This window comes from Vigna angularis, chromosome 3 (genome assembly GCF_016808095.1).
Source record: "Vigna angularis cultivar LongXiaoDou No.4 chromosome 3, ASM1680809v1, whole genome shotgun sequence".
Taxonomy (NCBI): Eukaryota; Viridiplantae; Streptophyta; class Magnoliopsida; order Fabales; family Fabaceae; genus Vigna; species Vigna angularis.
The window spans coordinates 8,277,716-8,349,648 of record NC_068972.1 but is presented as its reverse complement, the minus strand read 5'-3'; the positions used below and the strand labels follow the sequence as shown (position 1 = coordinate 8,349,648).

At 31.9% G+C, this 71,933-nt stretch overlaps 7 protein-coding genes across 8 annotated transcripts; 2 read left to right on the top strand and 5 right to left on the bottom strand.

The window, feature by feature from the left end:
* The first annotated feature begins 3,036 nt into the window (after positions 1-3,036).
* LOC108325480 (uncharacterized) lies at positions 3,037-4,275 on the top strand. Its single transcript, XM_017558560.2, has one exon. The coding sequence runs from the start codon at positions 3,431-3,433 to the stop codon at positions 4,043-4,045; it is 615 nt and encodes a 204-aa protein (XP_017414049.1). The 5' UTR covers positions 3,037-3,430; the 3' UTR covers positions 4,046-4,275.
* A 10,353-nt stretch (positions 4,276-14,628) lies between these two features.
* Positions 14,629-19,436, bottom strand: LOC108326271 (receptor homology region, transmembrane domain- and RING domain-containing protein 2). 2 transcript variants are annotated; one of them, XM_017559665.2, is made up of 4 exons: positions 19,019-19,436; positions 18,221-18,451; positions 17,133-17,537; positions 14,629-15,701 (listed from the first exon to the last, which is right to left on the bottom strand). In XM_017559665.2, the coding sequence occupies exons 1-4, from the start codon at positions 19,140-19,142 to the stop codon at positions 15,124-15,126; spliced, it is 1,338 nt and encodes a 445-aa protein (XP_017415154.1). In that variant the 5' UTR covers positions 19,143-19,436; the 3' UTR covers positions 14,629-15,123. The 2 variants fall into 2 exon arrangements, with proteins under 2 accessions (XP_017415154.1, XP_052730894.1); XM_052874934.1 differs by lacking the exon at positions 19,019-19,436 and having other exon boundaries at positions 18,115-18,249.
* A 2,931-nt stretch (positions 19,437-22,367) lies between these two features.
* Positions 22,368-26,881, bottom strand: LOC108324151 (protein disulfide-isomerase 5-2). The gene is made up of 5 exons (XM_017557000.2): positions 26,481-26,881; positions 25,732-25,835; positions 25,204-25,574; positions 24,196-24,497; positions 22,368-22,916 (listed from the first exon to the last, which is right to left on the bottom strand). Exons 1-5 carry the CDS (start codon positions 26,679-26,681, stop codon positions 22,599-22,601), a joined length of 1,296 nt encoding a protein of 431 aa, XP_017412489.1. The 5' UTR covers positions 26,682-26,881; the 3' UTR covers positions 22,368-22,598.
* Positions 26,882-29,232: 2,351 nt separating this feature from the next.
* Positions 29,233-29,939, top strand: LOC128195749 (uncharacterized). Its single transcript, XM_052874151.1, has 2 exons — positions 29,233-29,801; positions 29,897-29,939. The coding sequence occupies exons 1-2, from the start codon at positions 29,233-29,235 to the stop codon at positions 29,937-29,939; spliced, it is 612 nt and encodes a 203-aa protein (XP_052730111.1).
* A 6,988-nt stretch (positions 29,940-36,927) lies between these two features.
* On the bottom strand, positions 36,928-45,126 carry LOC108324116 (tRNA nucleotidyltransferase cca2). The gene is made up of 15 exons (XM_017556947.2): positions 44,674-45,126; positions 44,462-44,592; positions 43,798-43,915; positions 43,362-43,417; positions 43,063-43,112; positions 42,883-42,981; positions 42,657-42,766; positions 42,368-42,495; positions 40,783-40,849; positions 40,287-40,370; positions 39,393-39,455; positions 39,113-39,257; positions 38,201-38,350; positions 37,526-37,623; positions 36,928-37,452 (listed from the first exon to the last, which is right to left on the bottom strand). Exons 1-15 carry the CDS (start codon positions 45,004-45,006, stop codon positions 37,348-37,350), a joined length of 1,737 nt encoding a protein of 578 aa, XP_017412436.2. The 5' UTR covers positions 45,007-45,126; the 3' UTR covers positions 36,928-37,347.
* A 545-nt stretch (positions 45,127-45,671) lies between these two features.
* On the bottom strand, positions 45,672-49,278 carry LOC108324168 (alpha-(1,4)-fucosyltransferase). The gene is made up of 3 exons (XM_017557025.2): positions 48,673-49,278; positions 46,501-46,674; positions 45,672-46,414 (listed from the first exon to the last, which is right to left on the bottom strand). The coding sequence occupies exons 1-3, from the start codon at positions 49,135-49,137 to the stop codon at positions 45,848-45,850; spliced, it is 1,206 nt and encodes a 401-aa protein (XP_017412514.1). The 5' UTR covers positions 49,138-49,278; the 3' UTR covers positions 45,672-45,847.
* Positions 49,279-62,161: 12,883 nt separating this feature from the next.
* Positions 62,162-65,180, bottom strand: LOC108326553 (sucrose transport protein). Its single transcript, XM_017560116.2, has 4 exons — positions 63,852-65,180; positions 62,956-63,019; positions 62,825-62,868; positions 62,162-62,735 (listed from the first exon to the last, which is right to left on the bottom strand). Exons 1-4 carry the CDS (start codon positions 65,127-65,129, stop codon positions 62,556-62,558), a joined length of 1,566 nt encoding a protein of 521 aa, XP_017415605.1. The 5' UTR covers positions 65,130-65,180; the 3' UTR covers positions 62,162-62,555.
* Positions 65,181-71,933: the final 6,753 nt, after the last annotated feature.

Below are 71,933 nucleotides of genomic sequence, written 5' to 3'. Positions count from 1 at the left end.
TTTCTTCTTCTTGTAGTATTATATGTTAGATATATTAAATATCTTATATCTTATCTTATATCTTCTATTTATATGTTATTATTGTTTTTTCTATCATGATTTTGTAAACTCATTCTTTTTATCAAAGCAATGAGTTTGAGCCTTAATTGGGTTGGTGAATTCAAAATATGTTGACACACTCATGGATCCTAATATCAAACTCTTACCAAATTAAGAGAATCAATTTCAGATCTTGAGTAATATAGAAGATTAATTGGAAAATTGAATTATGTTACTCATCTTGACATTTCTTTTGGAGTTAGTGTAGTGAGTCAATTTCTTAGTTTCTCATATGAAAATCATTGGAATACAATCATCTGCATATTAAAGTACTAGATCTTCGGGAAAATGTTTGTTATGGGTTCCAATAACCATACAAGATTTGTTTGTTAATCAAATATTGTTTTAACAGGATCTCCTCTAATAGAATATCTACTTTCATATATTGTGTCTCTATTGGTGGTAGCTTGATATTTTAGAAGAGCAAAAAACAAAGTGTTATGTCAAGATCAAGTGGAGAAGCAAAATATAGAGTTATATATGACTTGTAAACTTGTTTTGCTTAAACAATTGCTTAAGGAGTTACAATTTGGAAATGTCATTTATGTGTAACAATCAAACTACTATTCATATTAATTTTAATTTTGTCTTTCCTGACCAAACACATTGAATGTCAAGATTGTATCTGGAAACATAAAGATAATATTAGTTAACTCAAATGATCACTTAATAGATATTTTTACTAAGTTTTTCCGGCGACCAATAATTGATTATATTTGTAATAAACTTGATACATATAATTTATATACACAAGTTTGAGAAAATGTGTTAAATATATCATATATATTATATTTTATCTTTTATATTTGTTTATTTGTATTTATTTATTTTTATAATTTGATTATATCATTGAAACAATTCTAGTCATGCCTAATTCAGTAAAGGATATCAATCCTTTTACGAAAAGAAAACCAATAAAGTTTTTTTAAAAAAATACAAATTTTAATAAAATTAGTTTTTTTCACTATTTATAACAAAATTTAATAATTAATATTTATTACTTTCATTCTTACATAAAAATGGAGCTTGTTGGGTCTATCGAGGAGGATGTTCCCTATCGGGTTACACAAGCACCAATAGCATCTAAGTCAACTATATAAGGGATTGACACCACTCTTTATCCAAAACCTTAAGACAATGGGTTAATGAGTCTACTTTTTTATTTCTATCCAACGTGGGACTTAAACTCACACTTGGATTCCAATATTTTACAATCGTATAAAGAGTGATGCTCCCTCCACCACCTCATCTTCTCCCTACACCTCTCTAATTTTTTGAAATTCCAAATTTATCTTTTTACTTTTACCAATTTTATTTTTTATTTTTTAAAACCCTAATCGCAATCTTCTCTCACTTTCACTTTCTGCAGCAAAAAGTAAATAAAATTGAGGAGGTGAAGGGAGAAGATGAGGTGGTGGAAAGAGCATCACTCTATAAAATGTGTGATTATTAGGGATTAATCAAAGGTTATAAAAGCCACACGTACACGACCTGGACTCATTTTCAAATAAGAATAACGATGTATGAGCAAACTTTAATTACAAAAATAAATAAATAAATAATCTTTTCACAATAATCGTTTTCATATCTTTTTATATTATCACGTCACTTACATTTCTTCTCTTCTATCATTTATCTCTTTCTTAATTTAGATAAAAACAACGTGCATGTCTATTCATCATTTTCCATCCATTTCTATATGTAATTATTTAAACAATTTAAGGAAGGTATGCATATAAAAGAAATACAATTTCAAAACAAAATTAAAAAGTTGTGTAGAATTTTTGGAATCTTTGGGTAATTTATGGAAACTCGTCAATGAAAATTTTCCATATTATTTTGATAAAAAAATAAAATTGAAAGTCAAGATTTAACTAAGAAAAATCGTGTCTACTTGACCTATTTTATTAATTTGTTTTACTTCACAATCCAAAACAGCAACTAACAAAAATTTAAAATGGGAAAGGTATCCTCTGTCTGTTTTTGAGTTAGGTGATCAAATCAAAATATATTCAATTACCATAAGCAACCTGCCCGGAACTGAAAATTTACTATTTTGATAAGTACATGATCATCAAAGTCTTATATATATATCTTAGTTTGGAGACAATCATAAAAAAATAAAAAAGATTTTATTATATATTCAGAAAACATTGAATTATTAAGAAAACAGAAATGTGAACAAACTCCACCATAAGTTTTATTCTATAAAAAAATAGTTTTGGTCGGAACAAGTGGGGAAAAACTTTACCCGATGATGTTGTTTTAGAGTGGCAGAAGAAATTGGAGGAGAGACAATTGTGACTTACTGAGAGAATGTTGAAAGTGAAAATCTGTAAGCGATGGGAGAAGGTGAGGTTTTAGAAATGGAAGTAAACAAAATGAGAGTGAAGGAGACATAGAAACATATGCTGTATGCATTTATGGTTTGATATGCAGATTTTTTAGAAGAAATTGACGAGCTACTCTTCGAAACGAACACAGACAAGCGAATTGAATCAAACCTACACTGCACTCTGCAAATGCAATTCCTCATTTTTGGCCATCCATCCATGTGATTGCTTTCTAACCACTCTTTATGGTAACCTCCCTATTTAAAACATGCCTTTATCATCCCCATCTTTTCCACTTTCTCCCCTCCATCAATGCTATGTCTTTTTTTTATCATTCTTCTTTTTCCTTCTCATCCCACAAACCACATTTTTCCACCAACCTCATTTAATATATAAATTACTTTTTTCTTTTCTAATCAGAGAAAAAAATCTTGTGTATCATCTTAAAAAGTTAATTAGTGGTAATAAAATGTAAAAATTGATCGTATCAGTAATGGTTATAGCCAGTACTGTTATCCAATATATTAAAGATTGTATACTTGAGTTATCAATATTGAAGTTTTATAATAGTTGTTTAAAAAGTATAGCTATATATATGATTTTCATTAGTTTAAGTTGAAGTGCATAAACAAAATAAAGTGGTGTTAAAATAGGAGTGGTACATATGTATCTGTCTGTGTGCCTATATAATAAAATGTGCAATGAGAGGTAGAGAAAGAGAGAGAGAGAGAGAGAGAGAGAGAGAGAGAGAGAGAGAGAGAGAGAGAGAGAGAGAGAGAGAGAGAGAGAGAGAGAGAGAGAGAGAGAGAGAGAGAGAGAGAGAGAGAGAGAGAGAGAGAGAGAGAGAGAGAGAGAGAGAGAGAGAGAGAGAGAGAGAGAGAGAGAGAGAGAGAGAGAGAGAGAGAGAGAGAGAGAGAGAGAGAGAGAGAGAAAGAGAGAGAGAGAGAGAAAGAGAGAGAGTTTTGTGAGACATCTTTTCTCTTGCTGAAAGGAACACAATGGATTCTTCTTCATCATCGTCAGGAGCAAGTGTTAGTGAGCATGCGAAGGTTGTTCCAAAACAATGTGACATCTTCCATGCAGGAAAGTACCATTCATCTCGCAGGACTCATTCCTCATCCTCATCTTCCTCCTTTGAATCATTCTATTTCCCTGAGGATCCTCTTCTTAGTCCTGCATCTCCACTTATTAGATTCTCGGGTGTTCCATTTTCTTGGGAACACTTGCCTGGAATTCCCAAGAAACAGAATTCCAAAAAGAAGCTGCAGGAGTCATCGTTGAAACTATTACCATTGCCCCCACCCACCACCACACGCTCTTCTAAGAAGCTCAGTCATGAAGAAACAAGGGTGAGGAAGAAGAACTCAGTACAAAGTGTATTCCAAAGGGATCCTTTCTTTGCTGCACTGGTGGAATGCTCAAAGGATGATAGTGAAGAAACAAGTAGCAATTTGTGGAGTGGAGCTAAGGTGCCAAGGAGTGTGAGTGATCGTTTTGGATTCATCAGCCTTTATGGTTCTTGCAAGAGTACTTGTGCTGTTTCTGAGTCTTTAGTCTACCTTCCAAGCTCAAGAAGAAGCACATGTGCAGATGTTAGTCCCAGGTCCCTCTAAGCTTGTGAATTGTGATGATGCCTAGCTGTTAAATGTCCTTGTTCATGTTGTTGTAAGAAAACCCAGAAAGAGGTATTTCTTTCCCTCTTTTCTTAATTTTTTTAAACCTTGATCTTTGTTTTTTAGCTTCTAAAATATGGTATGTGAAGACAAGTCTGTCTTTGGAAACCCAACTTATTGTAATATGTTAATACAACTATAGGAAGTAGTGCTTTGTCTCCTTGTGTTAATTCAGCGATCACTCATGACTCGTATTTTTCTTCATTTATTTTTATCACTGCTTTTTGTTTTTTGGGTACCAAACATCTAAATCTCTAAATACAAAATATACTCTCTTTGCTGTATTTCATGTGACAAAACCACATGATGCTGAAAATTACATGATCCCATGCGGAAACAGTGCACTGGACCACAGTGGAAGAGACTGACACATTATTTTCTTTTGTGCACATTTTGTATTTTCTAAGTATGTATATCGTATGTATGTATGAATGTGATTCTCAAAGATTTCAGAGCCTTCTCTTTCTTTGAAACCAACACAAGTACGTAAACTCTGTAGTCTATCTGTACAAAACTACCCTAAACAAACATGTAAGGCTTGACATAGACTCTATCTAAATCATGCTATACTAATGAGTTGGCTGTAGAATTAGTACACCTTTTTAAATATTTTTATAAGATCATAGTTAGTGGTGAAAGAAATCATGACCATGATCACCCTGAGATGATATATCTCTCTCTATCATTCTGATTCCTAGAATATATTAAAATTTTGGATATCTTTTCACAAATTGAGTGCACCCTTTTATTGTTCTGCAGTGTAAGATATATAAAAAAGAGTGCATCTTCCTACGTATTTTCCTTTTTCTAATAAGGTGAGAGATCGCATTTCAGGTCCTTAAGAATTTTTCACAAAGATATGGATCCTGAATAGTGTGTTTTTTTCATCATCTCTGGGATTGCGCTGAAACAAAAATAAAACCTTCACTGATTTGTTTTGTACATATCACAGTACAATCAATTTAAGTTCACATGCTCCGTTTGGTTTTAGCATTTAGTGACACTTGCGTGTAGATTTTCAACAACCAAAAGTGAGAAAATGTTTTTAGATTATTATAATGGTGTACTTGTAGGTTTTAACGTGCAATTATAATACCCAAAATTACACGTGTGGGACAGATATAAGAATGTGGAGTAAAATGTTTTTTTTATCCTAATAAACCAACCTACTCCTAGTTAAGTTTACTATTGACTAAGTGGAGTTTAACTATTTGTAGAAACACATTTATCTGATACATCACTCTACGTAACCTCCGTTACGGGAAAAAGATATCGTATTTTAGAGGAAAAAGAAGAGACAAGAGTGGAAGCACCAAGTATGATGATTCAACTACATCATAATTGATTTAGACAATCTTAGAGCTAAAGTAATGTAAATGGGTCCATCTGGTTTTCCCCCACATGGTTTCAATATATTCAATGCATTTGTGATGACAGATCTACTACCTAGTTAAATACATGGATATTGATAGAAAATAAGAGCATTATGTTGATGTTTTAAGGGTGTATGTTGGTGTAAAGGTCAAAGCCAAAAACCCCTTTTATCTTTATGTCATGTTTTACGGTAGTGGATGTGCTGAAAGCTGAGAGTGTATAATGAACAATAGGCCCATCTGCCTTGTGAAATAGCATTATCTCTTGGTTATCATAACTGATATGCTGAAAAGAGCACTAAAAAAAGGGAGTGAAGTGAATGAGAGTGCAATGTAGGTTGGTTTTATTATTGAAAAAGGATGATGAGGTAAGCTATGGTGTCACTAATAATGTACTTCAAACAAAATAAAAACAAATCTAGAGAAACTGGAAATTGGAAGAAGTTTGTAGAGAAAAGTTACTTGCAGTAGCAGATGCTAATGTTGAATGGGAAGTACATGATGTACAGGTAGGTAACATTTTAGCATCAGATATGTAACCAGTTTTTCAATTGGATTACACATTAAATTGCTACTTGATGAGGTGTATACTGTTATCCTCACGGGAATAAATGTGCTCCTCATTGAGATATATTATACTGATAAGAAAAAGGCTTTTTAAATCTAATTAACTATATATTGTGCATTAAACGCTTCAACCAATTTAACAGTTGCAATTAAGTGGTAGTGGGCTACTCTGGAAAACAGAAAAATGGGATGATAGTTAGTCCTACCAACCATGGTTTGATGATAACATTATGGCTTCATTTTGCTTTTTAAATTTCGTATCTGGATTTTCTTTTTTAAATTATCAACAGGGTTTGTAAAGAAGTCGTAAAATTTAAAGACAATTTTCATAAAAATTAATGTACTTAATCATCACTTAATCAAAATCGTAAAAGGGTTGAAGAATTTCTATTTAGTCATGCATTGGTTTCCTGACTTCCTCCAAAACCAAAATAACATTGAAGTTATGCAAAAATTAGACAACTTTTAAGAAAACAAAATCACATACACTGAATCCTACAAGAAAATAACAACTTTTTGCATAAAGAATTTTTTACTTTTTTAATTTTACTTAGAAGTCGTGAAGTTATTACACACGACTTCTTTCATTTTTCTAAATTATCTTTCTATTTTTCTTTTTCTGATGCTTTCTTTATTATTTTTTTCATTTTTTCCTACTAGTTTTCATTAATCAATGTTTATTTATTTTAATGCTTTTCAATTTTGATATAATTTTCTTTCCATTTATAAATATTTATTTAAGTAATTTAATTTTTTAAATTTTGTTTATTTTATATTACTATTTTTTGAATAATTTCATTAATAAATTTTTTAAAATTTGTGTAAACATTTTTTTTTGTCTAATATATATTTTTCACGACATTAAAAAGATTAAAAATTCTATTAACCAAATTGATGTAAATATTTAAAAACAAAACAAGCTTAAAAAAGAAAATTTTATTACTTCACGGCTTCTAAAATATTGTTTTACCTTTTTATTTTTTAATTTCTTCCTTTCTTATTAATTTCATTTTTGAAATTGTTAGAGTTTTTTAAATAAAAAAAACTAATCATATTTCAGAAAAAAATTTGTGAAAAATTAGAAGAGGGCGTATTTTTACTTTAGGGCTTCTAAAATATTGTTTTACCCTTTTTAATTTTGTTTTGTTTTTAAATATTTACATCAGTTTCATTAATAGTTTTTTTAATCTTTTTAATGTTTTTTTAAATTTATATATAAAAATATTTGTATAAAAAAGTTTTAAAAAGAAAAAAAGTAAAAAATAGTTATAAAATTTTAATTTTTATTTACTAGTAAAATGTTAAAAATATATATTAAAACAAAAAAAATGTTTACACAAATTTAAAAAAATTATTAATAGAATTATTCAAAAATAATAATTTAAAATAAGAAAAATTGAAAAAATAAATTATTTAAATAAATATTTAAAAATGGGAAAAACATAATTATATAAAAATTGGAAAGCGTTAAAAGCAATATAAACATTAATTAATCAAACTAATATAAAAATTAAAAAAAAAAGAATCAGAAAAAAGGCAAAAGGCTAATTTGGAAAAATTGAAAAAGTGGTGTAATAACTTACGAATTCTTAGAAGTAAAATTAAAAAAAAAAAAAAAAAAAAAAAAAAAAAAAAAGAGTTTGTAGTCGTCATCTCCATGTATGATTAATTACTTTAATTTTGATAGAAGTTATCTTCAATGAATTTGATGACTTCGACATTAATACTGAAATCGTATTTTACTTCCAAAAAAACTTCATTAGAAATCGTTAATAGTAATTACGACTTCTTTACAAGTATCTTGTTAGCATGACATGTTCGTATAATTTTTTAAAAAAGTAATCTCAATACTTAATTTAAAAAGCAAATAAACCCATAATGGTATAAAATCCTACCAACCATCATATTTGTTTCACACTTCGCTGTTAGAATTAAAGTGATTTAAAAATCTCAAATTGATAAAAAAATAATAAAATGAATAATATATAAATAAAAAAAATCTTTAAATATATTGTTTTTACTGTTTTTTTTTATTACAAATGATGTTCTAATCTCTTCTAAAAATTTATTCACGTCTAATTGGATTATGTGTTATTTAAAGAAAAACCTAATAACATTAATCTCATATTGAATGAAAGTTTTTGTTTTCTATTTTTTTTTTATTTCTTCAAACCCTGTTCGTTCAGTCAAGTGTAAAATGTGTTCCTTTCAAGTAGTTCCAAGATTATTTTTAATGAAATTTCCTTGTAATTTTAGTCAAAATTCCTCAAGTATTGAGACTCTGTAATGAAGTGTTTTTTCTTTCTTTTAAAGTGTGTTTTTTTTTCATACAAATAGACTTTGTGACAATCTCCAACCACACATATTTAATCTATTTTGTTTTAAGGAAGAAATTAATGTGGCTTAACACTGCATTATACAAGATAGCTTTTGTTTTGCACAAACAACTTCTTTTAAAATTTTACTAATTAATTACGTTCTCTAATTTTTGGAAATTTGACTGCGGAATAAATTTTATTAAAACTACTTTCTCATTTCCTTTAGGATATTTTATGAAAGTTCTATACATATACAATAATAACAACCAAAGCTGTTTTGTTAGTGACTTTTAAACTTTGTTTAACAAAATAGGATTAATTGACGCTTATCATTTAATCATATTATATTACTGTTGGATACAAACAAAGTCTCACATCGGATAAAATACGACATAAACATGAGTTTATATACACATAAGATACATCTCTTAGTAGGATGCCTTTAGGAATGGTACGTGAGGCTTTAGTTCAAAATGGACAATATTTTATCCGGAGATAGATTGATATGTGTTTATATTATAATAATTTATTGATATAATATCTTACCACCCAACATCTTAATAATAATTTATATTAATGTTTATATAATATATTATTAGCTTTATATTTTAATATTAAAATAAGTAGTGTGACGAATAACTAATTTTTTAAAGCTACATGAAGTTTTTTGTAAATTAATTTTTTCAATAATTATTTTTTATGCGATTCTAAATTTAAAATAACGAAGCGTAAACATGTAATTTTGATATTTTTAATCATAAAAAATCACAATATATAAATATTTAAAGTGTACACTAGTTCTTAAAGCTTTTAATCAAATGAATTATATATTGTCTTGATGTCACATTTGATACTTATTCATATCATATGCCTTCTTGCGAGTGTTGCTCAACGAACATTAAATAACTTTTAACCATTTGGATATATTACTAATCATATAATAGGGTGTTAGATGATTCTGACCTAAGATAAGATATTTAAATATATTAAAAAAAGAAAATTATAAAAAGTTGACCAAAAATTGAGTGTTAGTTTCATGGCACTAAATATTAGAAAATAACAGGTCACCAACACATGGATGGAGATTCTCTACCTTCAGAAAAATTTATACGTGTAGTTTGTGTTTTTTTTTTTTTTTTGTGAAAAACGAAAAAACAAAAGCAGAAGAAGGTTCGAAAAATAATAAAAAAGATTTTGAAAATATTGCATATTTTGTGAATATGTGTGAAAGTTGATAATTGATGATTGTCGGGGAACGTGGGAAAGTAAGAGAGACAGAATATCAGAAACTTATTCTGTCAGATGAACAATTTCTTCTTTCTCTTCCAACGCTATTTTGGTGAATAAATAATACAACCTCCCTTCATCATAAATATATTTGTTTCTTGTTTTTCCATAACACAACTCTATCATTGCTTCAAATTCCAACTATTACATATTCTAATTATTGTGCAGTGGTACATATGGGCCACCATATACCTATAAATGCAGAAATGATGGTTGAAACATAATAATGATAATATGGAAGATCTGTTTTGTTTTTAATTTGGAAATCAGAATAATTTTGTAGTCCAATAAAAGGTACACGATGATTTATTTATTTTCCATCATGATGGTCATGGTAATACGAAGTTGCAAAAATAGCTTCTCACACCGACAGAATTTGCACAAGTAAATATTAGGTGCTTCTTCTTCAAGACTCCTAAGACAATGGGTCTTTCACTCTTTGGAAAATCCTCCCCAAAACGTGGATCTCCTAAGAGAACACTTCCCAGAATGATATCTACCATACTACCACTAACTGCCTTCAAAATACATTTTTTAAAATAATATTACATTCATTTAAAATTTATTTAAATAAAAAATTATACTTGTTGAACTATTGTGTTATTTGTTATTAAATATTATCGAATCGTATATTAATTTTTAGTTTTATATTTAAAATGTATATATTTTTATATGAAAAGATTGTATTAAAGATCTACATAAAACTAATTTACAGTAGGTGCAAATCTTAGTTACAAACTAGTTTTACGATATTAAGTTAGAGTTAAAAGATTCTGAATTATTAGAAAAGAAGGTAATATATAAGATAACGTTTGTCTCTAAGAAATTCAAATATATAAAATAAGAGTGGTCAAATGGTGTCCAAGACTCAAAGTGCAATAAATATTAATAGAGTAGTGTGTCTTGTTTATTTATCTTTTGAGTTGCGTATAGTGTAAGGGTCCTGATGTTCAAATTCTAACAACAACTTATATTCCCAATGCGTTACAGTTTAACAAGTTACACAATATTTTTAATAGTTCTCAAAACATTACTAACATTTTTTCTCAAACAATAGGATTGACTTCCCAATGAAAATAATGCAAATTTTGTATCGGTTTTCCAATGCATGTCAAAGAGCACATAATTTTTGTAACATGAAAGAGTACATATTATTAAAGAGTATATATCTATTGAAAAAAGAGAATCAAACAGTATTGATGAGAATCATACATGATTGCAAGAAAGAGTGATAGGTATAATATATGCAATAAGTTTGAGTCAATGCAATGAATAAAAAAGAAGAAAGAGAGGGAAACAAAATGCAATTAGCGAAGCATGAGAAGTGTTTAAATGATAATTTGGAAATTTTGATACAATGACCTAAGTGTGACGCATACGTTAGTGTTGGAAGTGTTGGGTTGAATCCATTGACTTAATGGCAGAATTAAGAAAACATCATTTACTGGGATTGTGCTGTCATCTTCAGTAGTAAATAAATAATTATGAGATATCTTGTGTCCAAAGACATTACCCATAGGCTGCACAAACACAAACGTTTTTCTTAAGGAATGTCCCAGGCCAATCTAGGGTCAAGCACAAAAAATACTTCTTTTAGGCGTCTAGAAAAAAGTCTTTCAATTTTTTAATAGTAATATTTTTTTATTAAATTAATTATAAAATTATGTTTAAAGAAAACCTTAAAAAAATTTATATTTTTGTAGGTAAAACGTAAACCAAAATTTCCGCTATAAGTTTTGAACATGATAAATTTGTTAGTAATTGATTTTTATTTTAAATTTGTTTGTATGTCAATGGATTTTTTGAAAGTATGTTAGTAATTGATTTTTTTGAAAATTGTTGGTAAATATGTTGATTATTCAAATTTTAAAAATTTGCTAATAAATTCATCAATAAAATAGGTTTTGATTTTTCTCAAAAATTCTAGAAAAATATTTCCTATAAATGATTGGATATGAGTATGATAAAGAAAAAAATAAGAGAAAAAGAAAAAAGAGAAAGAGGTGACAATAATGATGAAGGATAAGGAAGGGAAGAAGAGGAGATAAGGGAAAAGAGAAATCAAATTCAATGGACACAACAATAACGAACAAACAAAAGATGAGAAAGAAGAAGAGAAAAAATAAAAAAAAGAAAGAAGTAAAAGACCAAATTATGATATTTATCAACAAATCATTATTAGTGACCAAAATTATTGATGATTACCAATAAATATTTATTAACCGGTAATTATTATAACTAACAACGTATTTTGATCATCAATAGTTATTCATGAACTTTTCTATCCATAAACAAAATTTATTGCTAAACATTTTATTTATGAACTTTTTATTCTTGATATGTCACCAATAATTTTGATTTATCAATTAATTAGTAATTATCGATGAATTTTTTCAATTAATAAATTATTTTTTTCCATAATATCATCAACTATAAATATATAATAAACTAAAATAAATAAATAAATAAAATTTCAATTGAGAAAAAAATATGAGAACTTAATTCACACAACAAAATTGAAAAGAAAAACTAAAACTGTACTAACATGATGTTTTATGCCCTGAAAATTCAATTAAGTCTTCTTATAGTACATCAACTTTTAAAATGTGAATTTTTTTTCTTAAACTTTCTTCTCATTTGTATCGTTAAATTTAATAATGGCAGGAGAAAGTTATTTATGTTATCAACAAATCTCAACATGTATTATCATGTTTGATAGTTAATTATGATGTAATTAACAATAATTCTATCATGTTACAATAATTGTTTGGTTTAACATTAAATTTGATTTATTATCTTATCATGTTACAATAATTGTTTGGTTTTATTTTATGTTACTGTTACAAAATTGAATATCATCATTGGTAGCATATATTATTATAAAAATAATTTGCATCAAACACAGAAGGTATTAATAATATTTATCTTACTCTTATTATATCATATTCTTATCTTATTTTTATATTATATTTTACATTTTATATTGATTACCAAGCAAGTCAGTAAAATCAGCAGGAAAAAAAGTATCAAAATAGTCTTAAACATTTTATTATCTTATTTAATTATAGAAAAAGAATATTCTTATTCAATAACGTAAAACAAAATGATTCTAAAACTCACATTTTTCTCTCTAAATCAAACCTTCATTCATTGTTGTCTACTCCTGTCCCATCTTTTATTTGTCGCAGCCTAACACCCACAAGTATCACTATCATCTTCCTCATTACAAGTTAGGCCAAAAAAATCCATATATTATTTCTTCTAATCAATGTATGTTTGTTTCCATCATCTAACTCAAAACATACAACTGTATATACAATCTATAAAAAATCATAAAAATAATGATTAGATATATTAGATTATTAAATATATTTTTAATTAATTTATTATTATTATTATTTAAATTTTAGATTTAATCTATTTTTTATATTATAAATAGAAAATAAAGAATATCCTTGTCTTCTATTTATAATATAAAAATGAATTAAAATTTAAATAAAGAATAATAATAAACTAATTAAAAAATTTATTATATTAAACATAGTAGTTAGAGTTACTTTTTTTTCTCAGCCACTACATTTGTCAAAGTTATTAGAAAAATATTTTTGATACCATTTGTATATACCAATTCGAAAAAAATTATTAAATATTTTATATAAATATTTTACTTTTATTTTTTTTCTTTAATTAGTTTATTATTATTATTTATTTATGTTTTAAACTTAATATCATATTTATTTTTATTATAAATAAAATATTTTATGTATATTCAACACAAGAAAATTAATTTCATATATAATTTTTACCAGACGACTAAGGGGAGAAGACTTACCAGCTCAAACTGGAAACTCAATCGGTTCAAGATGAAGCTTGGGACACCGGGAATGCTTTCACGGTGTCTGAACGGTGATCGGAGTAGAGAAGGGTAAGTTACAGTAGAGAGAAGGGAGGGTTTTCTAAAGAGAAGAAGGAGGAAAATGAAAGATCAGATTTTGGAAAGAGGGTGCATGCAGAGGAGAGTGAGCAGGGTTTCCAGGAAAATCATTTTTGTTTACCCCACGTCCAAACGGTCGTACACTCTCCTGTCGACACCTGCCATCCACTAACTGATTTTCGAAACTTCCATTCTTGACACCTGGCATTAGCGCATCAGAGTTTGGGTGCGTTTTTAATGAGTCTGAGCAGGAGGTTTTGGGTTCGTTTTCCGAGGTCTGACATTCCCCCTAACTACAAAAATTTTCGTCCTCGAAAATTAAAACTTACCCGGAAATAAGTGAGGATACAAGTCCCTCATGGCATCCTCCACTTCCCATGTAGAGTCGCCCGTCTTCTCGTCCCACACCACTTTCACCAATCTGATCGCTTTCCTTTTGTAGTACTTGGTGCGGTTGTCTTCAACGCAAACCGGCTGCATCTCCAGCGTTCGGTCTTGACGAAGACGAACGTCTTCCAACTCCAGTATGTGAGAGGGGTCGGCTATGTACTTCTGGAGTTGGGAAACATGGAAGACTGGATGAAGGTTGGACAGTTGAGGAGGCAATGATAGCTCGTACGCCACTGGTCCGATCTTCCTCAAGATTTGATAGGATCCGATGAACTTGGGGAATAACTTCTTTGGACGAACGACTCAAGATTAAATAGATACCAAAAATAATTCTATAGGATTCCATAGAATCCAGACTACGGTCTTGTTTAGGAAGAAGGGAAGCAAAGTTAAGAACCATTTTAAGGCACCTAATTCAAAGAGGGTGTCTCACGAGTTTTTCAACTTTTGTAATCCTAAATGAAGAGTACTATTAAAATTTCACGCACAGAAATTCCAATTTACTATTAATCGAAGATGCCACTGAAGGTATTTAACATGTCTAGATTATGGATTTTCTCTGTATCAAGAAACCAGAAAAGTTTACATTTGGGTAAGACCTGATTTTTGCCAACAATAGCATATCCATTATTACACACCCTACGAAAATTTTACGTGCATAATTGATAATATTGTTGCAATTAGATAATCAAGTACAGGTAACAACAGAGTATCACATGATCTCTCATCATTCAGTTGGACAAATCCATAAAACAACATAAAGAACTCTATGACTTCAATCTACAGCCCAACATTTTCTTGTTAGTAGTTGACTTGTACTTTGAAATCAAAGCAGCCATGAAAACATCAAATTCAAAGCAAAAACAATACACACGATTGACTGTACGCAAACTCACCAACCTAAAAACGTAAGAACCTCAACCAGAACATGTAAATGAAACTGAACATCACAAGAGAAGCTACAATGTACACCAGGTGCCAATAAGGAAGTCAAATGCCAAAGGAGACAGGTTAAGAATGCCGTAGTGTCGCATAGGAGTAGTCCACTAGAGCATCAGTCATCAATGGCACCTTTTAGTTCAAGACTCGGCAATTACTGGTTCAAGTGCATGGACACCTCAATCATATGATATAATGAAATTGAACAATTTAACATTCCGGAAGGGAGTGTGTCGATGCAAATGGTGAGAAGCTTGCAGCCGACTCACTATAACGGAGAGGATGTTGTTGATGACTGGATGAACCCAAATAACTCACTGAAGCATTGCTTGGACTTGGAATATACGGGGACATGTACCTTGAGTTAAGGGATGGCATAGAAGGATATCCCATGGAATGTGGTGAATTCAAGTGAGAAGCTAGAGATCTTTGGGATGCATTCCTAAGATCTACTGAGCTTCGGCTCATGCTTAGGGAGGGGGATTGATGGTAGGATGACCTAAGTGATGTTGATGGATGAACATAAGGTGTACTGGCAATAGAGTGGTTACGGGAAACAGATGTGGTCTGTGAAGCTGTCCGGGCAATTTGTATTGCTGAAGATGAAGCTAGTGATGATCTCACAGAAGATAAGACAGAGGATGCCATAGATGCTGGGCTTGATGAGAGCAAGGGTGTGGATTCTGAAGGAGGTGGATCAGTTAAGCCAGTTCTTGCATCACGCTTGCAAACTGGACAAAAGGTTCTCCATGAAGTAAGCCAAGAATCCACACATGCAGCATGAAACTCTGCCAATAAATAAACAGGAGAAACAAATTAATATAATGTGTAACAATCAAAACTTAGCATGCACATTATGCAAATATGTAAGTAATACCTTCAGTAGGCTCAGACTAACAGGAGTCAAGAACATGGTCTAAAAACCAAAATACAAAGAACAGAAGTAGGTGATGTAATTAGCTTCTATTTTTTTAAAAGGTGTGATTTTGGATGACGACCAGTTTTAATCTGATGCATTATGCCGCACATATGCAATTTTAGAATTCATAGAGCCACACATAAGGTCCAGATAATTCTAGGACTTCCATTGTATCCCAGGTCAAATCTGTACCTTCCAACCCACTGGGTTGACTATTTCGAGATTGAGATAAGGGCTGCAATTTAGAAAACTTCCTAGATTATTTTGCCTCCCAGGTCATGTTATGAGAATTTTATAGAATCATCCATAACAATCGATTTTCATATACCACAAGTAAGTCAGACCAAAATTTCATATAAATTAAGTAATTTGTTAAAATTGCAGTATTTAATGACTCGTGAGGAGTATGGAGATTAAATTAAACATCAAACTAAATTGTCACATTATTCTACTGAAAAAACACATTGGGTGCCAGTTCTTTATTATAGCTACTTCAAAATTGGCATGCTTAAAAAATTTCAAGATTAAGATGGAATGGACATTTTCTAACAATCCTTGTATATGTCTGTTTTAGATTGGAGGTTAGGAAACAACAGGATTGTCCAAGAGAGTTACTGGTTGTTGTTTAAAAAGTAGGTAGAACCCAGAAAGTAGAATTGCTCCCAGTTTTCCATTTTAAAAAATCCCATTAGAAGACTTCTTTTTTATTATAGTTTATATGTTCAAGTATGTGATTGCACTTTCCATTTCAGTAAGGATTATGTTGTGATCAACATCAATGCGACAGTATAGTCAAATTGAAAGTGTTTGGATAAAGGCAAAGATAAACATCAAAGTTACTAAATACTTAACCATAGTTTGTCGAGGAACATAGGGGTGGGAGAAGCTAGAACGTGAGTGTAAGCCTCCAAGTAAACATCCTGCTTGAGGCTTCCGAGCAGGCAATGCAAAAAGTTTAGTTTATAACTTATTATCACCTCAAAATTAACAAGTTTCATTGTATGCTTATTTCCAATAAACCTTAAGAAGATGGCTGGGAAACTAGGCAAAACCTGCCTCATGCTTAACAACATACTCATTTGCCAGGTAATGTTAACTGATATTACACCAGAAGTTTAAAACATGTTGTGGATATTAAATATCTTAACATAGGATCAACATTAGATCCAATGATGAACTGCACAAAGTAGCAGGACATTCAAGCTGAACAATGCCCTAGTACATAATCATACATTAAAGGTCTATAAACCAACAGAATAATATACTGGATTTAAAAAAAAAATGTTATGGGAACACTTACTGTGACAGCACGGAAGAATCCTGATCTTCTCGCCAACACAATAGTCTTCAAGGCATATAGCACATGTCCTTGATGTACAGTTGTCTTCCAAAACAGCAGTAAATATCAAACTTGGCATTGCTTTCACTAGGCGACTACTCATACCATGAAATTCACGAACAAGAGAACCCCGAGGCCTTTCTCTTCTTATGCGATGTCTGCGGACAAAGAAACAAGTGGCCAGCACTGCAGACATTGCGAGTAGGGAGATAAATGAAATTGCCATGATAGACCATGCCGAGTTTTCAAAAGTTGGAATTAACCATATTTCCACATTAGGCCACCCAGCATATTTCTTTAGTATTTCACCCGAAGCTTTAGATACAAATACTGCATGTATTCTTATCCCAGCAGAATTTCCTGCCACTGAAACTCAAAAATTGTGAATTAGAAATCCCCAACATATGATGTACGTGTATGAAAACAAATACAATATGTGCACGAAAACAAGAAATCCGCCCAATGGTAAGTCATCTTGAATATCCATTATTTGACAATAGAATTCATATGCATCACAGGTGTCAATTTTTTCAGACCATACATATTTGTAATCCTTTCCAATATGTTCTTCCTTGATAATATAATCCATCAACAACATATAAAGCCCCAAACATCCAAAATCTCAGACTGCCATGCAATTACTGGTGACACCCCAATTTCAATGGTTATAAAAAAAATCTACTCCAAGATTGAACGAAATTATTTCTCTAACCTTCCATTTAACATAGAAAAAGAAGAACAGCAACCAACAATCCCTAATACATGTCTTCCAAATTACATTGTATTAATCAATTCCTTTCACAGAAACTTGTACAGGGAACATTATAAGCTCCTCTAGGTTACAAAATTTATAACTAATGTAAAACTAACAGCTACCACAATCTAACATGAATCTCTAATCTATAAAAAACCCATTTAGCAACAACCAATGAATGTGCATTACCACTTGTGTTATCTTTGATGATTGGAGAAAAAACAAATTTAATAGCAATTGCATGTGAGAGAGGATGATGAACAAATGTCTCTTGTATATAAGAATTGATCATTACTTGCAACCAAGACACCGTCTTCTTCATTATCATAGACAATTACAGCTTGGAAGCCAGCCTTTTGTGCCCTTCTGACTTTCTCCTCAAAGCTACATCCCCCTCTAACGACCAAAGCAAAAGGTGAACTCACATTGGGAAGTCGTTCAACTTTATTTGTCAGGTCTGTACACGCATCAAGTGGCTCTGCCAAATATAAGACCCCATACTCTCCAGAACCTTTGACTGTTGGAGCTGAAAGAAAAAGACACTCATGTCAACAAAAAAGAATTGATAAAAATAACACCCACACGCTATCACATGCAAACCAACAACATTACACCACATTTACATTCTTCATCAGTTCTTCACCACTACTTTTTTATAATTACAAAAATCTTGAATTCACTATACAATGGTAGGCATATCATATCAGCATACCACATATCAGCATCTACTGTTTGATACATACCCCCCCACCCCTCAAAATCATTTCATAAATTTGCTTTTCTTTTCACTCTTTCTCCTCCTATCCACAGTAAATATGTCGTCTCTATCCCTGCCCCCCCTTCAGATGGTATTTTAAATTTCTAACATAGCAGAACTAAATTCCTAGCTCGACAACCTTGCCTTCATGATCCTAGATCGAAAAGTTTAACTAGTTTCCCCCTGACAAAGCTACCCCAAAGCAGTACTCATCACCCAAATTGAAATTTTCAATACTCATACGGCGCAAAGACCAAAACTATATCCTCCCTCGATCAGAACAGTTTATACAAACTAAATCCTAACCTGGTAGAAGAAATAGCCTAGAAAACTCACCAAAATTAGCTTCAATATCATCGAAGGACACAGTAATATTGTTCCCAATAAGCACCACCTTTGCAGCAGCCATAGCACACAGACTCACCAAAGAGAAGAACAAGAGTAGATTCAACGTACCCATCAGAGCAAAAGATCCGTTAAGAAAAAAAACACAGATTTTTGGTTGGAAATCATCCGAGGGAAAGATAGAGAATAATAAATTGGGATTTTTGCAATTTAGGGTTTGGAAAACGCATAAAAAATAATGGAAACATCAGCTTCCATCTCCAGAAAAAATAAAAACTGAAAGTTCTGATCCTCTTTTCCTCGATGCTGTCTGTTATACTCTTTTTCGATTTCAATCTGTTCGCTAATAATATTGTTATGACAGCAAAATGGAAATTTAATAGCAGAAGATATTCTAAAAACTAATCAATACCAATATTATACTGGAAATACATAAATAAATAAATAAATAACGCACTGAAAAATTAAAAATATTCTAAACTATGCAAATTGTTGTTTGTTTGTTATATCAGAATAAACAATAAATAATAATATTTTATGAGTGATCTTTCTCCTTAAACCCAAAATGTTCTACAACATATATAATAGCGGTAATTTTCTTAACAGAATTTCTTATTAGTTATACAAAATTTAAATTATAAAGTTACCTAAAGAAAATGAGACATGTATAATCAAAATAAAAATTGAATCATGCAATCAGATATTAAAGTTTGATACTCTTAGTTATCGCTTTCGTATTATTATCTTTTAGCAAATAAAAATTTTTGTAGTGTCAAAAACTTATTAATATTATCGTATAGTCAAAATTTAGTCCCCAGACTCTCTGTTATTCTCTAGATCAGTCCACTCCAATCTCAAATATTTATTTATTTATTTGTAAACTAGTAACAGTTTAAAGTATTCATAGACTGGAATATTCGAGGATGGGAAAAACAAAGTACCATGTACTTCATCATTGGTTTTCTATTACATATTGTTTCGGTATATTCGGGTCAGGATTTTGATCTTGCTGGTGTCTCTTAGCTACTTTTAAATGTTTAGGATGCTGGCTTCTTCCTTAATTGACGTCGCTTGTCTATTTTTCTGGAAGTCATTCACGCTCCTTCTTTGACTCTCGAGAAAAATGATTTTATCATCAAAGTAGGTTATTTTTCAGTCTCAATAGAACGTATTTGATTCTCCTGCTCTTTTTTTTATTTATCCTTAATAAAATCTGTAACAGACATACCTTAAACAGTTTACTTTAAAATCTGATTTGTTGTCCGTAATCCGCATTATTTATATCTTCAATCGGATCTTTTTTTACTATTTCAATTTCTAGTGAACTATCGATCCACTTACTTAAATGTTGAGCCACGACTCAACATCGTTTATCTTGACTGAGCTTTAAATCTGGATTGACTTGATTGAGTAAATCTGGTTTGACTTTTAACGTGCGCGAGGTATGTTTGATATGGGTTGATGAGCGCTTCTAAACCAGTGGATAGAACAATCGTAACGTGCGTGGGACATGTTTGATCTGGGTTGACGAGTGCATCTAAATCAACAGATAGAGCGATCGCTACTTGATGGTGGATGTTAGCGTGTATGGCTCAATGAATAGAACGATCGTTATTGAATATAGATGATAACCGCTCATCTTAGGTGTATTACTGTAAACATATTGATGTGTAATTTTCATCATTTATCAATAGATATAAAAATATTAATTAATTTTTTTGTAATTCTGATATTTACTATTTCTTGTATTTATTGACTAAGTAATTATAAAATAAGTAATATTGTTTTGATAAAAAGACAAACTTAATATAATTTTACAACTTTTTTACAACTAACTACTTTTATTTTTTTATGTCCTCGTGTACTTTTTCTGTGTTAACATCTAATTTGACTTTAAATAACCGACTCAAAATTACGGTATCCAGTATCCAACAATTTTAAAGATGAATGTTCATCTATTTATTCAAAATTATGATCTTTATTTTCTAAGTTATACAAAATTTTAATTAAATACTATCAAATCTTATTGAGTCCTTTAAAATATTAATTATATTAAAGACTTGTTTATAACATTTTAGTTAGAGTCTTGGTTAAATATTATTATTTTTAACAATTTTAAAATCTAATTCAGTATGAGTTTCTTAATTTTCTTTATCTGTTTGATATTTTATCTTAATTTCTTTCTTTCTTTACTTAAAAACGTAGAGAAACTAAAAGATATTAAGAATTAAATTTATTTTTGAGTAACAACTAAGACTAAAATTTACTCAATCACAAGATCAACTAAGCAACTAAATTTATGTTTTTTTTAACTTAAATGTATCCTAAGTTACTCCATAGAAAATTAGAAAAGGAAAATAATTAAAAATATTTTGTATACTCTCCAAAAATAAAATAAAATAAGAGAGTTTGTGTTAATTTTCAGGTGTTTACAAGATTGTTTACCTTTATGTTTTCTCAGTGTTTTATTTCGTTCTTACACTAAATGATAATAGGATATAACTATATTTTTATTTTGGAGTATGACTTTTGCTTTTCAATCTCCTTGACAAAATTCAGCGATTTAAGGAAACTTAAAACAGGACAAAATTCAGCGAGTTAAGGAAACTTAAAACAGAAACTGGGTATTTCAGAAATTAAGATAAAAGAAAATTTGTGGATGAATCACATGTTCTTAAGTTTAGCATTAAGATATTTAATTAACTTGAATATTTTAATGGATCAATTACAAATTTTATTTATTGCACCAAAAACAAGTTACTCGTAAATATTTTCTTGGGAGAACATCTATCCGGAACCATGTGAAGAACACCGTTTTCTTTATTATAGAAATTGACAATAAATTTTATGTGTATTGTTTTCTATTTCTAACACAAACATGATTTGAATGTTGAAAACAGAAAAGTATGATCCGTGGTAAAATCTTAGGACATAAAAGTTTGATCTCTCACTTTAATTCTTCCTCGTCTTTTATTTCAATCCTTGTGATGATTGCAAATGTCAAGTGAAGCTTTCAAAAAGAAAACATGGAATTGAAAAGTGATAAAAAAAATCAACTAGGAGACTTGAAGGGTTTATCATCTCTCATAAAATAAAGAATGGTATTTTGCCATTCTTTTTGCATATTGGTGGTGGATGGTGATGCGCTTTCGTTACATGAAGTTGGTTATATTGCTGGTCTATTATTGGGAAGGTTAGAATTTGAAATTGGAAGAACAGTGATAGTGGGTTAGGAAAATGTTTGGTTAGAAAGAAGGAATAAAAAGAAGGATATATATATATATATATTAATTTTCAAGTAAAATTAATGTGAAATGAAGAGCATAAATACTAATATCTAGGAAGGATGAAAATAATAACAAAGCTAACACATCATTGTCATGTTTAATGTAATAAATAGGCATTTTTGGTTCATGTTAACAAAATGAAAAAGTGTAAAAGAAAAAGGCAACAGTCTGAACAGCACTAAAAAAATATGGAGATTAACACTCATTAATATTTACACATACCAATAGGTATGGTGCTAGTTTCTAGAAGCTCACGTGCACCGATTATCATTCTACATGCTAATTTAGTCTTCCTTGTCACCTGGTTTATACTCTTTGATTTCAGCTTCTGAAACAGAACTGCTTGCACGATCAACTTGAACTTGATTTGGTACAGCATGGTACTCATCACCTCCTTTACTGAAGCTCTGAATAAGTATCAGTAATGCCACAACAAAAACAATTATGTATACCATTCTAATGTCAAAAGACCGATGAATGAATTGCATCAGCGAAGGTCCACTGAATGTTTTGTTTATGGTTCTTCCTTCCCTGTATCCTTCCAGAAATTTAGTGATTTGAGATGCCTGATCCTCCCCCTCAATACTTTCTGAATCAACAACCTGAAAATCATTTAAAAACAATGGCATTAAATACAAATGTACACAAAATCAGCAAATCGAAATCTATATGACCTTGATATCAACAAATAATTCGTGTTAACAAGATAGTTAAGCTTTGATAGCAAGATCAACACTATTGAAGTCTAGTCAACTAATCAAGTGCATTAATTTAACGGTGGAAAGATGTATCTGAAATTCCAAATGAAACAATGACATTGAAAATATATCATAGACAAATGTCTTTCAATTCTTCATGATTGAGGAGCACAGGTCATAGTTTATCTTGAAGACATACATTATGTAAAAGATTTTTCAAAAGCAACTGAAGTGACTAAAACATGACAGTGAGTACATTGAGATTCAATAAAAGCTCCATTTGACAGTATAAACGAAACATTCCTCTAAGACATACAAAAATCTAGAAAGGAAGAAAGACAAGATATGGAGAAGATATTTGATTCATTTGAACAAATTTTCCAACAATCACTTGCCCCAAAATGGTGTTAAAACCCATTATGAACATATAACAAGGCTGATACACTTCAACATCCCAAATAGGTATGACTTACCATATTTTCACAAATTTTACAACAATCACTTGCCCCAAATAGGTTTGAGTCCTTGTCTTTTTAAAAAAACAGATGGTAGAAGTATGGAAAATGTCATCAACACCATCAACCTTAAAGGAAGAACCAATATTGACTAGGTCATGGCATTCAGGTGAAATATCACAAAGCAATCCTTCAACTGATGATCAAAGGAGAGACATATTTACAGCAGCAAACAGGGGCATTTAGTATGCTCACAAATCCTAACCAAAAAAGTAAGACACCCCATATTTTTAGGACACTAGTTTTGAAATGCTGGGTTTGTAGGAATGTGTGATACATGACTACAGGCAATCCATAATCTTGTTCTAGTGTATCCCAGTTATAAATGAAATAAATTTTAAGCCAAATTAACATTGGGATATTAAGTTCCGGGTATTTAACAACAGGTAGTCTCAATTCGCTCTTCTATTTTAGATTCAATGTCAGAATAAGAGAATTTTCTCCAGCTTCACAACTCATCTTGAAAATACACAAGTATATAAATATAGGTTCAAATTACTAAAACAATCAAAACATGCAAGAGAATAGTATCAGCACGAGAAGACAAACTTAAAACTAGGCATGTAAATAAGAGTACAAGACAAGGAGAGTCCATGCTACAGATCATTTAGAGAATTGGAATTTGGATATACTAAAATAACATTTAAAAGTAAAGACCATAGACTTACTGAAAGGTAATCATCACTTTTATCCCAAACCACCATTTTTGGTAGTTTAGTACTAATATCAAACTGCTCAGCAAATTCTTCCATTTGTTTGACTCCAACATAACCAAATACTAAGTCACGATTAGCAGATGCAGCAGCCTTCAATAACTTAGTCAATTCTCTTGATCTTTCTTCATCTTCATCTTCAACAATGGTCAAAACTACTTTCCTACCATCTGCTTTCACCAACTTAAGTGTTTCGTAGGATATCGGCACGACCAGAGGCATCAGGTTTTGTTTAACAAAATCTTCCAAAAATTCATCTGCTTTATGAAAACAAACATTATTCATCAAATGATTCCTGTAATGATGTATCAAACTTTAGCATTTAAAGAGTATACAAACAAAAATAAATACATTCCAGCATAACAGAATGCGAGAGAAGAAAAAGCAAAAATGTATAACACATAATCAAGAAGTGCTATGAGCTTAGAACATTGTAGGAACTCCTAGTGACTCACAGGAAAGGAATTCTGGATTAATAGCTAACATTCAAGCTCCGATTTATTAAGAAAAAACAAATTCACTGAAGTATTTGCATTCAAACTTCAATTCCTACCATGAAACAAAAAGAGGGCCTCTCAAATGAAATAATTCTGTTAAGCTTAGATTTCAACTTCAGTCTAATTCCCTTGGTAATTTCTTCGAAACTTATTTCATTCACTGTCTAGGCAGAAATACAAACGGATGCCATAAAAGTTACCATATACCACCAAAATTGCAAAGATGAAGACACAGCTTCAAGTTTTATTAGCATTCCACTCAAGTAAAATGCAAACATCTTAAAACACTTGAGACTTGGAAATATGAAAAATGTCTAAAAGTTCAATTCTCTGTTAGCTGATTCAACATTTCTTGGATGTGTCAAGTTCAACGCAAATGCATGAATCTTTAGGAGAAGTACAGATGGACTAACTAGCACATAAAATAAGTATAAGCGATAACCTTGATTATCTAATATCAACTAACCTTCAAAGGGTCCGTAGAATGTGTTCCGCTCATTGTACTGTGGATTCAGGGAAACCAATGCAGGAATCTTATCAAAGTCATACAATACCATGAGATCCTCTGAAAAGTCCTTTGCCACAGAAAACCATGCATTTTTCTTGTACTTTATGCCAAACTTTTCTATTATCGTGTTTTTCAAACCGAAACCTATAAAAATGGGGAAAAAAGGTCCAGCTTCTGCAACGAATGTATTCACGGCAGAATCTGAATCAAGAATGGAAACATCAGAAGCAGCAAACTTCTTCAGATATCTAACGAGTAAATCTGCCTTCCTTGGTCCACGGTATTCGGTGGGGATGCCATGATTAAACAGCAAAATGGTTGGATATGCACTACAAACCAGAATAGAAGTATGGTGAGTTTATTCATGAAATAAAAGCATTTGTCTCCTTAATTGCTGAACCAAAAAGTAACACGTATATATCATAGTTATTAAGAAACAAAGACAGTTTAAGCAAGCCATATAACGGTATGGCCGCAGAAACATACTCAACATCATATTTTTTTGCAAGGCTGGTATGTTTGTCTGCATCTACTTTTGCAATGACAATGGGTTTGTTCAAGGTTGCAAGTACAGGCGCAGCTGCATCTAACTGCAAGGAAGAAAAGCACAGCTATTATCTCACACAAACAACAACAAAGACTTATCCCACTAGGTAAGGTATTAAAAATAAGTGCAACATAAAATGACACTCGTTAATCTCTCGTCGAGCAAAACTAAACATTAAGTGCAATGCATTATAAAACTCACATCACAAATCAGTTTTATCTCAGAGACCTTTGACAAAGTTCACACCTAATAGAAACAAGAAGCACTGCCGCAACATGTGAAACTAATGCTCATCAAGCAAACCACTCAAGAAAAAAAAACGAGCATCATGTTTGAGATGCACTGTCCAACCAACATCAAAACAAGGAGCCCTAACAACACACTAGAAACTATAAAACCATGAGTGAAGTTCATTCCCACACATTAAATAAGGAGTGAAACCCACAAAATTTTGCAATTTCCGGTAGATTTCAATCAACATCAGAGTGTTAGAAACAGTAGTTCAGAGGGTGTCCTGCTAGCATTTCTCTTATCAAGACACATATGCTTCCATGAATTCATTACATACTATATTGTCAAAGCAACGAACTGCAAAGCATGACCCATGAAGCAAAGGCAAATAAAAAGAGAATTTGAAATCAAAAGGAAAACTTGAAGAGACCCACGAAAGGGTATAAAGGGGGCACACCTCGGGAGCAAGACGCTTGCAGTGACCACACCAGGGAGCGTAAAAGTCAACCAAGATGTGATCAAAGGAAGCTATGGCGGAATCGAAGTTGGAGTCGTCCAAAATCAAAACCTTTCCATCCACCGAAAATTTCTCAGCTTCCCCAGGCCAAAACTGGATCAAGAACAGAACACTTAAAACAACCGAAACCCTCATCGTCATCTTCTCTCGTTTGTTTGTGTCGGATCCCAACACGACACGACCCAACACAACACTTAAAACTCTGTTTTCCGCCTTTCAACCTCCTAACCTCTATTTCCTACTTTGCATGCTTAATTTTCATTACTCATGGATCAGATCGGATCACAAAGTGGGATTAGATTAAAACTAAAACTTAATTTCACTTTACTATGCAAATTACGACCTTACCATGGCTGGTTCAGTACAGGAATAATATGACTAAATTAAGTTGACTCGGTATTTCTATTAAATTTAGATATTCTGTATTCAATTAAGTTATACAAATAATAAATTAATTAAAACTAACAGGTGTTTTATAATATATACTTTTTAATAAAATAAAATTATATTGATAGAAAATATGCAAAATATAATAGTTCATGATAAGAAATTCTGTTTTTTTTCTTCCAAACGTAAGGTTCAATATACTTCCACACATTTTTCTTTATTCGCGTATAAAGAAAATACCGTCTTATAAAAGGGGGCGTGTTAATAGAAGGTGAAAGGAAAAAAAATGTCTATGAAACACCAAACAGTTTAAATAGAAAATAATATGTAATATAAATAAAAGTATTTGTTATCTTTTGCATTTTTTCCTTTTTCTTAATTCAGAAAGAAATACCTTCTATAGGCATATAAATTATTCTTCATATTTTTAACACCAAAATATTGGAAGGTTAAAAACTGTAGTTTTTCTTTTAAATCCATCCACTTTTTAAATATTCGTTCAGTTTTAAAATGTATTTTATATAAAAATAAAAATATATTTAGTAATTATTTAAATATAAAAAATTAAGATTAAGATATTGTTAATATTTGGTATTGTATTACATTTTTATAGATTATATGAATAAAATAAAATAACAATTCTTTCATATAACATATTTTTTTCTATCTTTCATGTGTTAAATTATATTAATAATTTACATTGGTTCATGTAATTTAAAGTATAACTTTAATGTAAGGATTCTAATGTGATGATTATTAGAATATTAAGGTATTAAAGTTATTGGGATTATTTTAGAGTTATTAAAGTTAATCCCTCTCTTCTCACTCTAAAAGGGCATTTTGGTATTTTATTAAAGTTAATTAAAATATCATAAAAGAGGAAAGAGTTTTAGTGTTGTTGACACATTTAAGTTTCTGAAGAGATATAGAGAACGTAACGTTCTCAGAAAAGAAGAGAAACTGACAGAGAAAACCATCCTACAACTTCTATATCATCAAGAAGGCATTAAGGAGGAGTAAGAGGAGAGAGAACATTTGACAGGAAGAGACAGGAAGAAGTGCACAATGGATCCAGGTTAGTTCTCTTTTACTGTGTATTGTGGGAATTGTGAGTATCATGAAAATTCAAGATCTTGTGTGTTGTTTTCATTTAATTGAAAATTAAAGATTTGCTTACAAGTGGTATCAGAGCCAGGTTCTGAATTTTATGATGGTAATATTCCCAAATTTTAAAACCCTAATTTTTTGAATTATAAAATTTAGGGATTTTATATTTGTTGGCATGAAAGAATTAAATTTGCTGTACTGTATGAATTTCGAAGCCGCAATTTTATTCATTGCAAATTTTTATTCATTGTTCTATTTGGAAGCAACTTCATTGATCCAGCGCCGAATTTCATTTTTTGGAAGCAATTTATATTGCGGCATTGTTCTTATAGCATAGCAATTTTAATATTGCAACTCCAGTCGCGGGAATTCAAGAAGTTAAATTCAAGGAAAATTTTTTTTTTTGTGAAGTTTTTCTATTTGGTTTCTGGTGCACGGGATTTGCATTAAAGTTGCATTAAAAGTGTTGCACTTTTATGATTTCATCCAGGCGTAAGTTATATTTTATTTTATTTGATTATAACATTAAAGAAACTTTAATTCCTGCATGTTACGTAAAATTTTGGAATGTGCAATATGAATATGCCAAAATTGAAATCCTACATGAAGAGTCAATTCCCTTAAATTGAATTTTCGAAAAAAACCAAATTTTGGTTGTCAAGTTTTTTTCGTTGCAGAACATGTTTTCACAAAGCAATTATTGTTGCAACTTATATTATTATTATACTGTGAACATGGTTATTGTTACTGCATTGAATGGAAATTATATATGAATTAAAAGTTGTTGCTTATAGTATTATGAAAATTATTCATAATATAAAAGATGTTTAATTATGAATATATATTATAATTAGTCATTGATGTAAGGATGTTATGGATTACCCAAAGGTGAACCATGGTTTATAATTGATGACATTAAAGTGAAACATTTCATGTACTTAGTATATGTTTGTATATCCAAAGATAGCATACATATAGTCTTAAGTATGATTGATTGTTTATTAAAGTATATATATGAAATTTGTCAGTTTAAGAATCACCCAAAGGTGAACTTAAATGAATGACTTTATTGACTACCTATCAGTTTAAGTGTCACCCAAAGGTGAACTTGAATGTATGACTAGTGTAGTAATTTGTTTGAATCCATTAATTTTATCAAAGCATTAATGTATGAGCTTCTGTATTATTTCCAGCTTACATGAATTTAGCAGGTTTGAGCAACAATGTCGTCAAGTTTAATGGGCTCAATTATGCCGATTGGTCAGAACAAATCCAGTTCCAACTGGGTGTTCTAGACTTGGATATGGCTATTGTGATGGATGAAATGCCCGCAGCCATTACAGAGACCAGTACAAGTGATGAAAAGTCTCTTTATGAGGCTTGGCATAGGTCTAACAGGTTGTCATTAAACTTGATGCACATGTCTATGGCAGAGAACGTAAAGCCTTCCATGCCCAAAACGGAAAACGCAAAGGAATTCATGAAAATGATCAAGGAATATTCACAATCAGACATAACTGACAAGTCTATTGTGGGAACTCTTATGAGTGAGCTGACTACCAAAAAGTTTGACTGGTCACAGCCCATACATGAACACGTAACTGGAATGACTAATATAGCAGCAAGATTGAAGTCAATGGGAATGGAGGTGAATGAGTCTTTTCTAGTACAGTTCATCATGAACTCTCTTCCTCCTGAATTTGGCCAGTTCCAAGTGAATTATAACACTATTAAGGATAAGTGGAACTTTCAAGAAATCAAAGCCATGTTGGTTCAAGAGGAAGGGAGATTAAAGAAAATGAGAGATCATTCTATCCATCTCACAACTCATGAGGGTGCTAGCTTCAGTAAAGGTAAACCAGGAAAGAAGAACAAGAAGGACAAAGCCCCAATGAAAGTGAATAAGGGTGGTATCCAGAAGGACCAGAAATGTTTCTTTTGCAAGAAAGTAGGTCACTTCAAGAAAGATTGTCCGAAAAGAAAATCTTGGTTCGAAAAGAAAGGTACTTTTTATGTTTCTGTAAGTTTTGAAGCAAATATAGTTGAAGTGCCTAATAATACCTGGTGGTTGGATTCTGGAGCTACTACTCATGTTTCTAATATTATGCAGGGATTCCTTTCAATCCAGCCCATAAAAGGAACTGAAAAGTATTTATATATGGGGAACAGAATGAAGGCACGAATAGAAGGAATTGGGACTTACAGATTGATTCTAGACACTGGCTATTGTCTGAATCTTGAAAAGTGTCTCTATGTTCCTGGTTGTGCTAGGAATTTGATTTCTGTTGCAAAGTTGGATTGTTTAGGTTTTAACTTTAGGATTGAAAATGGTATTTTTCATTTGTATAAACTTTCGTACTATTATGGTTCTAGTACATTATTGGATGGTTTATACCGTTTAAATCTTGATGTTAATTTTTCTGAATCCCTGTTTAATGTTGAACATGTTGTTGATAGAAATTCTAGTGCAGGAAAGGAATGTTCTGCTTTCTTATGGCATAAAAGATTGGGTCACATATCCAAAGAAAGGATGTTGAGGTTAGTAAAAAATGAAATTTTACCTCAATTGGATTTTGATGACTGGGATGTATGTATTGATTGTATTAAGGGTAAACAAACAAAACACATATCAAAGAATCCCGCCACAAGAAGCAGTCAACTTCTTGAGTTAATACACACTGATATTTGTGGTCCTTTTGACATTAAATCTTGGAGTGGTGAAAAATATTTTATCTCCTTTATTGATGATTTCTCACGTTATTGTTATATATATCTATTGCATGAAAAATCTCAATCAGTGAATGTCCTTGAGGTGTTCATAAATGAGGTGGAAAGGCAATTAGATAGAAAAGTAAAAGTGGTGAGATCTGATAGAGGTGGTGAATATTATGGTAAAACTGATGAGAGTGGACAATGTCCAGGTCTATTTGCAAAGTACCTTGAAAGTCGGGGTATATGTGCACAGTATACAATGCCCGGTACACCACAACAAAATGGTGTAGCAGAAAGGCGAAATCGTACTCTTATGGATATGGTTAGGAGTATGTTAAGTCATAGTAATATCCCTTTATCTTTGTGGATGTATTCATTAAAGACTGTTGTATATCTGGTTAACAGGGTTCCTAGCAAAGCAGTTTCTAAAACTCCTTATGAACTATGGACTGGAAGGAAACCCAGTTTGAGACATCTTCATGTTTGGGGTTGTCCGGCAGAGGTAAGGTTATATAATCCACATGAAAAGAAGCTTGATGCAAGAACCATTAGCGGTTACTTCATCGGTTATCCTGAAAAGTCAAAGGGATATAGATTTTATTGCCCTAACCATAGTACAAGAATAGTTGAGTCTGGAAATGCTCGGTTCATTGAAAATGGTCAATTTAGTGGGAGTGAGGAATCACGAATAGTGGACATTCAAGAGCATACTGATAGTGTTTCTACATCTAATGTCTCTTCTGAAGTTGTTATCCCTCTTGTTGTATCACAGTCACACAACAAGCAGAGACAACAAATTAATGTTCCAATCCCACAAAATGAACGTATAAATGTTGAGCCAGTTGACAATGAGCAAGTCATAAATGAGCAATTGATAGAGGAACCACAAGAAGCAGCATTAAGAAGGTCTGTAAGGGAGAAAAGACCTGCTATTTCGAATGATTATGTGGTTTACTCTGTTGAACATGAATGTGACTTAAGCATTGATGAGGATCCAGTCTCTTTCAGACAAGCCATGGAAAGTAATAATTCAGAGAATTGGTTGAATGCTATGAAAGAAGAGTTGAAATCAATGGATGACAATAAAGTATGGGATCTAGTTGAATTGCCTAAGGGTTCAAAAAGAGTCGGTTGTAAATGGGTCTTTAAGACTAAACATGACTCAAAAGGCAATATTGAAAGGTATAAAGCTAGATTAGTCGCCAAAGGTTTCACTCAAAAGGAAGGCATTGACTACAAAGAGACCTTCTCTCCTGTTTCTAAGAAGGACTCTTTGAGAATAGTTTTGGCTTTGGTGGCTCATTATGATTTAGAGCTTCACCAAATGGATGTAAAGACCGCCTTTCTGAATGGTGACTTAGAAGAGGAAGTTTATATGGACCAACCAGAAGGTTTCACCATAACAGGAAAAGAAAATCTAGTGTGTAAATTAAAGAAATCAATATATGGACTAAAACAAGCTTCCCGTCAATGGTATCTAAAATTTAATGATATCATAACTTCGTATGGTTTTGTAGAGAACACCGTTGATCGGTGTATATACATAAAGGTCAGTAGGAGTAAGTTTGTTATTTTGGTTCTATATGTTGATGATATTCTTCTTGCTGCTAATGATATTGGTATGTTACATGATGTAAAGAAGTTTCTCTCTAACAACTTTGAAATGAAAGATATGAATGAGGCATCTTATGTGATAGGAATAGAAATATTCCGTGATAGATCACAAGGATTGTTAAGTTTGTCTCAAAAAGGCTATATTAATAAAGTGTTAGAGAGATTCAGAATGGAAAAATGTTCTCCTGGAGTAGTTCCAATTCAGAAAGGAGACAAGTTTAGTCAAATGCAATGTCCCAAGAATGATTTGGAACGAAAGGCCATGGAGTCTATTCCTTATGCGTCAGTGGTTGGGAGTTTGATGTATGCTCAAACTTGTACTCGGCCAGATATCAGTTTTGCTGTTGGAATGTTAGGCCGATATCAAAGTAATCCCGGAATGGATCACTGGAAAGCTGCAAAGAAAGTTCTTAGGTACTTACAAGGTACCAAAGAATACATGCTCACTTATAGAAAGTCAGATCATCTCGAAGTGATTGGCTATTCGGATTCAGACTATGCTGGGTGTGTGGATTCAAGAAAATCCACATTTGGGTATGTCTATCTTTTGGCTAGAGGAGCAATTTCTTGGAAAAGTGCAAAACAATCAGTCATTGCTACTTCCACCATGGAGGCTGAATTCGTGGCATGCTTTGAGGCCACAGTTCATGCTTTGTGGTTGTGGAACTTTGTATCGAGGCTTGGTATTATTGACAGTATAGCTAGGCCGATAAGGATTTATTGTGATAATTCCGCAGCCGTCTTCTTCTCTAAAAATGATAAGTACTCAAAGGGTGCTAAACACATGGATTTGAAGTACTTGTCAGTCAAAGAAGAAGTGCAGAAACATAGAGTGTTGATTGAGCATATTGGTACGGATTTGATGATAGCAGATCCGTTAACTAAAGGACTACCGCCCAAAACTTTTATTGGCCATGTTGAAAGTATGGACATTATGGATAAGTCAATGTTAACATGATGTTGTTATCTATCTATATAGATATGTATAGTTATATGCTTGTATTGTCATGACACTTGTGAATTCAATTAAAGTTGTGTTTCTCTTTATTCTATTGTTATCCACATTAAATTATATACATGTATTATTGATTGTGGTGTCATGATAGGTCTCCTTTAGAGACATGAAAGTTATAAGATTGATTAAAGTTATGTTGAGTTGTTTTGATTATGTGATACATGGAAGGAATCTTGTCAATCATGACTTTTGCCCGCCATGATCCGATTATTTCAATTCATATAAGGATGATGACTTGATAATTCTAATGAATGGTGCGCACTTAAAGTTTATTTTAGATCTTCAAGTCATCACATGAACCAAGTGGGAGAATGTTAAATTATATTAATAATTTACATTGGTTCATGTAATTTAAAGTATAACTTTAATGTAAGGATTCTAATGTGATGATTATTAGAATATTAAGGTATTAAAGTTATTGGGATTATTTTAGAGTTATTAAAGTTAATCCCTCTCTTCTCACTCTAAAAGGGCATTTTGGTATTTTATTAAAGTTAATTAAAATATCATAAAAGAGGAAAGAGTTTTAGTGTTGTTGACACATTTAAGTTTCTGAAGAGATATAGAGAACGTAACGTTCTCAGAAAAGAAGAGAAACTGACAGAGAAAACCATCCTACAACTTCTATATCATCAAGAAGGCATTAAGGAGGAGTAAGAGGAGAGAGAACATTTGACAGGAAGAGACAGGAAGAAGTGCACAATGAATCCAGGTTAGTTCTCTTTTACTGTGTATTGTGGGAATTGTGAGTATGATGAAAATTCAAGATCTGTGTGTTGTTTTCATTTAATTGAAAATTAAAGATTTGCTTACATCATGTTTATATAATTTTTAAAAGTTCTAACCGTGAGAATTGAAGGAAACTTTTCATAAACTGTCATTCCATTATTTGACAGTGAAAGTTGATTTATGGGTTGCGACAATCTAAATTGATCTAAAAAGGCTAAATTATGAAAAGTTGTGAAAGACAATAATACTTTGATTCATCGTATGAAAATTTCACCATGAAAAAAAATCAAAAAATCAAAATGCAAAAGTAATAAAGGACAAAGATGTCAAAGGTAAAGTCATCCTTCTTTATCGCTGTCTTACAATCTATCTTTACGAGAATCTTGACTCTAAAATCACCAAAAAGAATTATTTGAAACGAGAATAGGAAAGAAAAAAAAGTTGGGGGCATGAAAATATAAATTTGACAAAAGATTTTGTGTAGCAAAAGATGAAAGAATATGATACAATTAAGAAATATGCAAATAAATTATTAGATATTGTTAATAAGATAAAGTTGTTGGAAAAAAAATTCGAATTCTAATTTCCGAGAATAGTACCAAATAAATATAAAACATCTAATGCTTCACAAAAAAACATAAGATTTGGTTATAGTTTGAAAAAAGTGATACATGTCTTATAAATATAATAACAACATATATTAATGAGAAAAGATAATGAGGTTGAAAATACAATAACTACAAAAGGAGAAAATATGGTATGACGAAAAACTCAGTTTTTTCATATTGTTTCTATTACAAGAAAAATAATCATTAGCACAAAGTGTTGGTGGAAGTCAAACATATAATGAAATATGATTAATTAAGACATGTAAAAAATATATGCAAATTTCAACATCTTCGAGATGTTAAGATTGTAAAAAATAAATCAGAAGAGGAATTACTTCTTGTAACATCATGCTTTACAACCAATAAATCTACAAAAGATTGATTTGTAAATAATGATTGTATAAATTATATGACCCATGATCGATAACTTTTTAATAAGTTTAACAAATTAGATATTTTTAAAGTAAAAATTAAAAATAAAGGATAACTTTTTGTGAAGATAGATGAATAATTACAATTAAAACTCATTTAGGTGTCAATTAAATTTGTTATGCATAAAAATCTATTAAATGTTGTTCAACTCTAAGAAAGAAAGTTTATAAGGTTTTATTTGAAAATAAATTTTTTGTCACTAAATATGTAAAGAAAGTTTATAAAGTGTCATTTGAAAAGAAACTTTTTGACTAAAGATGTAAACAACTTATAAACATTCAAAGTTCACATAAATAAAAACTTTGTTTTGAATTTGATAAAAAAAAATGAGTTGATTACAAACAAAGAAAATATAGAAAAAAGGTTAATAAGATAGATATTTTATTGAGAAGTTTGATGCTCAATAGAAAAAAATAGATGAAGAATCCAATTCTAACATCTATCAAAGTTAAATATCATTACCATGAAGTGAAAGAAAAAAAACTAATAAAAAAAGAAAAATCAAGCGTAGGATAACCAAATTTGAGATTTGAAATTCTAGTAAACAAATATTAAATAAAATGTTGAGAATATTTACTTAATATTCTTTTTATTTAAATTAGTATTTAGAAAATCTTTCAATTTTAGAAATATATTTTATATAAAGATAAAAATATTTTTAATTATTATTTAGATTTAAAAAATTAAGATTTATATAAGATTAATAATTAATATTATATCATTGCTTTATATATAAAGTAAATGAGTAAAATAAAATAACAAACTCTCCACCTAACATGTTATTTTATATTTCTCATGAACAAAACAAAGAAGCTGAATATTTAACATTTTAAATTTGTATTGCAATGTCATTCTATAAGAGATTTTCTTTTTTACAACAAAGAATTGGAGACTTAGATAACATGTTTGATTAAAGAGGTTACTAACATGTAACCGAATCAGATAGTGCATATTTATCGTATTTTAAATAGAATATTACATTAAAGTTTTATATAAGAAAACAAAATTCTATTAAACAGACTCATTTTAGTATCAAAGTAATATTCTTCATTTAAACAAAAGTGTCCATTATATTTGTGATGGAGAAAAAAAAAGAGAAATCATATTCTTATTCAAGTTTCATTCTTAGCGGAAATGATCCTAACTTATCTCACATCGGAGTTAAGATTTAAGTGCAAAATTTTAGGACACTAGTGCAAATGGAGGAAAAAGAAACATTTATTTTCACTGATCTTACTATTGTTTTCAGATAAATTTACACATACTAAATGAATAAATTTCCTATTTATAAAAAGGTGTTAAAGTGGGTTGGGTCGTATTGGAATGTAAAAAGCATATTTGAGAATAGATGAAAGATGTCGTCGCTTGTAAGGTGGAAGTTGGATCCAAAATGCTAATAATTCTTAAATTCGGAGAATACGTGAAATAGAATAAAATTATTTACATATTTTTTTACAACAGTACACGAGAATAATTTCACTCTATCATCTGAAAAGAGGACAGAACAGAATTAACTGAAATAAACAATACTTATTTTTATACATTGCCCTTAAAAGGTCATTTATCAGGATAAAATTTGCAAATATAAACTAGTAAGTAAAAGAATTGTATTTGTTATATGATATACATTCCAAATTGGAAGAGGAGAAAATCAATATTAAACAAACAAGAGAAGGAAATAAAAAATGTATGACCCATCGTTCATGTTTCATTCCTGTTTTTATAACTTTTATAAATAAGAAAAATGAAATTACTTTTCCTTCCGCCACAGCGATAATCAATATTCATCCACCACCCAAAGTAACTTACGTCATTCAAATGATTGCACTTAAAGTGGGGGATTATGTTCTCCCCAAAATGTAGCCTTTCGGGCTACAGTGTTATCACGATACAATGGTTACTTGACTCCTGATAGGAATATAAATACCATGGAACAACTATCATATTTTCACCCATTCTAGCAATTACGGAAAAAAAATAATAATTACATTTTACCAGGGTATAAATTTACATCCCAAAAGTCAGCAAGAATTACTTCAGACTTTATAAAAGTTGCGAGTGGCATAGCAACTTCAAGGAAAGAATGTTTGAAGTACCTTGTATCATCTCAAAACACAGCAAGCTGGGTTAGTTTCCTTCAGCGAAGCAGCTTCTCTCAATCCGAAACAATGAGAGAATAAACAATCACTCAAGGCAATCAATCTCATTGCAACTTAACACGCTTAGAATTGGTTTCTCTCAACCATTCAACGCAATCCTCCGCGGTTCCAGATGGATGGGCAAGTTGCCAAGCCATTGCTTTATCCAGCTGCAAGTGAAAATGAAAACCTCAAATTTCATGGCAGTGAGTGAAACTGCATTAAACCAAACAAATGACTTACCGACTCCTTTACAAGAGGCCCTCCTCCTTTAAGCCCTAAGGTATTCATAACATCTTTGCCATTGATCAATTGTTTTACGTCCCATATCCTCTCAAGGCCTGCTATCCACGAAAAAGTGTTAATTAAAAAGAGTAATTTGAGGAATAAAAAACTGCTTGAGTATCCAGCATACAAATATACACACCTCTCGTCAAACACACTCTACTGTGGGACATGGTATGCAAATAGTTATTGTCTTTTTTCCCCTATTACCCTAGCTTCTCTTTATTTATAATCTTCTAGCGTAAAATATACTTTCTACCACAATATAGTTTCATTGGCATTCTCATTGAAACACACAGTCACTGGTTCAAACTGCTGCAAGCCTGCAGCATCAGGGCAAGTGCAAAGCTTTCTACGCTGGAAGAAAGCTTCCAAATGCCAAATCCAAAGGAAAAATAAGAAAAGGATCATTACCCAAATGAACATTCAACTATTCAGATGAGAGTAATACATTGACAAGTTTAGATATGATGCAAAAATAGAATACAAATGCTCTACAATGACAGAATAATTTGTATGAATATAGTTGAGAAAACAAGTAGTTGACTTCTTCGAATGATATAAATCACAAGAACAAGGTACTGAAACTAAAAGTTAAAGACAACACAAAATAGACAAAAGAGCTATGTTCACCGAGTTTGGTTATAGCATTCTCCACAGTATTAAACAGATCTCTTCTTATGTCCAGCTGGGAGGGCTCATCCTCAATGTCAATAGGATGTAGTATAGTAGATATCAACAGTGCAACTCGCCAAAAATCTTTAAGCTCTCTTAAGAGAAACCCTAAATGAATAAATATAAAAGGTTCAGCTATAAAAGATACAATTCATAAAGCACAATAGCTTACATTAACTTCCTATACAAACACATGGAAGAGCAGGCAAGAATCACAAATGCAATATCACAACATTGAACTCAGCCATGATATTTTAAGGAAAACCGTAATCTTCTATTTCCTTCTTTTATTGACACAATTTAGTCAAGTGCTTAAAAACTTTTCAAGTCTTAAAAAGGTACAGAAGTACGACTGCAAATAAATATAAGGAAATATGGGTTGTAGGCTTTAGCTACTTTCTACTGCAAAGCCAATAGTAAAATTGAAACTGCAGCATACGGAAACATGAAAAACTACAGTCAGCAGCACAATATGTAAACATGAAAAGACTATAAATGAAGATTAAGGACAACAACAGCTATTTGTCATGAAACAACTATGCCAAAAACTTAAGTTACTGTTTCAATGTTTAGCATGTCCCTTTACTAAAGATCCATTTGGGCTTCAATCATGGACAATTCCTAGGCCTAGCTACCATGTTCTGGAATTTAACTTTTTTATTAGAAGAATGGGAAAAGAAAATATTAAAATCTAGACCATTTGGTCATAGAGGCTCATTCTGATTACCAAGTCATGTCATGGACAAACAATTCCAAAACACTTAAGCTGTTAGGTGAAGGTCCACAAGAGGTTCTATATTAGATTTCTAACAATCCAAAAACATCATTCAGCAGATGAAAAACCTTGGTGGCAAAGCAAGAAAATTATACCTGTCAGTACCCTGACTCTAGAATAGACAGGGACATCAACCAAGTCTCCCATCCAATCATGACCGACAACTTGGTCATCCTTACCAGATGTAAGACAAGGGAACAACGACAAGAATTTATGTGATGCTTGGTGTAAATTAAGCACCTGTATTTTGAGGAGCAAATGCAAATATCAATACAAATTATCATCAAGAGTCAATAACACAAAAAATAATTTAAATTATAGAAGTTATAATGCATCCTTTGGATCTTAAGAAAGCTAAAAGGAATGAAAGCTGACCACTTCCGCATCCTTAGCTTTTCGTTTAAGTGACTCCCGGATAATATGATTGACAACAGGAACCTACAATTTAGAATCCAATATTAGGCTATTGAAGCAACATTTTATTTGAAATACCATCGCAATAATAGACACATGGTACAATGATCAGTTGCAACTGATATATTAGTCTACTCTCCAAGAGATGAGGAGTTGGGACAAGAGTGCAAGACAATTGTCCAAGTTGACGAGCTCCAACACAGTAACTAAATTTTAGATCAAGGCTTGACTAGCTAAGCTCAACTCAAACAATTATTTTTAAATGTTTTTTCAAGTTAGAAGTGCCTCCAAACTGCAATGTAGGCACTATATTGTCTTATTTTCTAGTTTAGAAGAAGAAAGATAATTTTATTTCATATTCATTCAGATTCACAGAGATTGAGATTTATAGGGAAAGTTGGTTAGAGATTTTCAAACCAGTCAGATTAAAATTAAAATTAAAATTAAATAAAAAATATATATAGGTACATCCGGAACAACTAAACAGAAAAGACAATAATAAAATCACTAAAAAAACTAATCTTATCTATTGTAAGGGTTCTAGGATTCCTTTATTCTGAAATATCTTAACAACTTCCACAACCTTCTCCCTCAACTTGCTTACAAGAAATTCAGAATCAGGTTAAATTAGTCAACTGGTTAGAATGTCTGCCAACTGTTTGGAAATTGGGACAGATGGCATACAAGCAACTCCTCCATTAAGCTTTGATAACTGGCATACAAATAACTCCTTCACAAAACAAGATATTGTCCTAGATGTTTCAACTAATAAATTGAAATCCCAGAGTTACTTGCAGCTTAATATTGACAAATCAGAAATAGTACTAGCATATAGAAAAAGTAATGGGTACGTACCGTTTTTGCTTTTTTTTCTCTGTAAGTGGTATTTCTAAGAGGAAGAAACAAAGCAGCATAAAGTGCTAACCTTTTTTGTTCAGCCTAAAATACAGAGAAAATTGTACAGCATATCAGATACTTCCTCTGGACTCAGACATAAGCAAATGTTTGGTGGACTTAAATATAAAAAAAAAATGCAATTCCCAAAGTCCTATTGAATACTACTATTAAAAATTACCGTTATCTTTAAACCTAAACATCCTTTTCAATAAATACAAAGGAGGGTAGTTTAGAAAAGTACCTCTTTATCGTATTAAACAAGAATATTAACCCAACTTTTATTCTTCTTAATCAGAGTGAAAATAATTAATTTTGCTTATATTTGAGTCTAGGGGTAGTACACTGCTAAACAAACACAAAGTGATACAGGAATAGCCATGCAACTCTGACTACGAAAAGAATAAATGGAACAAAAGAATACAAGGCAAAAATTACTCTTCCATTTATTACTTACAGTGAAAGTTGACTCTCCAAGTAACTGGACAAGGTTCCAAGCAGTATCCAAGCAAGAAATGCAAAGCCTGGAAAAAATTTAAAAAATGTTGATCAGCATGACCACCGAAATATCATGCAAGAGAATAGTTAAAAAAAAAAGGCATAATCATAAGGTTTCCATTGAGAAGTAAGAAATGAGAGAAAGTATGTTCTCAATAATACCATATTGATATAAGGTCTAGATAATACATAATATACCCGGAGTCACTTACTTCATACAAATAATTAGGTCAACTATTAGTTGTATATTGCCAATACTAGCTAAGCTCAACAAGGTTTAATTAGCTTTATTTTAGCCATATCTATAGTTGATATAAGATCTCAGAGCCCGCCCCCTACCTCACTCCCCCTCACACCAGGATTGGACATTACCAGAGATATTCACTTAGGGTGTGTTCATTTGAGTGGAAGGATTTCACGGAGAGTGAGTGAGTGAATGGATTTGACGAGATTTGAAAGTAAAGTATGTGTTGTTTTTTTGAAAGGATTTAGAGATGATTGAGAGTGGATTTGAAAGTAAAGGTTGTGAAAGTAAAAATAATATGAAATGATATTTTTGAGTAAAAATTATTTGAAATAGTAGAATTAAAAAAAAGTAATAAATAATTAATACAATACATTTTTTTAGGATATTGAAATTTTTTTGTTTAGATAAATAATTATTATTTATTTATTATTATTATTATTTATTATTAATTAATGAGAGAAAAAATTAGTTGAAACACGGAAAACGCACCAACTGCAAGGGACAGCTTGTGAAAATGGAGGATACATAAGTAAAAGCATAGACAATACCCTCAAATTCCCTCCTCAGGGAATGATACGCAAATGGATGGATTCTGCTAATCCATCTTTGCAAATCTATGCAATTCAATAGAAGTGAACATAGCTAATCCATCTTTGCAAATCTATGCAATTCAATAGAAGTGAACATAGCAAATCTTCACAAATTCTTGCTCCCCCATCTCTAGTAACAGTAAATCATCCCATGTGAACACAGCATTAATGTTTAACATGTGTTCACATTTACATTACATTGTCATTTCCTTTATATCTCTTTCTGCAGAGTTAATTTGGTGGTTAGTCTATTGCCCTCTCTGTACATTTCTTCTAATGGAAGATTTATTTACATATTGCATTGGGGAACCTGCAGCCCTTGGGGCCAAGGAGTCATAGCTACCTCATGAAGTGAGGTTTGCCCAAGCCTTTCTATATATATTGGCTAAATAGAAATATCCATAGGATTCAATAACTACTTGGATAGAAAAAATAATTATATCTTCACTGCGTACGTAACTATAGATACACTTGTGCACATCTCAAAAGGTATACTGTTTCAATTGTGAAATTCATCACAAATATCGATCATTCTTATCTTTCTATTAACTGCTTCTTTGTTTTCGGACAAAGGGGCAACAATATCAAGCTAATTCTTACTCTGTACGGAAGATGTAAATGAAATAGTAATTATTTAATGGATTTGCAATCTTTACACACTTTCAACCGGCAAAAAACAATTTCTTGAATCTATCTACAAGCAATACCTTTCACATCCATCTGAAATAGCAGGTTCAAATTCAGGAGAAAGACTGAATACAATCCGAAAGAGTGTCAGATCATAAATGTAAGTCATTGCTTTGACAGGCTGATTTCCGGATATCATAAGATCAATCTACAAACACAGATAGACATAAGAGAATGAATGGCAATATTTTCAATGCTGACGAAAAAGAAAAAGTACATCCTTATAATATGAAGCACCAATTGCATTCCAGATTTTAAAATAACATTCTAAGGCACGTACACAAGAGTAATAGAAGAGTTAGAACATACCTCAGTTCCAATGCGCTCTCTGCTAATTTTAGCGGCCAGAGCATCTTTCACATCATCACATGAAGCAGCTACTTTCAGATCTTCGTCTAGGGTGAATTCAAATCTAGCACCTAAAAATAATTAAAATGTCTCTTCAATATAACAGGAGAACAAGTTCTTAATTCCAAAAAGCAAGGGAAAAAAGATTCACTGGATATACAAAAACAAATTGATCATGAGAAAATACCAAATCTAATGGCTCGAAGAACTCGTAATGGGTCATCAAGAAATGTGGCTTTTGGGGGTAAAGGTGTCACAATCTTTCCGGACTTAAGATCCAGGATCCCTGCAAAGTGCCAAACAGATTATTAGATGGGCAAACAAGTAGCGCCCAAAAAATCCTTGTTCAGTAAAGATCCATTCTAACCTCTCTTAGTGAAATCTTCAACTGAGTCAGTGTTGATATTGTAGAATAAGCTGCCATGCACAACTGAATTAATTAATGAAACTATCTTGTAAAGTAAGTACAAAAGGAGAAGAAAACTGAAACCAAGACATGGAAAAAAGAAAAAAATTTACCAGCATAATTATTAACTGTATCATTACACAGACACAAATGCTCAAATGTTAAGCAGATTTTTATTTTTTTTTAATTTCTCCCAGTTTTGTACTTCTTTCTCTGTTTTATCTAATGATAGGTTTTATTAAAAAAGTGCATAGAAATACCTGTTAATTGTCAAATCTCTCCTATATGCATCCTCTTCTGCTGTTCCAATTCTTTGCTGTTACACGCGAAGCATTCTTTATTCCGTTGAATTTAACAAGGATATGGAAAGGGCAACCAAACACTCCAAATGGCAAATAAATGTTCATCTTAGCATAAAATTTTCTTAAATATCAATAAAAGTGCAACATATAGATTAATTGTACCTTAACAATAATCATTTGTCTTCTTTTTAAAGCAATTTAACTATGAGAATGCATGTATGCGATTCCAACATAAAAAGAAATTGGAAAAAGGTCTGTTTTAAATGATCAAACTGAACCAAAAAAAAAAACTAATAAAGAAATTTAGAACAAAAACAAAACAAAAAGTGCAAATATGCAACCACAGCAAAACAGATAAATTTGTATCGAAACAAAAGACTAGGCAATTATATACCTTGGAAGGAATGCGGCTATTCTCAGTGTATTCTTCACTACGTAGGTTAACAAAATCAATCCACATATCAAACAACCGCATCCTAGCTGTTTCCAAATGTTTGGACTGGTCAGGATTGCTGCAAAAAGAAAGGATAATGATAAAAAAAAAACTTTACAAAAAAAAGGCAACTAAAAGTAAACACTTAATGATATATATATATATATATATATATATATATATATATATATATATATATATATATATATATATATATATATATATATATATAGAGAGAGAGAGAGAGAGAGAGAGAGAGAGAAGTTGTCAAGCTTGCACAAAAAATGTGTATAAGTTGCTTCCTGACTTGTACTCCAGTTAATCACCTCCATACACAATAAATTAAAAATCTGAATATTAAACTCAACTTTCTCAATTAGAATGTTAGGACTTAATTAATTATGCATACTGCGAAATAGTTTGGAAGAAAAAAAAATTGAAAACCGTGCTCAATTATCTAATATTATATCTAAACACATCATTCTTCGCAATTCATCCGTATAATCTTCAGTAACGAGTATTGAACAAGCAGTTAGTAGTTAGTATTTGACAATCGCAACCTTGTTCAGCAACAAGACCTGTAAAGAAAAAAGAAAAAAGAAACTAAAAAGAAAAAAAAAGATACCTCTCGATGACACAAACTCCCTGTGCATCTTCGCCGATGGACAACAAGTACTCCCTAACCTTGTCGACAAACTCAGTTCCCATCATATTGTCCAGAGCGATATCGATGTCATAGCACTCTTTTCCTAAAAGCTGCAGAACAGAACAAATAAAAAGAGGACAAAAAGAATAACAAGGAAGGAATTAGGGCTAAAAATGAATGGAGTGTGTGACCTTGTCGCGAACCCAGCCACCCGCGACACGGAGCTGAGTTTGGAGGTGAAAGTGGCGAAGAGTGGCAAGAAGCCTATCAAAGATGCTTCTCTCGGTATCAGATATGTCGATTCTGTCACGGACCTGAACCGTAGACATTGGTGCGCAACCGCAACTCCGAAACGACGGCGTGGCGATTCGAACGAGGGTTTTGGCGGGACGGTGAGAGTGGAGAGGAAGAACAACCGTTGGAGTTAATTTAAGCGACTGTGAGAATGAAAAACCCCTCACACTCAAATTGGATACGGGATGCGCCACAAGAAGCCTTGTGGCAGTTTTCAAAGCCACTCTCATCAAATGGGCTTTCGTGTGTTTAAATACTCTGAAAACACTTCACATTCGCTTCTCAGTCTTATATAATGGCATGCGTTCCGGTGGGTTCTTCATCTCTTTTTCAACATGTCACTCCATCCACGTCACCTCCTCCCATTCTCTCTGTTTTTTTCTTTTTCTAAAATTAATTTAAAGGTTATCAATTTTTTTCGTTTTAAAACAAAATTACTCATTGCTTCGTAACATTATATTTTCAATGAATTTTTTAAAACAATAATATGACAGTGATAATATTTATTTTTATATATATTAGAAGGTTATAAAAAATATCTTTAGGTATATTTTATTTGACTAATGATATAATAATATATTTTTATATTCATTTGATATGCAGTACAAAAATAAAATAGTTATAAAAAGTAAATTTTTGTATTTTTACAAGAAATGAAAATGTAAAAACTAAGAAAAAATAGTGTATTATTTGTGTCAAAATATCATTTTCCATTTTATTTGTAAGAAAAATACATTTTCATTTATACAAGTCCCAGTTATGGCATTAGTAGAGAAAAGTGGGAGTGTCTTTTGTATACATTTGGTCCTGAAGCTGGAACAAAAACTGGAACACTTCACTTTAGTGTAAGCTAGGTGGTGGCATCAACCACTTTCTATTTATCAGAAAAAGGGGATGGAACAAAACAAATGGAATATAATTCATACTATTTGTCATCATCATGTGTGCTAAGCCTTTCTGATTTTGTTTCCTTTATAGTTCAATGTTACTTAGCTCAGAGAAACAAGCAATGTGCCTCTATACAAGTCGCAAGCCTAAATCCAATGTATCTATTTCTCTGAAGCAGTTAACCTATCTTCTTGCATTTCTTCCACCTCTTCTGCTAACAACCTCACACAATCGGCATGGCAATGTGTCAAGGCTCATGGCTCGGGTTTTTCCATAGTTTCCCAGCACACCACACCTTCTCCATGCATGGTATTCCGCATAGGCAACTGGGTCGTTAGCAACTGCCTTCACGTACGAGGCCAACTCTTCCAATGACTTGAACTTTCTACCATCTATGATTGAATGTGGAGGAACGAAATCCATGACATTTGGTGCACCAAAATAGATTGGAACTGCACCAGAGTCCAAGGCATAGAATAACTTCTCTGTTACATAACTCTCAGTAAAAGTGTTCTCAATGGCAAGAACAAACTTGTAGTGAGACATGGCACAATGTAAATGATCCCACCATTTTGGGGTAACATTGGCATCGTTTGCACATTCGGGATAAAGAGAAAGAGCAGCGTCAAGACCACCAACATTATTTAGGCACTTGCCAAATGAATGATGCGGCAATAAGCTCAGGAGCTTCTTGGCAAGTTCATTCCTTTGAGAAAGACACCGTGATGAAGACCAATAAACTAGTATATCCTACAAATGATAAATGAGGTTATGTTGCTATGGATCACTCTCTTGTTATCTGTCATTTAATAATATATTCTTGATCAATTACTTACTCTGTTTTTATCACTGGAGACGTGGTAGTTTCGACCACTGTGAAAGAGTGCACCAGCATAGGTTGACTGTACATCATCTTCAGCATGATAACTAATATATATATCCTCTTGACCTGATCTTCTTCTGCCAGCTTCAAGATCCATATATACACGAAGTGGTTCTCCCGTGCGTCTCTGAAATAAAAAATAAACCGTAACAAAGTAAGAAATATGCAATATCAAAGTATATGCTACCTCAGCCAAAACAATCCAGAAAACCATGCAAGACAACAGCGCCTGAGAAGCATTTGAGCAAGAAACGGTATACAACAGAAATGGTTTCCTCGTGTGATTTTGAACTGCTTAAACAAGTGCTTATTAAAATCTTCCACAAAGATAATTGTATCAAGCTAAGAACTCAGAACAGATAGTTGAAACTTTAAGCATGTTTTAACCAGATTTTAAACACCTAAAGGCTCAAAGGAATACATGACTTCATTTATATATGGCAGTGTAGATAATTAACCCATTCATACCATGATACCACCAAATAAATTATGCCTGGTTTCGTGTATATTATGATTTGTTTATACTTTGTATTTTGAGCGGAAGGATCTCGTTTTATGAATTAGAATACTTTTAAAACAACTCAATCAAAAGGCATTTTAGTTGTTGACTTACTTAAATCCCATCACTGAGAACAGAACAATAGAACTATAAGTTAAAACCAAGCTCAGTTAAAAATATCGAAGAAAAATGGACCCAGCCACAGCCCAAATTGATAAAAGGGAAATATAATCACCAAAATAATTTTCCATCAACTATAGCTGCAGTTAGTTAAGTTGTACAAGTAATCAAGAAGAACTTCTCCTTGCTATCATTAACCCCTGAATGGTAGAGATACAAAGGAACAAAAATGAAAATGTAGCCGTTTTGCATACAAGAAAAGGAGCTATTTTGCTATTATTAGCGGCTTTTACCTCTATCCAACATTCCCAAATAGAATGCATTCCAACACATAGCAATCAATTAAAAAAAATTCTTGAAAAACTACACCAAATCATGATGAATAAATTATGTCCCCAGATCCTACCCTAGTAAATTGTTCTTGCCATGAAATCATTTTGCCAGATATCTATTATATGGTACGACTAGCCTAAGTTCAACAAAAAAGACTTTAACTCAGTTTTTGATGCTTCACACAAAATCTCCAATTCAAGATCTATTAACCTAATCTACATACAAAGACCACGTCATACTTCCAGATGAACTGCCCAGAAAAGCTGATAACAGAAATGCTTAGGCTTGTTTGTTTTAAAGTAGGGTAGAGTTGATTTTGATAGAATTAATTTTGAACAGTGAACATAATTGGGATGTGTGCTCTGATTAATCTCAGATTCTCAGTCTTAGATTTTCATTGGAAAGTGCCATACTTGATATTCTAACACCAAAACAAACAGGCTTAGTAAAATAATCTGCCTTCCAAGGTAAGAAGGCACCAATAAGGAAAGGACCTTTCAAATTGCAATGTTATTTCCTCCTAGTTATTGACCAAAGATTAAAATTGGGAGAAAGAGTCCAAGACATGGTTTTAGTATCTCCTGAAAAGGATAAATATCCTTATTGCTTCCCACGGCTTCCCATGACTTCCACTCGTACACGAGACACCAAGGCAATATATTTCAAATCATAATTAGTTGTAGTTGTAATGTAATCACTTTCTCCCAATAATAAGAATGAACCACTGTTCCTCGTATGTTTCCATAACTATCTAAAAATCAGATCAATTTAAGTGACAGTCAATGCGGTTTGCGAAGCTACAAAATTCAGTCGTGATTTGTTAACATGTCCTTCTATGTAAGCATAGTAACACACCAAATGTCATAGATCTACCCCAATATCGAAACTTCAACAGCAATCCAAGATAGATCGTTGGAAATTATCCCTATCTATTGATCCACTCGTGAAAACTGAAATAATAAATGACAACCAAGCTTCAAAAGAGGCAACCACAAAGCAGGGATCATAAATCGAACACTCAGCAATGGCAGGGTATTATCACCCAGATAAAACACCATCATGTCCTTAGTACATTTATCACTTTCCAATCAAAAATGCGATTTTGCAAACAAAACTAACACATCCACTTGCATTCCCACCCATTCCAAACAACCATTAGTAGCAAACGCTCACCTGAACCGGAGGCGTGGTTGTTTCAAACAGCAAGGCATCAGGCTTGTCGGCGAGAACAGGCGATTTGGTCCACAAGCAGCTCAACCCACAAGTGCACGAATACAAGTTATCCAAGTTATCAGGAATCCAAGTCCACCCTTTAACCAAGACACTGACATGGTTCAGTTTCAACCCCGCACAGTTTCCAATCTCCTGCAAAGATGAGACCTTTGACTGGTTTAAGGGCAACCCGTTTGGTTTATCTTTGAAGCGTGCGCAACCCACTTGCGAGTCCCATTTCCTGAAGGCCCCCACGAGATCAGTGAAAGGTTCAGCGGCCTGCGGCGAGATGGAGCGACTGATGGGAGGGAAAGAGGAGGAGACGGAGGGGAATTGGAGGAAGCCGGAGAAGAAGAGGAGGAAAAAGGCGAAGGTGACCATGATGGTTATGGTGAAGGTGTTGATGGGTTTGGGAGGAACTGGCATGGTGGTTCTATCCCTCTTTTGGAGAGAGAGAAGACATTAGAATGACTGGGTCGAAGTAAACGATCGCATTTCAGTTGTTTGTTCTTCTTCTTAAGTCTCACGTTTCTATGAATCTGTTTGGTGAATTTTTCAGTCGCTGTGGTAATAGTATTATACTACTTTTCAAACTTATTTCTGTCCTTTTAGTGGGTCTGGAGAGATTTTTTACATTTTCACTTGCACATTCAGAAATGGGTGAAATGGGTTAATCCATGCTCTGTGTGAATTGATTTAGGAGAGATCCCTTTCAAAGTGACACTGTTGTTATTAATTATTATTAAATTCTCATAATTTTTGTACTTTAGCAAAAGAATATCTTAGTTTTTAGGTAATTTAAAATTGGAAAAGTGGGTTTCTTCTGATTGGTTTACCTTTTAAAAACAAACACTATCAATAATTTTTAAAAGCAATGTTAAGCTAAGCATTTTACATAAACATTGTAGTACAAGAGATGAAAAATTAACTTTCACAAGCAGAAATATGTTACTTTTTTAAATCATTTGATATGGTAACTAATTAAATATTTTGATAAAAACAACACATTATTTGTTCATTTCTAAAAATATATATAAATGTCTCAAAAAATATTTTTTACCAACTAAATAAAAAATTTTAATTATTAAAAATCATACTTAAAAAAAAAGTTAAAAATATGGTATTGAAACTTTTTCTTTGCAAGCCCGTTGTTTTTTTTGTTCTTTATTGTGATTTATTTTACAGTATTTGATCTTCACTCATGTAATTCCTGAGTGAGTGCGTTGTATTGTAAACAAAAGCTTGAAGATAAAAAAATGGTATAAAAACATATTTTTATATTTATTTGACATATAATATAAAAATAAATGAATTATAAAAGTGTAAACTTTTTTAAAATAGAAGACAATAAAATATTAAAAAAATAATATAATATTTTTCTAAAAATAACAAGAAAGGGTTTGTTTTTGTTTTTGTTTTCCACCGAACACCCCAGGATCAATTGATGGTTTTGGAATACTTTTATTTTATTTAAATAAAATTGTTAATTGCCTCTTTTAAAAGATATATATTATTTATGCATAAAAAGGCTGTATTTATATCATTTTGCGGTGATTAAAGGTTGGGATTGCAACTATTTTTTAAAGTATTTTGAATTCCAATAATAATTTATGCATATATCTAATAACATGTTTTTATCTTCTTTTGTGCTGCTGTCATTTATTGATTGATTTATATTTTTGTTCATGGTAAAGTTTGTCTCTTTTCTAAAGTTTAGGACTTCTTTTCTAGTATTAGGAGTCTATGAAATTCACTCTTTCTATACTTTTATTATAAGAATAAGTTTCAAATTTTAGAAAGTTTTCTTGCACAGGAACATGGATAACTTAGGACCATAACTACAAAAATAATTAATTTTAGGAGAGGTTATTTCCCGGCGGTTCTAAAAACCCCAAATAATTTTCGGCGGTTTATGACTAAACCGCAGGTAGCGTTTTTTATTATTTTTTTAAACTTTCCACCCAACTCATATCCCTTCCTCCGCTCCTTCAGTCGTTCATCTAATCTAAAAATGTCTAAACCCTAACCTCCCTCCCCTGTGTCTTCGTCAAAATTTCTCCCAAATCCTTCCCCGCACCACATTCTTCTCATGCTTGTTTCGTGTTCGTCTTCTCCTACTTGGCTTCGTGTTCATCTTCTCCTGCTTGGTTGAGCGTCGAGGTGAAGGCGTCGAGGTGAAGGCGTCGAGGCGTCGAGGCATTTGTGGGTTGAGCGAGGTCGAGGTGCTCTGGCGCGCTCCCGCACTGACCAATCTTAGGTCGAGGTCGAGGTAAGACTGTGTTCGATCTTGGCTCTCCGGTTTTGGCTCTCTCGTTCGTTGTTCGATCTACTGATCCTTGTTTATCTGATTAGTGATAAATATGCAGAGATTTGAGAGGATAATGCGTGGGACGCAGGGCACACTTATCGTTGCTTCGACCCTCCAAATTGTTGTTGGATTCAGTGGACTTTGGCGCAATGTAGTGAGGTTGGTTCCTATCTAGATCCTTGAATTGTTTTTCCTTCCATCTTGTAGTCACATACATTGAACTTTTTGAGATTATTCATGCAATTTATACTTTCAGATGTTTAAAGATGTTTCTATTTTTCTTGTTTGGACTACAACTAGCTCTAATTCTTTTAGAAATGTACTAATCCCTCCTTCTTTTGATAACTCCCAGTTAGTGATCATGATTAATTCCAATTACACTGATAGATAGGATTTTTACCATTCTACAAGTTATTTTTCTGCAAATAATTTTGGTGAGTAATTTGTTTTGCTTTTATAGGTTCTTAAGCCCTCTCTCTGCAGTTCCCCTGGTTGCTTTGTCAGGCTTTGGACTTTATGAGTTGGGCTTTCCTGTGGTACTGATATTTGCAGCAAGAACTATTTCTTATTTCTTTCCTTCATCTATGAATCTATGAATTATATAACTGGTATGATTTACACTTTCTTGATTATTTCTTCTTGAATTGTAGCTTGCAAAATGTGTGGAGATTGGGCTGCCAGATATTTGTAATGTTACTAGTATTTTCACAGGTGATCTATAATTGTCATGATGTTAAATTACCTTGCATCATTTGAAACATATTTAAAAATAACCCTGAGTACTTAACACACCAAAGATGAAATTATGTTACTTCTTGCTCTACTTTTTTTTTCCTAAATCAATGATGGAATTTTGGGGTTCTCCAAGGCAAGACCTAATAGTGGACAGACTTTCAGAGTTTGAGAAGGTAGATTCTCGTGTTATATCTTGTGTGTGTATATATTATTTTTTTCACGTGCTTGTGCATTTTGTTCAAATTTTAGTAAGTTATGTCCATATATTAATAGTTGTTTATAGGTTCTGTTTAATATTGTTTCAAAGATGCAAATCTGGACAATTGTTATTTTTTACCTTTCGTACAGTTAAGATTCACAATTTGAATCATATGATTTGATATATATCAAAGATATAGTAGATATTGCTTTGATTCTAATAATATCAAAGCTCAATTGCCTGTGAAGAAAACTTTGAAACTAAAAGCTCTATTGCCAGGAGAATTGAATGATGTTCCTTTCTATGTCTGTAGTCTAAAATATAGATCCTAATAAAGCTCATACTTTTGTTACTCTTATCTAGGTGACTATATATATGGGGAAGGATGGTTTTATGATTTCAAGCACACACTTTGATCGATTCTCATCCCCTGACTTCTATGCAAGAGTTTATATTCAGATGTCACAGCCAGAGTTTTCAAAATAAATTGCAGGTGAGAACTGATCATATGACTCGTGCCTTGTCCAAGACTTAAAGATCACCGGTGGTGGATACGATACAATCTTTGCCACATCATCAGCAGGTAACTTGAAAAATGAATGTGCTATGAACTGTACAGCTAAGGCTATAATGATAAAATGGAACTGAAAATACAATATAGTAGTTGAAACTAGACTATATTCCATTCCATTACTAGTTGAAACTAAGTATAGCAGCAAATGAAAATTAATGCATGATAGCCTATTCTAGGATGCAAAGCTGAATCAGAGATTAAAGTCTAAAACTATAATGCATATGTAAATGCAATATTAACTTCTGTGAATGCAAATTTGAGTAACATGAAAATCTAGCTACTATGCCGAAGAATAAGAACCTACTATATGCACTATGAGTTGAACTAAAAGATAGTTATCACAACCTAAACTTTATAAAGAGGATGAACAAAATTCACTACTTTTCTGATTGTGGAATGAGCTTTCTGATTGTGGAAAAAAGGACTTTCAATTAAGCCAAAGATGCAAGTGTTCATAATGATTGTAAGTGTGTATAGCAAGAATTAGATTTCAAGAATTCTTGTATCTTTCTTCACAGTCACATATCTCTTCTCTTCTTGTAAATTAGATTTCAAGAATTAGGTTGGAAGAAGATGCAAAGGCGACTGTGAATTGAAGAAGTATGAAGAAGGAGAGAGAGAAATAAGTTGTGATCATCCCTGACCGAGCCATAGAGGTTAGATTACATGATGAACATTAATCATACTGTGTTTAGTTTTCTTTTCTTGCTAAGTGCTAATTCTCTCGGTGTAGGCCAAAGCTACACATTAATCATGACTAAAGAATCTTTTAGTGCTTAATATATATACACTTAATCATATACCTTGAATAAAATGATCTGCCAAATTACTTTGTATTGTACCTACTTCATTCTTTAGGATTTATTTAATTGGTAAAATAATGAAGGTTATATATGGAATTGATGTATACCTTGGATTGGAATTCACGAATGGAATTAAGAACCTCCTTCATTAAAGTTGTGCAGTCACTTTTTCACTAATAAAATTGTTGCTGCAGTTTTATTTCCTTTACATTGGTGTAGACGCTGTTTTTAGTGTAGTATATGGTTGTAGTGTAGGTTTCCTTGCCTATGACACGGGCTGGTTTTCTTTCCATTCAAATAATTGGACTTTAACCTTATTTTTTTGTCAATATATGCTTTTGTGGTGTAACCTATCTTTGTTAAGGCTTGCGATGCAAATTCAACACCACATAGAAATACTTGACTGCATCTTCCTATACTTGGTACAGTCCTTCAAGTCTCTTCATTTTGCTATTGGTGCCTCTTCCATACGTTCAGGAACCGTTCTCTCTTATTAAATTTTGTACTGCTTGATCTATGCCCTGTCACATAGTGGGGTATTATATGTATATATATGAATTAAGCCTTTCTTTTGTTTAAAATAGAACTAGTGCAGGCTGTGTCACTGGTCTCAACAGTGAATGTTGCCATATCCAATCACAGAAGTGACATTGATTGGCTTGTTGGATGGGTTTTAGCTCAGGTGATTGTGATTGTCTTATTTAGTATGACCTCTTTCACATTCATCACAAGAAAATTAATACTGGAATTTACATATGAATTGGAATCAGTTGCATGTTTCATTTGTCATTCTGAAATGTTTAATATTATCTTACTAGGAAAAAAGTACTCATAGTTGGGGCCTACTTATAGGTTTATTTCACCATAAATATGATATTCTTAGATTTAAATTGGAATGAATTATGAAATGGGGCTTTATTGTTTGTATCTATTGATAATAATGGGATGGGATTCTGTTTGGTGGTTTGGTTTATCACATGATTTATGTCTGCTTCAGGCCTATAGTTTAACTGTTATATTATTGTCTTCTCATCCATTCACCAAGACTTAAAGTTACTGTAAATTCTCTCTTCCCTTTTGGTTGGCTAAACAGTAGAATTGCAAAGACAGGAAGAAGTCAAATATTAGTTTAATGGCTTCTGAGTTTCAGAATCTGGTGAGCTTCTTCTGTCTTCTGAATTCAAATTAAACTTAAATATACTTATAAAGTATGTTAATTGAGTTGTTGAGGCTCTTAACATGAATGTAACCATAAGTACACGCGATCTGCACCAACTTTACTACTTGTTTTGTTCAACTATATTCCTCTTTCATCTGTGTCTTGACAAAATATATACACTACATACTTGAGGCACATAAGATCCTTCACCAGTTCTGCATGTTTTCTAATTCAGTGATCATTTTATCCCTTCACTGTTGAAAGAATTAAATATCTATGAAGTGTGAAGCGGATATTGTATATTGAAGTTGAACATTTCTACACGGAACAACATGATTTACATGAATTCTTGTACAAAATAATGTGGTTAGATGTAAGTGGAGAAAGTTTAAGGTAATGAAGGAAAGAAATTTGAAAATCTTGACTAAAATAATTGGCATGTTGTTCATAAAGTTACCAATTTCTTCCAGCGAATAAACTTAAAATGTGATAAAATCTAAAGTAGAACTTTGTTTGCAGAATGCGGAATTGTTGTTAAAGCCTTTGAACTTGAATCATCCCGTACTCTCTAAAACTGTTCTAGACAAGTTTGCCGCACTAGGAATACTTCAAGTGAGTTCTTTGGGCTGCTTCTTGACATAATCTACTATTGTGCTCCTCATGTTACTCATTTTGGTAAAGACAATGTATTCTCTTCATTGTACGAAGGGTCTATTTGAACATGATTCTCCATAAGAAATCTTAGGAGAGAAAAGGAAAAAGAAAAAAGGAAATGAAAATTAACTTATATAAAAGTTAAAAACAAAAATTTAGAGAAGTTATATGAAAGAGTTCTACAAAATAGCTTATGCGTAAACTAATTATAGCTTCTGAAAAGACTCATTTTTTTTCTTCTTAAATTGTCTATTCTACAACACATATCTCTTGTCCATTCTCAAGTGGCCTTGAACATTGAGTACATATCACATGGTATGCAGGAATATTTATCATCATGAAAAGACATAACATTAACCTTGCCATATTGTTGCTTCATGCTCTTCCTGTTTAATCACTTCACTTTTCTTTTGAAAATCATTTCTTTCTAAGTTTTTATGTCATTCTTTTTTTCTATTTCTCTAGTGAATGCTGCCATTGCTAGGTACTATAATAAATAAGTTCTACAATTGTGATTATCCTTAATGACAATCAGTGAATGGAGTTTTCTTATTTGGGGCAAATTATTTTTATCCTTGTGCAAGTTCAGAAAGGAAAAGGACATAATCTACTTTTTCTTTTGTTGAAGTTTAGTAACTTACTATTTACAGTATTGTAAAGAAAAATAATCCAATTAAGAGAGATAGAGGAAGACAGGAAACCTAAAAGGTTATGTTTGGACTGACTGAAAGGGATGGAATGAAGTGAAATGAGGTTTAGTTGGATTGAATGAAAAGGACCCTTCCCATTCTCTCCCTTGAATTTGGAGGGCACGAGGATGGTATTATCTATTAAATGATTGATTTCCAAACATAGAAATGGTACCTTTGTCCCGTTTCATTCTATTCCACTCAATTCCCCTCATGCATTTCATTCTTTTATATTCATCATTAGATATTGAAGCCTAGCCTTAAAAAACTTCAGTAAAACCCATTAGAAAATCTTGATATGTTGTGTAATTTGCAAGTACTAGCTTACTTTGTGAGGGTAGAAGAGATATTAGTGAATTGAACCGTTTTAAAATATTAACTAATTATTGTTTTATATTTTAGGTATTTGAAAAAGGAAGCATATCAAATGATGGCAAAAATGAAGAAGTACCAAATGACGAAGACAATGAAAAAGTATCAAATGATGAAGACAACTGAAGAAGTACAAAACTATAATTATTATTCATAACATGTTAATTTTAATTTTTAAGAAACATTAATTGTATTTCTAATGTTTACAATTTATATAATAATATTTTGGTGTATATTTAATGTTTACATTTAATTTTAGTTTCATATTATTTAATTTTGGTTTATTAATGATAATCAAGTCATTTGAATAAAAAAAATTAAATTATTTACATTTTCGGCGTTTTTGGAAAATGCTCAAAAGTACCGGCGGTTTTCATAAACCCTCACAAATTACCGGCGGTTTTGCTTAACCCTGGTTATTTCCGGCGGTTTTGCTTAACCCCGGTTATTTCCGGCGGTTTTAGTAAAACCCCCACTACTACCGGCGATTTTTCAAAACTCCCGCTAATTGCGGCGGTTTTTAAAAAAACCGCCGGTAATTACTTAGCGACGCAGGTTTTCCCAGCGATTTTCCTAACCGCGGATAACATATTTTCCGGGGGTTAAAACCGCCGGAAACGGAAAAAATAACTCTCGGTAAAAATCTAATATTTTGTAGTTGTTTAATTTAAAAGTTAATTATGATTCCAGCTCATATTTCAATACAAAATTAAAATTTATTCATATATAAATAGTTGGTTTTTAACTTTAAAAATAAATAAATATAATTTTTTAATATAATAATGTTATTTTTTTAGATTTGTTAAACAACATAACACATCAAAAATTTAACATAATTTAATTAAAATGACTGTATCTATTAATTTTTAATATTTAAAAATAAAAATATATTAAAATGTAGAATAAAAACGAATTTCAATTTTGTGTTAAATATAAAAACTAAAAACATAACTAATCCTTAATTTAACATATACTAGTAAAATTGTATATTGTATTGATCCTAATTATTAGGATTAATGACCACACCGAAAATATTGTCTATTTTGAGATTCTTAAAAAATACTTCAGCAGAAGAAAACAATAATATTTAAATTATCTTAGATTTATATTTTTAAACTTAAAATTTATCATTAAAAAAATTATATTATTATAATATTTTTAATTTAATCATGTAAAAATATATATAAGTGAAAAGTTAGAAAATGAATTACATTTCTCGATGTGATAATTCAAGATATTTTTTATGAATTAATGAAATCTTAGTTGTCTTACATGATAGAAAAATCTTTCTTAATGATAATTAAATCTAAACGTGTGTTTAACGTAAGTGTTATTATAAATGAATTTAATGTCGCAATTAATGAAGTTGAACATGGGAGAAAACTATCACAATTCAAAAGATAGATAGAAATCATGAAAATATATCTTTTCTTACCCATTGTCATTTATATTTGAAATGTTTTGTCAAAAACATTATGTGAAGTAAATAATAAGTCATATGCGTTTGTTCTTTATCAAAAGAAAAAATAAAATAAATAAAACTTTATTTAAATATTATGAAGAGTTAGTTAAGATTTTTAGGAAATTGAATCATAGTGATAAAGTAGGTATGAAGAATCTTATGACGTGAAGTCATATCATAAAGTAGTTCAAATATTTACATGGATATATTTTTTTACTAAATTAGATAATAATTTTGAAAAAGAAAATGATGTATAATTTAAAAGAATATTATGTTTTGATCTTGAGAGAGATATTTTGATGAACAAAATATTGAATATAAATACCATCTATGACTTCACAACTACATGACAATGAAGCAAACAAAGTAATAAACTCGGAAAAGAAAATAAAACTAGCATAGGTGATTCCATACAAAATTTCTTTGAATCTAACAATATAGAGTACAATTTAAGTTGATTTCGGATGCTATATATTCAATGTATTCACTATCCAGAAGAGAAATTTTGGAATCAATAAATCAAATGTATTAAAGTGTTAAAAATGAAATTGCAAAGAATTATAATTTCAAGAAAACATTAAAAATATATATTAAATAATAATCAATTACAAAAATAAAAAAGTAATTAGTCGTGACTAATTACTTTTATCTTTAAAATTGACTATTATTTAATAATTTTCCTACAATAAAATTAAAGTGCAAAAATATTTAAAAAAACTTAAATTGCAAGAATAATAAAGAAAGTGCTAAAAATGTAAACAGATGAATCATAAATTCAATAACAAAACAATCTAAAAGTTTATAATTTTGATATTGTGAGTTGATCCTCAAATAATTGTAAAAATGTGAATGTTGTAATAAAACAAAACATATGAAAAATCAAAAACTAAAATAAAAAGAAAAGATAGAAGAAAGATAAAAGAAATAAACTAAAATTTCAAAATTTTGCAAATATTTTTTTGCCTATACAGTTTTTAATACATTAAAGGTCTTATATTACATTTGAAACTTAAAGTTAATTCTAGACTTAATATAAATTCTAATCAAATTCTTAAACCCAACTATAAAAGGTAAGTTACTGTAAGAAAATGTCTAATCCTTAATATTGTATTTACAAATTCTTAACGCATCTATTTCAATTTTTAAAATTCATAAAAAATAACATAATAGTCCAAATGCAACAAATGACATATCAAAGTTAATATGGTTCGACATTCAATCACGATAAAACAACAGGCCCAAGAAGAATGTGAGGTAAGAAATGTAACTCATGCTAGGCAGTTTCTTCTGTACCTCCATATACTTTTTCCCGCAACCCCATTTTAAAGAAATTTCTCATTTTGCCTTTTTTTAAATTATGTAGTTGAAAAATTTTAAAAATTAACTTTTAAATTGTATAATCTGAAAATCTTTCGTATTATACAATTTGAAAATAAAAAAAATAACTTTTATAGCAATCCGGAAGTTAATAATAACTTCCAATTTATGCAATCAAAAAATCCAAAAATAAATCTTTTGAATGGTACAATTCGAAAGTCATTTTACTTCTACCATAACAAATTATTCAAGCTGAAAGTTTTTTCTTTTTTTTTACCTGTGAAAGGAATACTTCTTGAAAAAAAGAGGGGTGGAAGAAATTGAACAACAAAGAAGAGCTAAAAATGGAATCAGATGCTATTGTGGGGGTTCACCTTAATCTGGTAGTTCATTCACCATGCTTATATAAATAAAGTGTCGACAATCTACACTTTTGCAATTCAAAAAGACGAGACACCCAGAAGTTTCAAGACACATACATAGCAACTTCCTTTTCTGTGTGATTTGTTTTAGAACTATATATATATATATATATATATATATATATATATATATATATATATATATATATATATATATATATATATATATATATTAGTTTTTCGTTTTTTGACTTTCATTTCTAAAAAACAAAAATGTTTTTAATAATTTTTTTACACTAATCTATGTGATAGTTTATGATTGGTTTGTTTTAAATATACGGATAAATAAAACAGTGATACATAATTTATTATCAAAAAAATTATTGGAAGAAGTTATTAAGTCACCGAGAAAATATTAACTTTTTTACTTATTATCTATACTTTATCACTTTTATGATTGAAATAAAATCACTAGTGGTAACTTTTGGGACCACAACGTTGTCACGCTGGCTCTTTTGGCAGATGTGTGGTTGTAAACTGCACTATTTAAATGTTTGACATTGTGTGTAAGATCCTATTTAGACTTACAAACTAATTTATATTGTTTTATCTTCTACTTTTTATCTTTTCGGTACAAGTGTCAAATTCCAATATTATATCCATGGATATAGTTTAAAGTTATTAAATTATCGGACTATGGTCAATGCCACGAAATCAACCAGAATGAATGAGACTACTAAGCTGGTATTACATTTCAAAAGAGTTACAGAAGATGGTCAATTCTAACATGATATGTTAAACGAATTCGTAACTTGTTAATATAGTAAAAGAGACGATTATGAAAATAATAGCCACTGAAATGGATGTGAACTTGAGATTTTGAATTAAATTAGGATTGAAGGATGTAATACTAGTTTATTTTAAACTTAATTAAAATTGAAGTAAGCTAAAAACGAAACTATTTATGGTTGGTGTTTCAGTAGGGATGTGGAGACCAAGATTCGAGCCTAACAACTCTGGACTGCTTCTTCTGTGTACTGCTCTCACTGTGATGTTTCTCTCTCTCTTCTCTCTTCTCTGCTTCTCTGAGTAAAGATGGGCTGGGTACCTGCAAAGGCACTCCGACGCTCAAGTCAGAAAGGGATGTGATGAATCAGATCAAGAGTAATCTTTCTTAATTTTTTTTAGGGGAAAAAACGTACCTTTTCTCTCATGTGTTTCGTATATTTAAAACAGTAAAATAAACTGTTACCTGAAAATCCGGACAGTTACCGAAGTGGACTATTTAGAAAAGTTGTAACTGCTAGGTTGTGTGTTGATACTGAGTCAATTACTTCCGTGATTCACGGCGTTGGTTAGCTAATATGCGTAACTGCTTATCTGTAACCGCTAAACCACATACTACAATATCGCGCGCTGTATGTCGATCGTCCTGTGTGTCGACATGGATAGACGACTTGTCGTATGAACGCTACATGTCGCGACAATTGGCATATACATTCATTGAACAGAATTATTACCTTAATTTGGCAGAGAGCGTTAGTTTTCATAAAGCATGCGTGAAGACAAGTATCATTAATTTTTCCAAGAGTCTATAACTTTTCATTTTCTTTAGGGTTTAGTAGGGAGTTGAATCTCAAATCCTGTCATGGAACTGTTTTAACCGAAAAGGATAGACAAAAGGAGAAAACGTGAAGCAAACCAGGAGGGTGAAAAAATATCAATGGAGAAATTCTTGGATAAGTTTCATGCACTGGCTTTCTAGATTAAAGTAAAAAAAAAATTAAATTTCAATATTTGAACTTACAGTAAACAGTTAAAGTAGATTTGATTTATGGAATGCTGGAAAGTGATGATAGGAAAGTTGGCCGAAGGTGTTATTTACTAATAGTTTTCCTATGTGACTTTGATAAACAGAAAGTGATGATAGAAAAAGATTTTACGCAAGTTGGAGTCCTTGAACTAACATCAATTACTATGTCGGAGTTGGAGAAATATTGGTTAATCTCTCTTGTTCTGTCAAGTTCAGGCATCATCACTGCCGTGAGATGGAAGTAGAAACCTTTATTTTCGGTCTTGCTTGGTTAACAATTTTTTTTATTCTCACCAATCATCACACCTAATTTAGAAACTTGATCGCTGCTGCTAGAACAAAATTAATGTGGTAGTGGTTGGTCCTTTGCTACGTCCCCCCAACTTAAAAACATGGAAGTGATTCTCATGCACTCCATGTTGTAATCAAAGTCATTTCGGGTGAGACAGCTAGACGTGTTCTCAAAATGCCAAAACCACAACATTTTGGAAAATAAGTATATTTGCAGACTAAGTTAGAATGTTTGCCTCCACGATTTATTTTTAGAAGCTTATCCCATATTTGGTAATCAAAGAAGCCTGCGAGTTAACCATTTCCCAATAAAATTTTATCCATGGCTAATTGAGATGGGCGAAATTAATTGCTGTAAAATAACAAGCTTAATTAACTGATATAGATCTTAAATTTTGAGCATTTTGTTTTAACTGTAAATCCAAAAAGTTTACAAATTAGAGAAAGGGGAGTAAAGGAACGGATGGCAGAAATAATTGATAGTAAGTTGTACAGAAGCCATAAAATGGGTGCAGTGTTATTCATAAAATTTAAGGAAAAGAGAGAGAGAGAGAGAGAGAGAGAGAGAGAGAGAGAGAGAGAGAGAGAGAGAGAGAGAGAGAGAGAGAGAGAGAGAGAGAGAGAGAGAGAGAGAGAGAGAGAGAGAGAGAGAGAGAGAGAGAGAGAGAGAGAGAGAGAGAGATTGTAAGAGAAACAGAAGTGATCCATTGGGTTGTGATGGAGATAAGAGAGAATGTTATTATCATAGTAGTAGTAGTATACTAATGGGTGGAGAAGAAGAGAATGGAAAGTAAGTGGGGAAAGAGGAAAGTAGTGTAGCCCACATACATATATATATATATATATGTATATATATGTTATTACTGGACTAACATCCATGCATGGTAACTGGAATCACTAGATTCCCCTCACAACCCATATAAATTAGGACAGGGCTGCCTCCTGCTTCAACAGGGTTATGTACACCCACCTCAAGCTTTACAATTAAAATGACTGTTATTAGTCATTCATGCCAGTGGCAATTGTAGCATTTCTTGGGCTTCAAACAAACAAAAAAAAAACGTGCGTGCTCCTTTTTGGACAAAAACACAAACATCATCAACTCATTAATGGAACCCTCCCCCAGCTGCGGTTGCAGTTTTCGCCAAATCCGGCGGTGGAGATGGCAGCAGGATTAGGGATAGAATGCCACTGGCCGCAGCCGCCACCGCACCCACCACGAACGCCGGCAAGTTACCGCCGCCAAATAGATCATCCCATGGTCCACTGATCACAGACACCACCATCTATACACATACACGTGGACGTGCTCAGTTAGTAACAGTAATAATTGACAAGACAAAGGAGTAATTAGATGAAATGAATTAATTGTAACCTGTGGTATGACGATTGCAAGATTGAGGACTCCGAGAGATAACCCTGAAATTTGAATGCAACACAAGGCGTTAAACATGGACTAATTAGGCAGGCGTTGCTTAACTAGGTGGATTATGATTGTGGTCTTACCTTGTCCTGCCCCTGAGGTGGTGGAGAATATTGACGCCAGAGCAAAGGGTATGCTGTAAGTAATCTGAACACATGCACAGACAAAAATTGTTAGGTTCCCACTTTCAAATCTTTCACTCTTTCTTTTTCTAGCTTCTTCGTTATAAATCACTTTTCTCTTCCAACATAAAAACAATAGATATAAATAAAGACAAGTAAAGAAGTTTCCTTGCTCAAAGAGTGTCACGGGAAAACTAGCTACGCTGCGTTTGCAAGTTACAACGCAATACCTAAATGCATTCAATGCAATCACGATGCATGAACAAGGGACCTCAAACTTTGGATAAAAATAAAAATACCAGTGCTTTTATAACCTTATTTTTTAAACTCTATCTATTTCTTTTCTTTTTAAACAGCACTTTCATGCCAAATTAATCTACTGGTTTGTAAGCAATAAAACCGGCCATCGCAATCAAAAAATACTTGAAAAGCCTTTGAGTATTGTCTTTTGCAGCTCAAAGAAAGAAAAGAGCCAAGTAAACAATTTTTATATCAGAGTAGAGTCCAAATAAATTTTGTCGACCCCAGAAGAAAAGTTTTTGAAAAAAATTCATAGCCCTCGTTTTGTATTCACAAGGCGGGCCCCAGGGGTCTCCCACAAAAAATATTTGAAAAAAAAAACTCCTTCATGCATGGCGAGATAACAACCCCCTTCTAAAATTTTAAAAAAATAAAATAAACAAAGAGAAGCAGGTAAAAAAAGTGTTTTAACCCTTCCTCGTGAATTTGCTGCAATGGGAAATTACTCCTACTTTATTCTCCCTGTCGTGAATAATTTTTACAACTTTTGAAAAAAAATTATTTAATTGAGTGAAGAAAAACGTGAGAGGAAGTGGAAGTTAGGTAATGAGGTTTACCGCGAGAGGGATTCCGAGGACGGAAAAGAGGGCCAACGCGCCGGCTTTGACGCCGGAGGGAGGAGGGAGGGGCTCGTGGATGCCGCCGGGGAGGTCAGTGTACTGGCGAGAATGCTGGGCCATCTTGGTGACCAAAACGGTCATGGCCAAACAGACAGCGAGAAGGAAGTTGACAATTCCCCAGAGCCTCTTGACGCCCCCGACTCCACGCGCGAGGACATCGACGCCCAAGGAAGTGGCTCCGAGGACCAGAGAGTTCAACATGAGACCTAACGCACCGGCGCGCACGCCTCTATCGTAGGCCTTTCCTTCTCCGACGGTTCCACCGTAGACCTCATGGCCCATCCAGTCGGTGTCGAAGAGAAGGAAGGGGAACCACGCAATCCAGTTGAGACACGTCACCAAGAGAAGGATCCACATGGGACGCTTCAGTTCCCGAAACGCACCGAATAACTGCCCAAAACAGGGCATGCCCCCGTGGGACCCATCTTCTTCCGCAACGCTCGCGGTGCTTTTTTCCGACGGCACCGTGTTCTCCTTCACGTAAATGAGGGCGATGGTGGCCAGACTGAGGAGGAGCGCTATGGATAGGAAGAAGCAGCTTTTCAGATTGGCGCAGTAGACGTCGCAGGCTTTAGTTTTGGTGAAGGGGAAGACGTGGTGGAGGCCGCTGTAGGACCCCGCGGCGTACCCCAGGACGTTGCCCACGGCCATGAAGAAGGAGAAGAAGGCGTTTGCGTTGCGCGTCTTGCGGTGGTCGCCGGCGGAGAGGTCGGCGAGGAGGGCACGGCAGGGGCCCTGGAGCATGTTATTGGCCACGTCCAGGATCCAGAAGCCGACGACGAAGATGGCGATGGCGCGTGGGCGGGTTTTCTTGGCGAGGGAGTCGCCGAAAATGTGGCCGAGGTCGGCAGCGTAGCCTATGAGAAAGACGGCGATGGCAACGGCCAGGGCTCCGGCGGCGATGAAGGGGCGACGGCGGCCGAAGCGGGAAGTGCAGCGGTCGCTGTGGTAGCCGACGATGGGCTGGACCAGCATGCCGGAGATTGGGCCGCAGAGCCAGATGAAGGAGGCCCAAGTGTGGGGAATTCCCAAGAGCTGGACGTATGGGGTGAGGAGGGAGAGCTGAAGGGCCCAGCCGAACTGCACCCCTGCGGCAATGGATGCCACAACCATGATCTTCCGGAGAGGACTGGGCTCCGGCGGCGGAGCCTCCATGTGGAGGGAGGAAGGCTTGGGGAGATTGTTGTGGTGTTTGGTGGCAGAGAGAGAGTCCATGTTGGAAGAGAGTGTGTGTTGTTTAGTTTTGTGATGTGTGGTTTGCGAGAGTGTTGAGGGGTTTTATAATTGAGGGAGAGGGGAGTTGCATGTAATATAACGGAGAATCTGCTGGCTTTGAAATTCGATAACTCTGTCTGTGTTACCGTTTCTGGATGGATATGGTAATTACAACCCTGTTGCCTTATCCGTTTGGTTTAAAGTAAAAACATAACTCACGCTTTTCTTTTATCTTATTTTTTTTAAATTTAATATTTCAAAGATGATTTTCTATTTAGCAGTTATTTTGAAGTTAAAGACAATACTAATTTTTTTATCATTCACTCGTCTTTAACTAGTTTATATATATATATATATATATATATATATATATATTGTGATTTAGAAATAAAAAGATAAATAAAATCTTAACTAACCAAAATATAACACTGCATGACTTAGTTTCTTCAAAAACAAATTTAAACAGCACTAAAAGAAATAGAGATAATATTTTGTACGGAAGTCGCACATATTTAATATATATTCAATGCTAGTGGACAGAGTTAGCAAAGTCAACTCCACATTCAAACACTGTATATACTGATAGTTTGTTGTAAACCGTATAAACAAAAATTGGTGGGTTTTACAGCTTGAAGATAACAAAATTAGGGTGTAATTAATATATGTGATCTAGGATTAATATTTGAGCAAATTAGGTGCGCGTATAATCAATGCTTCATGTCTAATTAAGTTGATTAGAACAAAACATAAATCATATATCTCTAAACTGAAAGCCAAGTTAGATTGAGTGTCAATTATTACACTAGTATAAAATGTTGCACACATATATTAATAATGCTACAAATTCCAACATGTATAAACTAAGATTTGATACAGAAAACTAGACAGTAGCATTTCTACCTATTTATAACCACAACAAAATAATATAAGTTGTGTTCCCACATGATTATCTTTTATTGTTGGATAGAAGTTGTAAATCCTAGGAAATTATATCTAGTATAGGATACTGATACCTATAAAAAACTGATAAGTTCCCTCTCTTCTCAATCACAAATGGATGAAGGATGTTAGGAACTTTGGATTACCAAGGTCCTAGAGAACCGAATCATGTAATTCATTGTAAACAATGATTTCATAATCCATAACACTAATAAATAAAGTTTAGAACGGTTTCAAATCAAGTAACTGATAACGGTTAAAGTGCATGCGTCTTAATTTTTTCTTTTAACTTTTCATAAAATAAATCAGATAAAGAAAAAAAAAAAAAGGGTTCCTCACTTTCTCATATTTTGTAGGAAATCTAAAAAAGGAATCAGATTCGAAAAAGTAAAAGAAAAAAAAATTGAAAGCTTTGGTATGGAAAGTTGATCTTAAACCACCGACACCCTTTGACTGGTGGACCCAGCAACCGTTTACGATGAAGAAACTGTGCCAAACACGACGACGACGTATTAGTGCGATGGCGTCATCCTTCCTTCAAAATAAGAGTTTCATATTTCATACACTTTTTTTAAAAAGATAATATTCTCCGCGTATTATATATAACGATAATGATTACATAGAGATAGAAAAGAAAGAAAAATCAGAATTGAGTTTATCGTAAAATTGAATATAAGTCCATTTTCTCTGCGTTTAGATTCTTGTTCTCAATTTTACTACATTGACACGTACTTTGCTGAGAATAAATTGAAGAGGAAAGAAGATTATGAGAAAGTCGTTGTTTGATGGCGTAGGAGCATTAACAAGAATACTCGACGAAAGATTTTGGAAGATAACGTTAGTATCGAAGAAAGAAGAAGATGGATTTGTATACTCGAGGAAGAGTTTATGAAAGCTTTAATTGAAATATTGTAGAGTGTGCACAATAAATGTATTTGATCTTGTTGAATGGTGAGAAGTAATAACAATAAGTAAGGGTCATTGACTTGATGCAGTGCATTTAATTTTGATTGCATGCAGAATGCACATTGAATTTGGGTTACCCCTTTGGTAACATGAGCATCAGATATCAGATAATGCCTTGGTAATGGGACCTCTAAGTTTTAATGTGTGCTCATCCATAGCTGAGTGAGAATAATCCTGTCAATTCGACCACTGGTTTAGTGATTTATTAGATCCTACTTATTTAATATTAAATTTTAACTTTAATTTATTAATTAAATAGATTAAGTTTGGAGGCATGACAAAATCTGCTAGGGATGTCAGTTAGCCGGTTTCATTTTGCCTCGTCTCGCATTAATCCGCCACAACGGCTTCAGTCATACGTCTTTCTTAAGTTTATGGTTTAGTTTTTTTACTACATTTTTCTGGGTCATCTCCATAATAAATTTTTTATTTTCTAAATTTTTTATTTTTATTTAATTACATTAGTAAGATAATAAATTTTATAAGTTTATTTTTTAAAATAAATTATATTTATATGTCATAACTTTTATTTTTTAAATACAATTCTGTTAGATACATATATCTAAAATAATTATAAAAATTAAATTTCAAATAACTTAATAAAATTGGATAATAAATAAAAGATTCTAAAAGTAAACTTAATTGATGAAAATTAAGAATTAGTAAAAGAAATATTATTGAAAGCAAACTTAACTAATGACGAATACACATAATAATTATATCTGAGGTCACATGATAAACTATGAACACATTTTTTAGACAAATTCACATATGGTTCATCCCGTCTCATTTGTTGGTTCGTATAAACTACGAGTTATGTGGAACGAACCTAAACAAAATAATAAGATAAAATACTTAATCTATATAGTACTTTTTCTTATCGATTACAAACTAATCTACATCACTCGCTTTACATTATTATTCCTATAATATATTATTGGTTATATGTTTATTTATTTACATATGCAAAAAAAAGTATATATTTTAGAATTTCATATGTGATATTTTTAATTTTAAAAATATCTTATTATAAATAAAATAAATATTCAAGATAAAAAAAATTATGAATAAAGTAGTCTTTATTATTAAGTTTATAGTTCATGATAAGTTCTATTTAGTCTCTTAACTTACTATTACACTCTTTAAATTTTAGATTATTAGTCTACTTAAATTTGTTGTGAAAAAAAAAGCCATGTAATGCACTAAATTCAGCTTTCAAAATAAGTTAATTGTAAAAATAAAAACATTTCTCATATAGTACTATCATCTCAAGTCGAATATCAATTTTTTATGACAAGTTCGGATTTATTTATATAAAGTTCAGTTTGATTTACTCTCATCCCTACTCGTCTTTTCTTAATAAAAAAAGATATAGGCAAAGTGAAGATAAATGAAAAGCAAAAATAAATAGGTAAATATGACTATTAAAAATATTGTTCACCAATATTAGTAAAAAGTATTGGTGTGCACATAGTGCATTAACAAATCAAAGAACAAGAAAAAAAAAACACAATATTAAAAAACCACGTTAATAAATGACATGAATTAATAATAGACAAAATAAAATAATTATAGATAATAGTCTCATTTATTAAACAAATAACACACAAAGATACTTTATTTTAACGTTAGCCACAATAAGTATAACTACTTGTATATAAAATTACAAAAACAATTAAATATTAGTTAAAGATAAAAAAAAGGGCTACAACTATAATAGAATATTTAAAATGAGGACTGCTCGAAGATGATATACAATTGAATCATTATATATTTAATTTGTACTATGAAATGCACCTACTAACATATATACATCTGTAACTACCAAACTAACACTACAACTCTGGAACTACAATAATATTTACAATTTAAATAACCAAAAATTCTTAATAGATAAATTACAAGGAGTATCAGTTGGTTTTATGATTAATGTAAAAGGAGTTAATTATAAAATCAAAAATTTTATTCTGCATGTTTTTTCTGTTATTATACTCACATTTGCAATGCAAAATTTTTATTAAATATTTTTCATTCCTAAGTGTGACGATTCTTCCCACTGGCCCATCCACTATGTAATTCCTTTTCTACGCTCTTCTTCTCTTGTGTGGCTTCTTCCCTTTACACCACGTCTTCCACCACCACCATCATTGTCCTTTATATATATATATATATATATATATATATATATATATATATATATATATATATATATATATATATATATATATAATATAATATAATATAATATTGTTAATCATATATCACACTATGTATATTTTCTTTTAGCATTGCAATCTATATTTCTCACTATAGATATTATTGATTTATGAAAAGTGATAATATAATGCAATTTTCAATAAGCTAGATTAATACTTCATTTAGTTTATTTTATTTGTTTTTAAAAACATAAATTGAATTTGGTTTTGTTATTTTAAGTTTTAATTTTATTTCATTTGCTATTTTGAACTTTTAAATCTTCAAAGTTGTGTCTATTATTGAAGGAAGAAAATTAACTAAAATGGAAAAGTGATTTTTTTTACCCTAGTTGCTATGAATCAAAGTAAAATAGTCTTTCATTTTTATGCTGTCTAGTAGTACAACTCATGTAAAAAAGTGTTTTCTATGACAGTGATTCTTATTATTATTTGAAAGTGAATGGATCGCTCACAGACAAACTTGCATCCATAAAAAAACGAGATCTTATTCTAGTTAATTTTGTTATTATTGAGAGTTGCTAGGGTGGTAGATTTAGTTACACTCCAATGTAAACTTTTTAGTTCAAATCTTAAATATTAACATATTATAAAGTAATATAAAAAAAATTCATCCTAAATTCATATAAAAAGTTTACTTTTGTTTATAAAAATGGCACAGATAATTTATTTACAGAAAGATTGTCTAAAACTTATTAGGTTATGTGATACGAGAGAGAGAATCCTAATAATATCCGAGTTTAATTTATAAAAGATTAACATTAGTTTCAATATAAAATCTTAAAATAATGTGTTTATAATTTTTTTTATCTCAATGTTTAAATTTTTTACATTTATTTATTATAAGACTTTAAATTATACTTGAATTTTCAATAAAATTAAACAATTTTTTTCTTGAACAAATTTGATGATATAAAAACTAATACTACTGCCTGGCATGATCACATTCGGGCAAACAAGAACAGCTCATGGTAGCACTAAGTGAGAAGAGAATAAGAGTTATAGGAACTCATGGTTTACACCCACTATATAGAATGAAACTCTCAAGAATTAATGGACTCGTTAAGCAGACATGAAATAGATTACCCAACCAAAACATCAGACCTACAATACTGAGTACATTTATGTAAATAAATCGAATTCAGACATTTACATTCCCCTACACGTGATTATGTAAAGAGCAACTATCAGAATTTGCGTCAGTTTAAACTATGATTCTGACAGTTCACAGAGTACTGCTTGTATTCAAAATAAATATGTATGACTGACATATCTTTCTTTAGTTCAATATTCGTACAAAGTTATAGACAACAAAGTTCTCACTGAATTTCATATTGAAGATGAAAATAATTTTATTTTAATTAGTTTATGCGAATAAGGAATGAATGGATATTATATTGCGACGGAATTATGTATGACATGTGGTGGCATTATGAAATGAGAATTTGAACAATGATGAAGCTGATGATTGCGAGAAGAATATATGGCTACAAGAGAAGGGAGAATGGGGTGGAGGGAAACAACCATGATTAGGTTTAAGGTAGCTGATGAGTGTCGCAAACATTATGATATTGATGTTGGAATTAGCGGTGTCATATTCCACCAAGCAGCCTTTATTTTATATTTCCTCTTCGTATTTTCACGTTAACAACACTTAGAATACAAGTGAAAAAGATGTCAGTCTTTTCGAATTAAAATAAGGAAACTCAATACAAACTACAGCATGTTTGGTTAACGTTTTTGTTTTCACCGTACGTAAACCGAAACATCACCCTTCTCGATGCATGACACATGCACCATTCCTTTGTTGAGACACAGTACTAAATTAACTTTGCTTATGATTTTAAAAAGAAAAGTTTCTTAGATTGGATATTTTGGAACAGTAATTATAGTGTTGATTTTGTGATGTGCACTATATGAAGCTGAGAAAGAGCCAAATGGCAAGAACTGGAAGACACAGGAGTTGAAACGAAACATAACCTAACTGTTAATGGGGACCAGCTAGCTAGGGAAGCCATGCGAGGTCAATATTAGAGAGATACAAGGGTAGTGCTTGTGACCCATTGTGAAAGGACGTGCCTTTTCTAGTTGATCTAATTATTCAGAATTGGCATGTGTGTTGACTAGAGAAAACCCTTGTCTGAAGTGGGACAAAGTGCAACGCAAACACAAATCCGATTCTCTATTTCTCTTTCACTCCACAGTGTCAACTATTTTTCATTTGGGACCATTTTTAACATGTTGTAATTCACTTCTGGACGTAATTAATTATTAATCACCTAATTTGTTTTCAAAACAGAACTAACTTTAATATTTTTCATAAGAAAAACAAAGAAGCATCCATTCTGACAGTGAGGAATACATAGATAGGACAAATGAAGTTAATTTAAGTAAACCCATAATTCAAAAAAAGGAATTAAGAAAGTGGAAGAAGAATATGTATGTTAAATAAACTACCGCAGAATCCAGCGCTTTATGCGAAATGATAAGGTTTTAGGCATGTTAGTGGAAATACCAAAAGTGAAATGACATAAAAATATTAAAGACAATAGATCCCGGGAGAGAAGAACTTAATTCACATTCTTTCAGGCTTTTAATGTTCTCCATTCCATATCGATCCGTTTCATTGTTCTAACTATTCCATACACAAATTTTCACTCCTTCTAAAAATCTTTCTTTCTGTTTT

Excerpts from the sequence above, each read along its gene's own strand:
- LOC108325480 (XM_017558560.2), top strand. The coding sequence starts at position 3,431 with ATGGATTCTTCTTCATCATCGTCAGGAGCAAGTGTTAGTGAGCATGCG.
- LOC108324151 (XM_017557000.2), bottom strand. The coding sequence starts at position 26,681 with ATGACGATGAGGGTTTCGGTTGTTTTAAGTGTTCTGTTCTTGATCCAG. Across the intron at positions 25,836-26,480 it reads GCAAGCGTCTTGCTCCCGAG|TTAGATGCAGCTGCGCCTGT; the intron begins GTGTGCCCCCTT and ends TCTTCCTTGCAG. Across the intron at positions 24,498-25,203 it reads ATTCTACGGACCCTTTGAAG|ATGAATTTTTGGAAGATTTT; the intron begins GTTAGTTGATAT and ends TTCATAAAGCAG.
- LOC108324116 (XM_017556947.2), bottom strand. The coding sequence starts at position 45,006 with ATGAGAGTGGCTTTGAAAACTGCCACAAGGCTTCTTGTGGCGCATCCC. Across the intron at positions 44,593-44,673 it reads GTGGCTGGGTTCGCGACAAG|CTTTTAGGAAAAGAGTGCTA; the intron begins GTCACACACTCC and ends TCTGTTCTGCAG. Across the intron at positions 42,767-42,882 it reads TCTTCGAGCCATTAGATTTG|GTGCTAGATTTGAATTCACC; the intron begins GTATTTTCTCAT and ends AATTATTTTTAG.
- LOC128195749 (XM_052874151.1), top strand. The coding sequence starts at position 29,233 with ATGAATTTAGCAGGTTTGAGCAACAATGTCGTCAAGTTTAATGGGCTC. Across the intron at positions 29,802-29,896 it reads TTTCAAGAAATCAAAGCCAT|GAAAGAAGAACAAGAAGGAC; the intron begins GTTGGTTCAAGA and ends AAGGTAAACCAG.
- LOC108324168 (XM_017557025.2), bottom strand. The coding sequence starts at position 49,137 with ATGCCAGTTCCTCCCAAACCCATCAACACCTTCACCATAACCATCATG. Across the intron at positions 46,675-48,672 it reads CAACCACGCCTCCGGTTCAG|AGACGCACGGGAGAACCACT; the intron begins GTGAGCGTTTGC and ends TTTTTATTTCAG. Across the intron at positions 46,415-46,500 it reads TCTCCAGTGATAAAAACAGA|GATATACTAGTTTATTGGTC; the intron begins GTAAGTAATTGA and ends TATCATTTGTAG.
- LOC108326271 (XM_017559665.2), bottom strand. The coding sequence starts at position 19,142 with ATGGGTACGTTGAATCTACTCTTGTTCTTCTCTTTGGTGAGTCTGTGT. Across the intron at positions 18,452-19,018 it reads TGATATTGAAGCTAATTTTG|CTCCAACAGTCAAAGGTTCT; the intron begins GTGAGTTTTCTA and ends TTTTTCTTTCAG. Across the intron at positions 15,702-17,132 it reads GATTCTTCCGTGCTGTCACA|AGTTTCATGCTGCATGTGTG; the intron begins GTAAGTGTTCCC and ends ATTTATTGGCAG.
- LOC108326553 (XM_017560116.2), bottom strand. The coding sequence starts at position 65,129 with ATGGACTCTCTCTCTGCCACCAAACACCACAACAATCTCCCCAAGCCT. Across the intron at positions 62,869-62,955 it reads CACCTCAGGGGCAGGACAAG|GGTTATCTCTCGGAGTCCTC; the intron begins GTAAGACCACAA and ends TTCAAATTTCAG. Across the intron at positions 62,736-62,824 it reads TTGCAATCGTCATACCACAG|ATGGTGGTGTCTGTGATCAG; the intron begins GTTACAATTAAT and ends GTATGTGTATAG.